This window comes from Leuresthes tenuis, unplaced genomic scaffold (assembly GCF_036924035.1).
Source record: "Leuresthes tenuis unplaced genomic scaffold, fLeuTen1.0.hap1 SCAF_4, whole genome shotgun sequence".
Taxonomy (NCBI): domain Eukaryota; kingdom Metazoa; phylum Chordata; class Actinopteri; order Atheriniformes; family Atherinopsidae; genus Leuresthes; species Leuresthes tenuis.
Window position 1 is genome coordinate 7,973,243 of NW_027325358.1, and position 71,400 is coordinate 8,044,642.

General features: G+C 40.0%; 4 protein-coding genes across 4 annotated transcripts; 3 read left to right on the forward strand and 1 right to left on the reverse strand.

The window, feature by feature from the left end:
* Positions 1–3,809: 3,809 nt before the first annotated feature.
* Positions 3,810–10,205, forward strand: LOC140304980 (germ cell-specific gene 1-like protein). Its single transcript, XM_072383768.1, has 5 exons — positions 3,810–4,098; positions 5,588–5,635; positions 8,763–8,915; positions 9,088–9,199; positions 9,691–10,205. The coding sequence occupies exons 1-5, from the start codon at positions 3,810–3,812 to the stop codon at positions 9,983–9,985; spliced, it is 897 nt and encodes a 298-aa protein (XP_072239869.1). The 3' UTR covers positions 9,986–10,205.
* A 1,133-nt stretch (positions 10,206–11,338) lies between these two features.
* tmc5 (transmembrane channel like 5) lies at positions 11,339–20,135 on the reverse strand. The gene is made up of 20 exons (XM_072383769.1): positions 19,972–20,135; positions 19,235–19,422; positions 18,557–18,634; positions 17,669–17,785; positions 17,429–17,531; positions 16,599–16,680; positions 16,215–16,475; positions 15,937–16,079; positions 15,689–15,833; positions 15,340–15,492; positions 14,875–15,041; positions 14,301–14,376; positions 14,118–14,215; positions 13,923–14,018; positions 13,731–13,806; positions 13,066–13,199; positions 12,738–12,911; positions 12,516–12,594; positions 12,318–12,407; positions 11,339–12,224 (listed from the first exon to the last, which is right to left on the reverse strand). The coding sequence occupies exons 1-20, from the start codon at positions 20,043–20,045 to the stop codon at positions 11,733–11,735; spliced, it is 2,826 nt and encodes a 941-aa protein (XP_072239870.1). The 5' UTR covers positions 20,046–20,135; the 3' UTR covers positions 11,339–11,732.
* A 1,245-nt stretch (positions 20,136–21,380) lies between these two features.
* LOC140305490 (transmembrane channel-like protein 7) lies at positions 21,381–29,620 on the forward strand. The gene is made up of 16 exons (XM_072384381.1): positions 21,381–21,553; positions 22,561–22,825; positions 22,922–23,061; positions 23,160–23,315; positions 23,409–23,494; positions 23,594–23,739; positions 23,804–23,951; positions 25,025–25,207; positions 25,371–25,528; positions 25,629–25,743; positions 27,270–27,367; positions 27,809–27,992; positions 28,080–28,210; positions 28,391–28,546; positions 28,639–28,717; positions 28,809–29,620. The coding sequence occupies exons 1-16, from the start codon at positions 21,538–21,540 to the stop codon at positions 29,004–29,006; spliced, it is 2,259 nt and encodes a 752-aa protein (XP_072240482.1). The 5' UTR covers positions 21,381–21,537; the 3' UTR covers positions 29,007–29,620.
* Positions 29,621–29,682: 62 nt separating this feature from the next.
* nomo (nodal modulator) lies at positions 29,683–45,595 on the forward strand. Its single transcript, XM_072384380.1, has 31 exons — positions 29,683–29,918; positions 30,506–30,595; positions 30,680–30,725; positions 30,801–30,901; positions 31,250–31,356; positions 31,475–31,547; positions 32,275–32,427; positions 32,662–32,799; positions 33,163–33,252; positions 33,372–33,477; positions 33,603–33,753; positions 33,835–34,012; positions 34,189–34,330; positions 34,433–34,564; positions 35,052–35,188; positions 35,296–35,383; positions 35,578–35,641; positions 35,743–35,838; positions 35,942–36,163; positions 36,607–36,689; positions 36,884–37,043; positions 39,336–39,462; positions 39,744–39,857; positions 40,018–40,145; positions 40,280–40,421; positions 40,607–40,690; positions 43,007–43,117; positions 43,219–43,320; positions 43,442–43,561; positions 43,683–43,775; positions 44,052–45,595. The coding sequence occupies exons 1-31, from the start codon at positions 29,763–29,765 to the stop codon at positions 44,181–44,183; spliced, it is 3,666 nt and encodes a 1,221-aa protein (XP_072240481.1). The 5' UTR covers positions 29,683–29,762; the 3' UTR covers positions 44,184–45,595.
* The last annotated feature ends 25,805 nt before the right edge of the window (positions 45,596–71,400 follow it).

A 71,400-nucleotide genomic window follows, 5' to 3' on the forward strand; every position in this document is an offset into this window, starting at 1 on the left:
GTGTTGTGAAATGGAGTAACGGGTCATTCGAGGCCATGTCTCACTTCATACTCTGAGTGCACGAGATATAAGATATTCCTTTTTTAGTTGTTTTGCTCTGACATTTTAGTTAATTCTTGCTAGTAAGACAAGAGTACTTACACTAAGTATGCAGTGCAGCGCAGGGAACATCTTTTCATGATCGCTCAAGGAGCTTCAGCTTCTCTTAATAAGATTTGTCCTGAAAACTAAGGTGTCATCACAAAGCATTGCTTATTTAGGCTATGTTCGGCAAAGAGAAGACATCTGGTTAGGGCCGGTCTCCTCCGGTTACAAACTGAGCACACATTCTGTTTCTCACATGGAGCTCCAAGTAAGAATATAACTTTCAAAAAAGAGAAAACATACGTGTCTTGTGTGCATCATGAGGTGTGAAGAGTGGCAAGAACATAGAGCGATGCTGTTGATTTATGGCCAAAAGACAAAAGCATACTGTCGATATTTCACAATTTCATTGGACTAATACATACAACTTCATATACAGCAGTTATGAAACAGACATAAAAGGTGTAAAGCTCTTGAACCCAATAGCTATGATGACCTGGGTATTCCAGATGAGAGTAAATGTGGCTCAGCACAAGTAGACTGAATCTCCACCATCTTTGCCACAATAGCTTGCATTAACTTAAGTGTTTCTGTCTTAAGTTTTGGGCACTCCTGTGCCAGGTTTCTGAGAAAATGTAGGTAAAAATATGACATGTAGAATAAAACTGATCATTAAAAGGCATAAAGTTAAAGTTTAAACACTTGTAAACATTTACAACTTGATCAGTGTATTATTTTTGCTTTGTGCAATTTAGAGTAAGACAAAGGAAATCATATCCATGCAGAAGCCAGATGGAACATTTCTCTATGGAGAGAAGCATGGATTAATTTGAATGCCAGCAATTCCGGGGGAAAAAAAGGGATGACAGAGGACGGCCTCTACAACAAAGTAATGATCCCGACACACCTCAGAATTGACACTGGACTATCTCAAGAGGTGCAAGTTTTGCCAAAGCCTTCACAGTTCAGTGATCTAAAGATAATCGAAAACCTGTGAGCACATCTCCAAGGAGCAGTGCATGCAAACACACAAAAAAAATGATCAAATGCATCTCTGTGTAGTGTGTGTTGTGTGCAGGGATTACTTCATCAGAGTGATCCTCCTCTTACAGGCTCTGTGGATGTGTGAACATTCATTACCCCTCACTGTGGCAAACAACTTGAAGTGTGTCAACTTGAGAGCAGGGATTAACTTCTTCTTATTGCAACAAACTCAGGAGACAACCTTTGACCATCTACACTGACATCATAAGCAGTATCTACCACACTTTAGCCAAGTCATTGGACTTCAAATGTACTGCTGCTAGTCCACGAGAATCATCTCAGCTGCTGGCGCGGGTTACTGACTGATTGAAAGACAGAGAGTTCTTCTTAAAGTGGTGGAATGAAAAGCCATTAGTACTTAAGTTGGTCTTTGTCTGAAACACAACCCGCTATCAGAGAAGTTAATCAATTTCCTTCATTATTCTTGTGCCTTAAAAAATGGTATTGGGAATCTCATCACATGCAGATGGAACAGCAGTCATCTTTCCCTTGGCAGAGTCTCAAGTACTTGCAGTATCACCAGCAGCTCATTCATCTGGATTTGGGGCACCTTGGTGGAGAGCCTAAACCAAATTTAGTTCTCAAAATCATTTCCCAAGTGTGGCTTAGCCCCTGGGATCTAAGATATCGGCATGCCGCTGACATAACTGAGACGTCATGCTTGTCTGACCTCATTTCTTCTGGGACTGTAAACACTGCTTGCACATACTCAAATTATTTGTATTTGCAGCTTCAGAGGAACATGCTGCGGCACAGTTCAGATTGGAAAGGATGGACTGAGGTCTCTTCTTTGTAAAGTCATTTCAACAGGCCACCATCACTTTGATGATGAGAAGCAGTCGGTTTATCAGCCTGCCCTCAGCAGCTCTCTCTGAACGAAAGATCACAGGTCAGCTTCTCTGAAAACACACTCTCAGAAATGAAAGCGAACAGTAGCAGAAACAGCGCCAGTGCTCTGGGGATTTTAAAGGATTTACAGCGTTTTACTGGATTTTATTAGAATGAATTACTGTTAATGAGTGTAAATAGGGTTTGTTGATGGAGATTGTTGAGCTCTGCATTTCTGAGAATCACCAAAAAAATCAGAGTCTAATGTTTAAATGTTCTACTCCTAATGGCTATCCCTTTTTACATCATCAGGTTTCGGAGAATTTCAATGAAACAAATAAAAATAGAGCTGAATCAAGGACACAGTAAATGACAACAGGACACTTTGCAAACTAAGGCATGGTTGGCAAGGACCTGGCAAGGGACAATGAAAACCTCGAAGCATATATACTGAGATTGATGACAGCGTGAATGAATGCAGGGGAGTAATGAATACGAGGAGCAGGTACATGGTGAAAGTAGAAGGGCAACTGAGGACATCTAGGGATAAATTCAGGAAACAGCAAGACAAAAGCAGATGTGACCTGAAAGTACAAAGGAAGCTGGACTAAAGCAAAGAACATCAGCAAAAAAACAAATGACCAAACAAAAGCCAGATAATCTAATCAAAATGAACCAAAAGACAATAATTCAAAGCCCAACAAAACCCACCAACTATAACAAATACAGGTGAACACACAAAGTCATAATCCATAGTGTTATCTGGTCCTTATAATCGGTTATCAGGTTTTATCTTCGGTATATTACTGTGTAATAGCTTCTCACGTTACTTCTTCCGGATGTCACTCTCATATGAAATTGCTACATCTCTCACTACCACTTATTTCTGTAGTCTGTTGATCCCCACAACGTCTGGTTGGTCAGCCATAATCTGTTTATCAGTCTGGATCTGGAGGTTCCACAGGATCTTAGCTTTGTCATTCTCCACCACCATTAGAGGTATCTCCAACTTTGACTTTGGGACCCATACTCTGTATAGATGTTCCTGTACACTATTCCTGCCCGATGGCTTTCCATGTACGCCATACACGCCTTCATCTTACACCCTGCTACTATGTGCTGCACGGTCTCAGAGGCCCCTTTGCACAGCCTGCACCTGGGGTCCTGTCTGTGTGATAGACCCCGGCCAGCCTCTATTGTTCTGATGCTCAGCACCTGTTCTTGGCACCTATCGAGTGTATTTAAACCAGTGCATTTAAAGTAACAAGTCATGAAGAAGATGACTATATACAATTTGAGTTATTCAGATTGTATATATATATAAAAATATATACTATAGTATTCAGAAATACAGAGTTACATTTTAGTTTTAATTTAATCATGATATTCCAGTCTGCTTAAATTCGATAAAGAATTGAAATTGTCCCGTTTGGTGAAAATAGTCAGTGTGATGCTTCAACTGTAACTTTACACTCATTCACAGTCTGATAATCGTCTCGCATGTGGCATGTTTTTGTCCTGGATGCAGGGGATGCGTCATGATGACTGAGAAGGGGAACATCATAAGAAAATCCTGCGCTTAACGGAAACGAGCATCAAATCCTCTGACAACGTGATGTCAGACAGGCTGAGAGCTCGTTAGCCACCGCGTGTGACTTGAAAGCAAATGTGCCACTTTGGCGCAGAGATAAGTTCTGTTTTGGAGATGCTGACTGTTAGTGGAGGATTTTAAGAAACAGAGGAGTACCAAATGAGAACACTGTCTCACCTGGTGCGTTTGGTAATTGGTCGGGGCTCGTGCGTCTGTTCCACTCTGTACCTATGAACTTTCGCGCGCATCATTCACACTGACAATGGAGAAGACTCGCAAATCCAGGACCCTCCTGTCGGTCGGCTTGAACTTCTTCGCCCTGTTTTTCGCCATAACCGCGTTCTTAACGACGTACTGGTGCGTCGGCACCCAGAGAGTTCCCAAACCAAAGTGCAGCAAGCTGCGGACCCACAACTGCATAGACTACGGGGTGAACGAAACGGACCCCAACAAAGTTGTGTACAGCTGGGAGACTGGGGACGACAGGTTCCTGTTCCGTCAGTTCCACACCGGCATCTGGTCCTCATGTGAGGAAAATATCCACGATGAAAGTAAGAGCGCGTGTGTGTGTGCGTGTATGTGGCTCTAAAGTCATGCTACACTGTTAGAAAAAGTTATTTTGCTTTTAAAGAGGCATTTTAAAAGTTCCCTTATATTTTATTTAAACATTTTTAATTTGTTTGAAATTGATATAGGCTAATACTTTAAAAACGCATTGGGGCACATACAGTTGCATTTGCCGGCATCTGTTGGCATTTTTCTCTTTTGACACAGATCATAACTTTTACCATCATCACTGTTACTGTAACAGATGTCCATCCTGCATAAGATGATGTGCAAACATCTGCCCTAGCTAAGAATATGCCATTTTATGCAATTTCGTTTTATATAACACTCTTCACTTAACTTATGATTTTAAATAACCCACTAGACAACTTAAAAACACTGCTTTCCATTTATTTTTGAAATGCAGTGCAAACAGCAACAGGTTGACATCTTTGAATAAAAAATAAATAAATATAAAATATATATATATATATATATATATATATATATATATATATATATATATATATATATATATATATATATATATATATTGCAAGAAGGGGGAAACTCTGACTAAGAGCAGGACTTAACAGAATGTGATTGTTTCACAGCTTTGGAGGCACAAGAAAAGAGAAGGAGCGTGATGTCCTTCCTCAGATTGATTACATTTGATTATTGCTCAGAGTGCAATCTCGTTGTCACGAAAAGCCTACAGTCCGGTCACTTCGGGTGAAGCTGACGGGAGTTTGAAGCTGCAACATCCATCTTCAGCCTGTAGCTGTGCTCACAATACATATGATTCTTAAGAATGGGAACAATCCCAGATTCTGATTTTCAAGAAGGAATTGTTAGTGCTTCTCTTTCTCATCAAGTGGCTGTGCCATTGAGGGTGGGCTGAACGGCTTGAGTTGATAAGGATTATGTAACTGGGGGCCTTGATGAGTTTTTCCTCGAAACAGCTGTTGCCACCCTCCTTCTACCTGATTAAAGAGTTCCAGTCATAACAAATCCAGTGACAAGCATTGCTCGAGGGATGACGGAAGGGAATACACTGTGTCAATTGTCATTTTTCTGTAAGTGTGTGTACCCGTTTTTGACGAGGATGAGTGGTTTTGCAATGCATCACTTTTGAACCATATGTTCATCAGCCTTGCCAGCTCACCATCTGGTGACACTGACTGAGGGGTCAGAAAAAAGGCACGTTTCTGGCACATGCATCATTTACAACATTGATTTTTTTCATTTTGTGTTGCTGTGAGGATTACCCACACTCCCACAGTCACACTGAGCTGATTGTGTTAAACACACCTGGACAGAAACTGGGATTTAAACAGATATTAGGACAGAGGCTAAGCACCACAAACCGATTCCTTTAGACCTTTTCCGAACACTTCCATCAACAAATCCCTCACTGATTTCTGATTATTTGTATACAAAATTCCACTGCTGACGTGTATCGCTTCCATGATTTCTTTTCTGCTTTGCTGCTAGGCGAGAGATGCCGAAGTTTCATAGATTTGGCCCCAGCATCAGAGAAAGGTGAGTACCCTTCTATCATCATCAGGAACTGCAAACATGATCAAAAGTTCTGCAGCAAGCCCATAGGGAACACCAAAGATGGCTGTGGCTGAGGTGTAGAGGGTTTGTCCACCATCTGGAATGTTGTTTGGTGTGTCCCTGGGCAGGACGCTGAACCCTGCATTGGCCCTGATGAGCTCATCCAGCCCAGTCTCACCAGAAAATGTAAAATACATACATTTGTCAACTGTGGGATCCCTAGGCTGTTGTTTCTTTTGAGAAGCATTCATTTGACTTGACATTGGCATGTAGATTTTTGTAAATGTCTAAGGGGGAGTAAAAATTACAGCGACTATTGAAAACATTGAGTCTCAAACCAGTAACCAATAATCTAACAAACATTCTATTGATTAGAATCTCCTTCCATTTCCTCCTTCTTTTCTATAAGCTTTTGTGGTTACGTAAACACTAGTGAGACTGTGAAAGTGGGTTATCATCACATAGGATCACATATAGAAATATAGGACACTGACATGCTGATTAATTGATATTTAAGGGAGCAGAACAAGAAAAAACATTGTATGCTGTGGAACAACATAGCTATGTTATACTCTATAAATATTTATAATATTTAATAAAGCTGTCATCATATTGAGCTGGTTGAGAAGCACTTTGTAAAGCTTTTTGTAGAACCTAGCCAAGATTGAAATATAAATGTGCATACTGTAAATGTGGGTCATTTGCCAACAGCTGTAAGATAAAGTTGTATAACTGAGATGCAGCAGTTTTTAATGCTGCCACAACAAATGTTACAAATTACAAATGCGACCGTTTATTTAAAGGAATCGATACTGCAATTGCAGCACTTTTTTCTTGTAATTTGTCAGAATTCATTGCTTTAAAATCCTTGTTTTAAAGAAATGAATGGAAATCAAGTTTTTAATCCAGCTGACATGGTCACACTTTTTAAGTACCAAAGATACCAAAGATATTGTCAAGTACAAAGGTTCAGAAAGCTTCATATGTAACAACCATCTATCGGTCGAAAATAGTGAACCACTTTATGAGTTCTGAACAAAATCCCACTGACACTCACTGCCACCACTCAGTCAACTGTCAAATGATTCTAAAATACTTCTCAGTGTACACTGCATTATCCATATACTGCTGTCTCAGGATGGCTCTGGCACCCCAGTCAAAACTAACAAAAATTTTCTCAGCAAGTCACTTTGATCAGAAACTGTCGTCCACTAAAGCTAATAGGATACACTGTAATACCATGCCTACATACAGTGGTGTATGGGATTGTCCCCTGGGAAATAATAGTAACTATAAGTAACTACAGTCACATGAGTAAATGTATTGTATTGTAAGTAAATGTATTTGATGGTAACCACGCTGCATGAGATTCACACGATATTAGCAGGAGCAGCATTATTTAAGAAAAAGCCACAAAAATGGGTTCATTTTATGCCACATTTTAAAAAAATGCACCATGCATGCGATGTCTCTTGTCAAATTTAAGTCAGTTTGATTTGAATGAGAGAGGAGTTATGTTACACAGAACAACAAGTGAAGCTTAAGCATTGCTACAGGAAGTGATGAGGGGGCTGATGAGTAGTGAAAAGCAGTTCAGCAGCTTAATCTGTCACCTTTAAACCTTTCAATGGAATTCAGGCATTACTAACTGACAAGCTCGTCCCACACTATGACACAGCAACATCATTGCTAGGGCAAACACATCAACGGGTATTTGGCACAAACCATTTTGCTTATTGCAGACCTCCTGGTGGTCAAATGTTGAATATGTGCCTGCTTGAAACAGATCCTGAGTCTCTTGAGTTTTGAGCAATGAAAGTGATACAGACACTAATGCATTCAAGCAGTTCATCGCACAATTGAAAATGTGAAAAAATGTGTGCATTTTTTTCTGAAAATTCCAGTTGAATTCATAAGCAGCTTTGAAGTCGGCTTGTGTGAAAGAATCAAGCAGTGCCTCAGTTTTTAAATGTGAACATGTGCCTGGGCTCCAACTTTGACTCACACCTGTTTGCTTTAGGTGCAGACATTAATCTTTGTGAATAGAATTAGGATGCTGTCCAACAATCAAAGTGTCAAATATTAAAACATCTTACTCTAAGGCTGTGGGAATAATGTGGACTGCAGTGGCAGAAAAAGAAAAAAAGAAAAGCTTTGTTTTGTTGCCTTTTAATAACAAAAAGGGAGCTAAAATGACATTTCTATCATTTTTATCCACTCTGCTATACAGTAATGTTTTGTAGATGTTTTCTCTGGCATACCTTTTGGTTTGTACCTTTATTTTTTTCATTCTTAGCTAGCGCAAAACACTCAGATGGTAATCTTGTAGAACAAAATCATGGGGACATGTCAGACCTGTCAAATCTCAGAATACCATGATAGGTAAATTATAAAGGAGATGCAATGTATGATCTTTATGTGCAGTCAGATTGAAAATGTGACTGCACACTAGATTCATGGGAAAGCTGAGTTAGACATCCAGTAGTCTGGAAACCTCAGTCATCAGTTTGGCTTTATATAAACTGTACACAGTACCTTTTAGCCCCTATTTCCCACCTGATGAAACTCTGGGATGTTAAACGGGGATGTTGTAAAATTGATCTTATCTTCATCTTTCTTTTTTTGTACATTTCTATTTAGCTCTTTGGGTTTCATCCAAAGCAACTTACATGTGAAGAAAGAACTTTCAAGCTTCAGTGTTGCAAGAAACAATGTTCCTTACACCGAGTGATGAAACAACAGAAGTGACAGAGCATAAGTAGAGCAGATACAGAAGTGTAAATAAGAGCAGGTTAGAGGTGTTAAAAGAGATGTTCCCCAAAGAGATTAGTCTCCAAGAGATAATAAAAGGCACCATTGTTCTGGTAGCACTTAAGAGCTCGTTCCACCATTTTTTCCATAAATCTATTCATCATCAGATATTTTATGCAAAAGCAAATGTTGCTCTTTAAATTACAAACAGATCGTGCTGTCTAAAGAAGGAAAGTATGCCGGTGTTACTTGTCATTGTAAAATGCACAAAAATTAATTCATATAAATGAAACAATAGCTTAAAATTCTAGTGTTTCCATTTGCCATACATTTTTGTTGAAATATCTGCATTTTACAGGGATGCTGTGGCTGTCCTTGGTTTCTGAGATGTTGTACATTGTTCTACTGCTGGTGGGCTTCAGCCTCATGTGTGTGGAGTTGGTCCACTCAAGCAATGTCATTGATGGACTCAAGCTCAATGCCTTTGCTGCTGTCTTCACTGTGCTCTCAGGTAGTCATTAAATAACATTTAAGGCACCACATTTAAGTGTTGGATTCTGGTTTTTAAGATTAGTTGTAATTTTTGGAGAAACAGTCTCTTTGAGTATTACATGACTTTTTATATTTATAAAAAAAAATCCTGTCTGAGTAGTCATTATGTCCATTTTCTTTTCTATTCTCAGGTCTTCTTGGTATGGTGGCTCATGTAATGTACACCCAGGTCTTCCAAGTCACTGTGAGTCTGGGCCCACCTGACTGGAGGCCCTACAACTGGGACTATGGCTGGTCTTTCTGGTAGGACACAGACATTCATTATTAGGAAACCAGATGAGAATTTCCACTCCTCATGTTATAGCTGAACGTCACCTCTCTCCAGCGTCACTGGCGGTAATGAAAGAGGTCCAAAGCTCTTATGTTATGGCGGGATTAGGCTTTGGTATCCAAAGCTGCAATGCAGGCGTGATTGGAATTGCATAACGGGATAACATTTCACCCTATAAATGTACACAGTATGGTGAAATTAATTTTTCAGGATCAAAAAATTCTTGAGAATTTGTTGGAATTAACCAGCATGTATGGAGTAATGATTTGACTGTCTTATCTTGTGTATTGATTAAGCCTCCTTGAAGGAAGAAAGTGATTGACTGTCAGTAATCACCCTGAATACGCTGTTTACCGACTATATTCTTCATTTGGTTTTTATATCTTTCCCACCAGTTACCACATTTAATGAATCAAAAAGTGAAGCCTCTTTCTTTTTTTATTTGCCCTGTATTATATATCAGCATGGCGTGGGCATCCTTCACCTGCTGTATGGGCGCATCTGTCACCACCCTCAACTCCTACACGAAGACTGTCATCGAGTTCAGACACAAGCGCAAGACCTTTGAGCAAACCATCCGGGAGGAGCATGCACGGGAGGCTTATGGATATTTCCGGGAACGCTCTTTGCACTCCATCTCTAAATCTGTGGATGTTTACACCAACACGTCCCTAAAATGTGGAAGGAAGACTCCCATACCTGCTGACTCTTTGGACTTGAGTGACTTTGCAGGATCTTTGGGGGAAGAACAGTGCTGAGGGTGTTAAAAGAGTTGCATGTGACATTTCTGTCAGTGCACACACAGATGCTTTTGATCCTGTTTATGCATGTGGATTGCTGGTCACATTGTTAAGTCTGTTTAATTGTAAAACTGCCTTAATTGAAACAGGTCTTGGAGCTTCGAGGCACACAGAGCTAAGTGTGGGAAGCGCAGCTGAGAATTGGAAAAAACTTAACATTTAATCAAATTAAATGTATCTCTGTTTGTGTAACTTACCACAATTTAGAATTAAAAGAAAATGTTGAGTATACTCATATAAACAGTGTTTCTCAGTTGCTAACAGCCTTATTGAACATGTTCAGTCAAAATCAATGCAAAGACAAGGTGACAAGGTGTTTGTTTTGAAATAAAGTCAAACATACAGAGAGCAAATTGTGTGCTAATATACAGTATATGATCTGTAAATAGGTTGTGAGTATGTTCATGCACAGAATGATATTTAGAAATAGTATATTTTTCTTTTGCTTAAAAAGATGCTTAAAATTACAGTTGTTGTCTCACAACGCCCAACTTAGCATTTATGGTCATTTAATCTGTTATATTTAGTTTGATTTTCCCTAACATCACATGGAAGGAGACATTTAAAATGTTGATACTTGGTTGCTTTCAATTATTCTCAGGACAGCTATTATTCTTCACACCTCACTTAAAGGGAGCCTATCCCAGCTGTCATTGGATGAGAGGCAGGGTACTTAGCGTAATAAGTCCATTACAGGGCCACACGGTGACAAACAAGACAAAGAACCACTGCCAGGTTCAATTTAGAATAGACAGTTAACCTGACGTGCATGTTTTTTGGACAGTGGGAGGAAGTTAAGGTATCCGAAAGAACCCATGCATGGGGAGAACATGCAAACTCCATGTAGAAAAGCCCCAGCCAGGATTTGAACTACCAGCCTGTGCAGCGACAGGGCTAATCACCACAGCATTGTGCAGCCCTAAAACAAGACATTATATGAAAAATCTCTGCAGAGGACAGTGCTGTGCTTCCACAAATGACATTTTACTTTACTAGTGGTGAAGAGAAATATTATTTTGATTTAAAAGCTATTTACAGTTCACATAGATCACAGTCTCTGTCAGGTTTGTATTTCCACATTTTTTCCTCGTTATTCTAAGCCATTTGTGAGTACATTTTACAAATATTCAACCAATAAAAAATGTTAGATATTGCGAGTATGCTCTCTAATCAATTTGATCCCCAGACTCTTGGCAAAACCTCGTAACTCCAACCAAGCTGCACCGTTAATGAAGACAGGAAAGCTGTGAGTAAATTGTGATAAAGTTGTTTTCAACTATTTCAACCCTTTTCTTTTTTCATACAATGTTCTATACCAACAACTTATGTTCCACACAAATTGCATTTCAAATGGAACAGGATTAAACCTTCTGCTCATTTTTATAGCAGTTACTCAATATACTGTACAGTACAAGGCTTCTACACGATCAAAGAATAATACATTAAAATATACTTGTATAAAAATTGGATAAAGAGGTGGACCAGCACTCTCTTCTTGCCCTGCTGCTGCAGCTATCCTATTTATTTTTCATGTATAGCAGAACTGAAGGTGTTTAGTGTGGAGAAATCATCACATCTTTGAACTGATGCAAGTTAATTAAAAGTGACAAAGTGTGATTTCAGCCTTAGAAATTTTCTTTCTATTTGGTTACTCTTTTCATATGTGTTCCGTGCTCTGTGGAAAGATAAAGTCACAGTCTTTTGTTCAGTAACCATCATCGTATTCATTCTGCACCTGCTGCCGGGCCAACATGGCCTGGATCAGAGCACTGGAGCCAGAATGAGCTGGGTTTTCTGGTGAAGCGGACCCCCACTGAATCCTGTCCTCTTGCTCTGCTCTCTGCCTGGCTTGCATGACTTGAGTCATGACACTTGACACTGGCGAGGACAAGTCAAATGAATCATCTTGTTTGTCCCCTGCTCTTAGTCTGGCTTGCATGGCCTGTGTGACAGCACTGGCTCTGTTAGCCGGGTTTTCAGAAAAATCTTTTGTGCTGTAGTTTTCAGTACTCTCTTCTCCCTCAGCTCTCTGACGGGCCAGCATGGCTTGCATCAGAGCGCTGGTGGTGGAAATGTTTGAGGGAACAGATACGACACTGGTGCTGCGTCTCTCCTCGTCTTCCTCAAGCTGCTGGCGAGCGAGTAAAGCCTGAACCACTGCGTTTGAGTTGGACTGACTTCCAGAAGAGTGGGAACTCTGGTATTGAAAAAGAAAAGAAAATATTTAGAGGTTGCTAAGAAACTCGAAGTGCAAAGTGACTGTGTTTCATGAAAATTTTTCACAACAAACCCCTTTTTGTTTTTTCTGTTTGGGCTTCTTGGCTTGAGATTTCGGGAGGTCCCGTAGCTTTTCCAACAAGAAGGACTTGTCTTTCCCCTCCTGGTGAGAGAAAAATAGCAGATAGCAGAAACAGAGATATAACTTTAGATAAAATAATAACTCAATATAAACCAAACACATATTTAACTTTTTTTCCAACAAACTCACATTAACAATTTGTTGTCTCAGGAGGCTGATAAGCTTCTTGCGGCCCTGGGTGATTTGCCAGAAGATGTACATGATGACACTGAGGAGCAAAAACGTGAACAGAAAAATTTACACATAAAAACATTTGCACAAATGTGGTTTACATATGGTTTACAAGTGAGTTTTATCTGGCCCAAAACACAAAATACACACAATAAATCAGGACTTGTGATATACACTTACAGGATGATGATTGTGATAAGAAAGTAGAAGATTTCACTTCTGATGACGTTTTCATAGATCCACACAGCCCACTTAGAACCTGGAATAATTTTCAGATGCTTTACCCAGACTTCAACCGCACTGAAGGTACTGTTGAGTCCCCGAAAAGGACCACACTGCTCTGAGGGAGTCAGACTAAAAGGACACAACAAGAGTGAGGTCTGGGTTGAGGGGATTTATGTACACGTAAAGAGCTTAGCTTGTGCCAAAAGATTCATTATAATTGTGGATAGAAAGAAATCTTTTCTTGAATATGTTTTGCCATTTCTATACAGCTAAAATGATTTACCTCCAAGCAGTGTATCCAACAATTGACAGGGCTCCAACAAAAAAAGGGAAGAAGAGTAGAAAGATGAAGATGGTTTGCATCTGAGCTGCCCTGCCTGATCGCCGTGGAGGCTGGCAGTTCTGGGTCAGGCTGACCTGGGGAGGTGCAAAAGAAAGACACATGAGCGACCCTTTATACATATGTACACACCATTTTTTACCAACAAATTACTCTTGCAATAACTCATTGAAGTTCATTTCATTCTGACCATATCTATATCTCTTTCAGCCCAAGATGAAAAATGTCACAGCTCTGAATAGCATTGCTTTAAAGGTCATTCAGCATGTGCATGAAACTTTCAGCTGCACCAGATCTACCTTGGATCAAATAACAAATCATACTTTGAGTTCATGTCATTTTCTAAGACTGACCGACCTCATACAATTCAGCCATAATGATTTCCCTGTGAATCTGAAACCCTGGCTGTCTTTTCCATAACACAAAATAAAGACCTTAGTCCATGTAATGAATGGATTTTAATTAATTATTGACTCAAGCACACAATAGAGTAATATGAGCTTTTTAGAGTATAAGAAGCAGCTCAGCCAGCGATTGTATTGTTCTGCCTGTGGCAACGGATCTTCAGTGTATAACTCAGGCCTCTGAACCTGCAAACCGGCATTTACCTTCTTTAAATAAAACAAGATGAAGAATTTGAGAATCTGGATGGCAGGTAGCAGAGGAGAGAAGTAGATTCCAATCCTATGAAGTAAAAGCATTTAAGTTATATTTAACATAAATATAAGCAACATTTGACATGAATATGAGTTGGAGCTACTGTTAGATCCTGTAATATGTGTTGAATGTGTTGTTTTTACCAGGCCAGAGTCTGTGCATAGATGAGTTCAAGGACATTTCTGGCAACATCAAACTCTGGCACCCCAAGACGTGGTTGTAATTTGGTCCCAATCATGCTGTGATACAACAATACAGAGTCTGATTAGCATCTGTGGTTGTATTTCCACATTTCTGTGGCTGTGAATGATTTACAAAAGAACAACTGTGGAACTCACTTGCTGAGAAACTCTCCAAAGAAGGATCCCAACATCAGAAAAAGGAAATCAAAAATGACCAGGCGGTACAGAGCCTGCCCTACTATGGACTCCCAACACTGAGAAGAAAACAACTGTATGAATTAACTTGAACTTACACTTGTGTATATGAAAAGGCATTAAAAGCTGTTTTTAAAAACATACCAAAAACTTCTGAGACACTACATACATCCAATAGTAACATAAAACACCCAGAATGGACATTCTGAGTAAGACATTCCTGCAGTTGAAAACAAATGGAAAAAGATTTCATGGATTATTGTTAGTTAAAAGAGTACTCAAAGAGACAGGAAAATCAGCTTTTTTTATTTTGTAAGAGCTAAATAAGATTTATTATCAGTGAATTTAGATGTAAGTAGCATTGAGTTAGCATTTTATTTTCCACTGGTAAACTTGTGACACTGAGGCTGTTGCAGCCCAGCCCATTTTGCCTGTTAATAATTTATCACTAAAACACACAATCCATAAATCACCCTGCAAGTGGATTTATATCTAAACTAAGAACCTGTTGCTATGCTGGGGGAGTCAATATAGTTTTTTCTCTCCTTTTCAAGCCTTAAATCTAAACTGAGCTGAGTTAGATTAAAGAACTATTCTAATCTAGGAAAAAAAAATTTTTTCTGTTTTAACGAGTAAATAAATAAATTAATGTATGGTAACAATAAACTACAACCACTAATGTTCTACAAATCTATCATATGTTGCCCTGTTATCTTACCTGATTACAAGGGCATAAATCTGTTTGCGCTGACTAGAGTAGTGCTCAAACTTGTTGAAGAGGGAGTAGAAGAGAGGAATAACCAGGTTCATCAGAGACACCACAAAGGGAACCAGGAGAGTCTCTGCCTCCTGGAGTGGAGACCAGCTGGTACTGTCTGTCACCCGCTATAAAGATCACAGAGAATCAGTCAGTCATAAAACCCTCCACTGCTGGTGAATGACTTGATACATTACTTTCATCAAGTTTTATGACACATTCTCATAAAGACAAATTACTCGAACAAGTATCAGCTACAGGTTCTTTACAAACAATGTACCTACAAATGGATCTGAGACCACGCAGGTAATTCTATTTTTCAGTTAATGTCACTTTAAACAGCAAGAAAAAAGATATTTTCTGCACCTTATTTACTGTTGTCTACATTCAATAAAACAAGTACTATTCAGTTCTTGAGTTGGGTACCTGTTCTTCGTACTGGCAGAGAAAGAAGATGCTGGCTCCACAGCCAACAGCCAAGCTGGTGGAGAGAAACCAGCTGCCCAAATGAATTCCAAAGTGCTCCAGCTTCTCAGAAAGCGTGAGCATTCCCCTCTGGGCTTTTTCTGATAAAGATTCCTGGAAATGTAGCACAAAGTTAAACGCAGCATTGACAAAGTGTGTATTTAAACAAGAATTCACCTCTAAAAAGCCAACTCTAAAATTTGAGAAAGTGTTATTTCTAGTGCAAGTTGAGTTTACTTATTCTACAAACTATAGCTTTCTCAACTTGCACTCTTAGACAAGAAAAAGATGGAACCACAATAACAATGACCTTGAGTTGGACACGGAGGTTGTTCTTGCGTTGTCTCACTGCTCTCTCATTGGTTATGCTAAAGTCCCAGCTGCACAGAAGCTGCCATGCACTGTTTGAAGCTGGGTCTGCTAGGACATAGTTTTTCTTAAATGAGCTCGCCATGCTGCATGAGGATAAAGACAGATTGTGAAAATCACAAGATACCAGAAGGACAAAATGTCACCCTGAGGTAAAAGTCCAGAAGTTACGCAGAGGACCAAACTGACCTGAAAATAAGCACTATTCCACACATCACCATATAGACTGTTATGGTAAAGAAATAGGCCAGCTGCATGTCATACTCCACTGGACCTCTGATAGTTTCATTGCTGTAGCCTCCATAGTACATGACAGTATAGTTGAAGTAACCCTAAAGAAGCCAAGAAATTTCATCTGTTGTCAGCTAAAGATACTGAATAAAGCAGATTCAAATCAAACCATAATTACATGTCAATTTCTTTTTTTTTATGTAGCCCCATAAAAAGGTGAAGTGTGCTCCACTTACAGCTCCAGTCAGTAACTCCAGTCCTCTGAAGCTCACATTTGAGCTTACATTTGGCACAGGGTCATAAACAAGGAGTGGGATTGTGATAAAGCCAAAGTTGACCAGGAAGGAGAAAATGTTGAACATTAGAAGCCACTTGAGGAACACAAAATAGGTCAGAACACTGGAGCCAAATTTGCCACCAATCTCTTTCATGATGCCCTGCCACAGTTCCAGGGTCTGCTTGGCCGACTTTACACCATAACCGCACCTTCGTAAAGACTGAGACAACAGATTGTTACACATATAACACATATACATAGCATAAAGTAACCGGTTATGAAACAAATGACATGATTCAGTAAGAGCTGATGCATATTGTTTCGTGACTAATGAAACACTCACCAGGGACACATTTTCGGAGAATTCTGTGACGCGCTTGAACTGGCGAGATTTGTTGTAAGACTTGAATAACAGCACTTGGTTCCTGTGAAGACAGTTCATAAGATAATGTGGTATAATTATGACATGAATCCTTTAAAGTCCACAGGTAGGTTAAAACAGCTGTAACAGTGACACAGTGCCTCGGTTTGTACAAAAACCTTTGTTATTTTATTATTTCTTGTGAAGGTGAAGCGAAGAACGTTCGTCGTCTTGGTACAATGCAATTTTCTGCTGGGAAACACTGTGTCCTGGTTTTCACGTGCGTGTTACCAAGCACAGCACTCTGTGCCCCTGCATTTTTGCAGATAATGTGGTCATGTTTGCCTTATCAAGCAGCGACCTCAAGCCTACACTGATTGCAGTCAAGTGTTAAGCAGCTGGGATGAGGAATAACAGCTTTTGGTCAGAGGGCTTGGCTCTTTGCTGGGAGAGCATTGACTGCCCACGTCAGTTTGAGATGAGTTGTTGACTTAAGTTGAATAATTTAAGTGGTGCTTTATGTGTTTATGAGCCGAAAACTGGTAAGCAGAAAAAATGAAAAAAACAAGAGCCCAAGATGTTGACTGGGGTTCTTCATGATGGCACATAGGTTTTAATGCCATAGCTGATCATCTAAGTGTTACATGACTCATTTTCCAAGGGTCTGTATAACCAAAACCCTCGGTCACATTATAGATAACTCTTTATTACTGCTTATTTCATGGTTCCCAGCAGTGTGTAATAGTTGACTAAATGCTCCATGACACATGAAAGGGATTGCCAGTCACCTTTTACTACAACTCTCAACTCACCTGATTTGTTGCTTCTCTTCAAAGTTCGTTGGAAGGGCCCGGATGGCACTGACTTGGTCTCGCGCTGACATAGCAACAAGTTCCTTGACCAGGTTTTGTTCCTCTGTCAGGCAGGAAACCACAAGACAAGTATTATCTCTTATCTTTCCAAGAGCTACAATCCTGAATACATATCCGGCGTCACTTTTCACACTGCATGGATTAAGCAGGTTTAATATGACACTGGTGATGGCCACTTACCATTTCCTATCTCATTTCGGATGGCGTCTTCTGTTAAAGCTGCATGGGCAGGATCTACATCAGGAAACATGCTCATCCTCCTCATTGCCATTCCTCTCCATCTCATTGTCATGTTGCCTGGATGAACAAAATTAAAGTGTGCCTTTATGCTCAGTTTGGACTATAGCAGATTTTCCTCTTTTAAAGAGCAGCTGAGAAATGCATGGATTGCATGTCAGCTGTCTAATGCAGCCTTTATCAGTTTGATAGAGATGTTGTTATTTTATTGGTCATAGTGTTCTCTAAATTTTCTTTGATATATGACTGTTACGATACTGGCTGAGACTAAAAGCATTACTGATTACGACAAAGAACAATGTATGCACCACTATGACTCAACTTACGCCATTTGTTTTCCTATTATCTTTACATCTGGTTTGACCAAGTTACTGAAGCTGATAGTATGGCTGTCCATAAAATGTTGTGTACTAAATGGGACAGCCTGAAGTTTTGTTTTCAGATAAATTACAGGAAGTAAATGTCAGAGGATTATTTACTCAATATCTGGTTTTTACTTTCTGTTTCTGTATTATTTCATTATTTTACTATCAACATGTCGTGGTTTTTAAATGATACCATATAATTTTCTTTCCTAAAGATAACGTGTCCAATAATCCCCTTCACTCTGCTTTTTCTCTGTCAGCTTCCTTGTCCTAGTTCTTGTAGGTGCTTTTATGGAGCCTCTGATAATAATTATCTGTTGTGACTTTCTATGGACTGCATGCTGTTAATCTAAGACAGTCTTTCCATCCACTTTCAAGCCATGACAACAATTTGAGAGCACCTCCAAAGATACAACAAATGGATAAAGACAGTACTGCATAGAGTAAAACCTGGTTCAGTAATTACCTGACATTGCAGCAGGAAGTCGGACAGTAGTTGATCGAACAAACTGAGAAACAGGGTCAGTTTGAAATGTGTCATGATCTGAATTTTTAGAGAGTGAGGAGGAGATAAAGAAGTATCAACAGAGGTGTGTCACTAAGCAACACAGAAAAGCCTAAATCAAACAAAGCGTATTTTCTATCATTACACAACAGTGTATACTTGTGTATGAATATCCAAAGACTTATTATTTTTTTATTTTATTATTATTAATTTTGCACAGAATTTAACTGAAGCTTAAACAGAATATACCTGAAAACCAGGAAAATGAGCCACTAAACAATTAATTTTATAGAGTAAATCAAAATTATAAATCCTTTCCATTTCCAAAAAGTAATCTTGTCTTGATAGCTGTAGAGTTAACTTTTTTTTTTCATATCAGAATTCCCTTGAATGAAAGGTACTACCTCCAGTAGGGGTCCTCAGGCAAGACCCCCTTACCCTATACGCCTACCAGTGTAAGTCGCTTTGGATAAAAGCGTCTGCCAAATGCATAAACATAAATTCCTTGACAGTTTTTACGTGTCAGTTGCATTGATTTTATCAGACAAATCCATGTTCAAAATGTTCAAAAAGGTTTAGAGGAGCTGGTTCGAAGTTAACTTTAAATTAATCTTTGTCTCTTTGTGGAGTTGAACTCACTGAGGTTGTGCTGCCGTGAAGGACTCCCTGAGGCTGTGGGGATTAGGTCCATGGGAACGCTCTCGCTTCCCCTCAAGCTTTCTTCCTGCCAACCACCCCTCGGTGCTCCCGGTGCAGCACCATCTCTCACCCCAGCCCAGGGTGGGCCTCCCCTGGCGTAGGGATTAGTATGGGTTTTGCTCGAAGACCTAAAGGCCACAAACAAAATCATAATAAAAAGATTTTAACTACTTTTTGAGTGTAGTTTTTGTGCAGGATATCTGTGAGCAGTAATGTTTTCAAGTCAGAGAAGAATCTGCCATTTCAGTTTGCGATTATGATGTGATTTTTGTCTAAGATGTATACAAAATGCATGTGGGCGTTTCTTTTGCAACACTTTGTCAGTTGTACTGTGTAATCCTCTTAATAAAAGCCTACAGCTGTAGAATTTTCACAGTGATATCCATAAGTTAAATTTGTTTAACCCTATTCACTTCTATCCTTTCCCTTTGAACAAGTGTAGCTGCTGTAGAGGAGCTTATTCTCTAATGGATCACTTTAGGAGCATAAGATCCTACAGGGAGGTGCAGGATTAATTTTTTGAGTATCATAACATTGTAAGACCTTACAGTTCAAACACTAAAATTTATATTAACACATAGCGGCCTTGTACGAAGCACAGCTTTGTCTGCACCTTGACAACATGCAAATGCTGCTAAAATGACCGTTAAATGAAAAACACAGAATGTGAAACAAACCTTCTATCAACTTCCAGCGTCTCACTGTCATGGTAAGCCATGTTGTAGATTCCTCCATTACTGTAACTGGACATGAAATCCTTGTGACCCTTTCACTCTTTTTTGAAGAAGAAAATGACTTTTCAGGTTACGCTGCTGCTGTTTGTCCTGAAAGTGTTGATATTTCAGTCTAATATTTTCCTGTAAAGAAAAAACGAAAAAAACTGGTCTTCTGTATGAACAAAAACATTTTGTGTCTAAAGATTTCCTTTGAAGTATTTAACCTTCATTAGTGTTTCACCCCTCATTCAGCTTTAATATACTCCAAACAAGCTGCACCAAGTGTAGGCAAAGTGGTTTTAAACAGAGTTATGTTGTTGGAGGGAAGCTTGTGTAATTCAATCTTTTGCTGTCATCCTCACCTGCTAATAATTAATTCATCCAGGAGGTTTGGTTTCCACCACAAGTAGTGACAAACATAACTCTGTGGTTCTAACACAAAGTCAGTAGTTTAACAGAAAACAGAGAAAAAGAGCCTGACAGTTCTGCTTTTCATGGAGAAAAGAATGTGGACAACATGGATAACTGTGACAGAATTTCTTTAACTGTAGAGAGAAGACATTGTTATTAACCGGCTTACCTTGTTGTGTTGTAACGCAGATACAGTACAAAGATAGCTGTCCTGATGAAATGTCAGCTGGATGTACACCTGTGAATCAGTCTGAGACTTACTGTATCAGTTGGATAACACATAGGACCATCAGCCTACCAGGAAGTATGAGCCCAGCTCATAAAGGTACAAGTCCACTGCTTCTGAAAAAGTCAAATTCCACCATGGAAATAATTAAACCATGTGGCCTAGATTCTAATTGGCACCCTTTAAAGAGCGTGTCCGGGAGTTTCTGTTGTTCACGTGCTTAATGAGGGCAATGCGTCCAGACTAGACTCCTTTACAGACAGAAAAAATGGAAAATGATTTAATAAACAAATAATCTGCGACACAGCAGTTTGCAGACGGTCATTTCTCTTGTCCAATGCATGTTTGCCTATTTAATTGTGCAAACATGTATTGTGTTACCTGGGATTTTCAATAATTTTGATAGAGAACTTTAGGATGCTTATTTCTTGTTTTTTTTCTTTAGATAGATTCCTTTTGTCTTTCTTTTCTTTTAATCTAATCATATAATCCTTCCACCATTAGTGCAAATATGTTTATTAATTAGAACTTCAAATATATCAAAGCAATAAAATATTATGTCTCACTATCAAATATGTCCATAGTAATTATGGAAAGTAGTCTGTGAGTTATTAGAGAAAATATTAAATCTTTACAACTGCCCCCCTTCCTCCTTGGTGTCTCCAACGAAGGGGAAAACTAAATGTTTGCAGACATATGATATCAAGCTGTGGCTGAGTCTCTTGGAGCTGGATCCTCATTCAGGGAGTGGTCTGTGGAAAAGGCTGTTTTCTTCCTGACACCCAGGGTGTCACCTCCCATGTATTTGACGAAGTCTGCCGGGTTAATTGTTAGTTAGCAGCACCGTAATCCTCCAAAAAGCTTTACTTTCCCATTTGGACAAAGGAAAGATGGAGGTCGACTCAGGTAACTGAAGTTTACTTCGGTCCTTAGTTTGTCCACTAACTCAACTTACTTCGGCATTAGCTAAAAATGCTAGCATCGGGTTTGGATCCACCAGCTGCTAACGACAGGCTAAGTTTGTCCTGCTTGTTAACGACTTAAAACTGCGGATCATCTCAGGGGGATTGTTTGTCTCCATTAGTTTTGAGTCTCTTTACCGCATTTCTTCGCCATCGTGTGTGGTAATGGGACAGATACAAGTGATACAAAATGTGTTGCTCCTTTAAATAAAGTTTACCAGAAATGTCGACCTTACTTCGTGGTCTTTCTTTTAGCAAAGAGATGATTAAATAAAAGGGAAGACGGTAACCCTAAGGGTTGTAGTGTAAAACTAACACATTGTAGCTGAAATCTTCTTTTGCTGCTTCAATCATTATATTCATGCTGCAGTGATCGGTCACTGAGTATGAAATGAACATGTCAAGATAAGACGGGAGGGTGAATTCTCAATCTCGGTGTCTAAAGTGATTTTTAGAGAAGTAATATTTCAATTCTAGACCACAATATGGGTACATTTTATAATGATTGGTAAATAATATAATTGTGATGGGAGGAACTAACTTTCCAACAGGCTGGAAAAGGTATAGAAACAGGGGCCTGATTTGAACTGTGTTTGTATGGAAAGACCACAGTGTAATAACAGGCACAATCTTCCTCCTCATGATCATATTCCACCATTTTGCAGAGGTAAGGTGCCCATTTTCTTTTTAGGGATCAAGGTCAGGTGGTTGTCCAAATATTTCCCAAAGCTCCAGTCGATGGGTTAGATCCTTCTCCTTGATCTCTAAAGAGGCACCGTACCTCCCCAAAATGAAGGGGTAGAGTTACAGGGACAACCTGGGATTACCTGGGTTACATAGGCCTGTTGCTGTTCATCTTAATACATTTTGCTGTTGCAATTGATTAGACATCTGAATCACAAATAATTGCCTGAAGTACAACATTATCAACCATTGTGTCTGTCTTTCAAGTTTTCTTCACTGATCGCAGTGGACGAATCGCAGTTAACCCTCTGCTGGACCAGCTCCCCAGCTACCAGTCCCTCCTGTACCGCAGGAAGTCGTCAACCAGTGGCAGCAAACAACGGAGCAGCTCCAGAGCAAGGCTAGGCTCTTCTGGCAGTGGGAAATGGGGCGTGAGTACCGTCAACAGAGATGAGGAGAAACAGAAGAGTCAAACGGAGCAGCGCCCCATCAGAGAACTAGCGAAACCCATGGCTGAGAAACGTAGAGACAAGTAGGAAATTCTGTCTTTATATGAATCAGATCTGTTGAATTGTGTCAGAAAATGTAACATAATATTGCGTCTTTATTTGACTGTGTGACTTATTAGAACACAGCGCCTGGAGGAGGCCAGCAGCTGGAGACAGTGGAGGCAAAACACCAGCAAATATCTGAAGAGGCTGAGGGATGATGCTGAAGAGTGGCTGAGCTCCCTGCAGCTTTGGAGGGGCGACATCCACCAGATCGAGGGTAAGACAAAGAACGGTATAGTCTACATGATAGATATTTACAAAAGGTACAAATGGTGGTTAACCTCCTTGTGTTTTCCCCCTTTCACTTCTCTTTAGGGATGTTTGGAACGGGGATCCTGTCTTACTTCTCCTTCCTGCGCTACCTGGTCGTGCTCAACCTGATCATTTTCCTGCTCATGTTCAGCTTTGTCATGTTGCCCATCATCATTGCCCCCTATGCAGCAGGAAATACCACCTACAACCAGCACGATGGTGAGAGGACGATCGTTTGTTTCAACCCAAAGTGTAAAACAAACATGTTATTTGATATATTGAAAGTTTATATGTAACTTTGTTTTTCGACAGGCAGCGAGTGCGGCAACTATCCAAGCAGCGCTCGCCGGGGTCTTGTCATCTTTCATGAGCACATTACAGATCTACTTTCTGGTGGTGTAAGTACCTACACTTTACATTTGATGGTCTTTAGAGGAAAAAAACCCATCCGTGTGGATTCCTTACTCCTTCTACTACCTGTTGTGCTTAATCTGCAGGGCTTCCTGGAACAAACCTACCTTTTTTATGGCTTCTACAAGGTGGACAAAATCCACTTTCCAAACGCCACATACAATTTGGCGCTGGCGTACCTGCTGGCAACTATTGCGTACTTCTTCCTCAGTCTTATATGGATTGTTAAAAGGTAAACCCATGAGAAATTGAATTCAGTTAAAGGGAAGGGGTCTGAAGTTTGTCCTCTCTTTAAGGTCGGCCACTGGATTCAAACGTAGCCTGGTTCAGGATGAGGATCGGTTTCAGAGTTTTTGCAACAAGATCTTTGCTGGCTGGGATTTCTGCATCACCGACAAGAATGCAGCGAAGCTGAAGAGGAGCAGTCTGCTGTATGAGCTCAGGGTGAGTGTGATAATCCTTTCTTAGTCAGTTTTAATCTAGGTTACAAACCATTTCCCAGGTGGGTATTTGTAATTCCAGCATCCTCCATATTGAAAAATTCTGTTTTGAGTAAATATAAAATTGGCAGTTTAATATTTAAACTGCCAATTTAATTCTTTTTTAATTGGTCACCGTGAGGAGGGCCACTCTGTGGCTGTATAGAGAAAAGCGTCGCACCCAGCCTTTGTCAAAGCGCTTTGCCTCACTGAGCAATTTAATGAATAAAAGACATGATGGATGTCTCATACATGTCTGTTTGACTGCAGACGTCTCATTTAAGGCTGTTCAAGGCTGAACAGTGAAAGCCTGTGAAGGCCACATTGACTGAGCGGCTGTATTTTAACGTATGGAGCACTAAGGTCTCAGAATGGTAGGCCTCTCGCTGTCTCTCTGTCGTCATCCTCACATTGTACCTGTTCAGATTGCCGATGCACTTATTTCTTATACTGGCTTATTTAGCTTCCAGAGGCCTGCCATGTGATCCCCGATGAAACAGAAATATAATTCACATGTAGATATACAGTGCATGAATAACATGAGCATGTTTTTATGTCCAAATAATGAGAAATGAGTAATACTATTCTTTGTTCTTGGTGTGGACTTCTTATGTTTTACAAAGACTTTTAAAAAATGAATTTATTGTCTTTTCAAGCGAGGTCTCCACCAGTTGTGTGTGTGTGTCTCAGGTCTGCACAACATTGGAATGACATTTGACGTGTGCGTTGCTTAAATGCAGCCAAGAAAACCCAAGTCTGCAGCAGAGCTAAAGCAAAGCAAAGAATGGTTGAACGTCTGTGTGTGGGCATTGATTTCTTGTTGAGATTTTTTTCTTGCAACCTGTTGGAGCAGTTTTTAGTTTAAAAGGTGAACAATGCTGTGAGGACACACGCCATAATGTAGTTTCCAGAAGCTCATGAGACTCATTGGACTTTTAGTTATTTATTTATCATTATCTGTCATCGAGTGATGAAATAAGATACACAAGTGATACTTATGTTAGAAAACTGACCCGTGTCACCTGTCAATGTCCTCAGACTGATTTGGAGGAGGAGAGGATCAAACAGAAAATAGCCGATCGCACTCGGAAGGAAAAGTGTCGGATTTACGTCATCCGCCTCATCCTCAACCTTTTCGTCGTTGGTGTACTGGCTGCTTGTTTCTACAGCATTTATTTGGCCACCATCTTCTCCCAGGAGGCACAAATGAAGTTCATGAAGGTACTAAAATGTTTCAGAAGAGCTCTCTGATGCAGGCAAGCAGCCTTTTTGAATCCTTTCTGATCTGATCTTCCTTAATGTCACACCAACATGTATGTTTTTCCATCTTCTACCTACGTCAAGCATCCTGTCTGTTTAAAGTATTCTTTCTTTTTTTTAAAAGCCAAAAACAGAAGAAAGACCCTTTGTGGAGCTCATCTACGAATATCTGCCCTCCATCGTTATCACCTTGGCCAACTTCATCACCCCCCTCCTCTTCTCTGTTATCATCAACTATGAGGACTACTCACCTGCCTTTGAGATCCGTTTCACTCTCATGAGGTACAGTGGACCTCCAGGCATTAACCCATCCTGTTCATAGGAGGTGGTGTTAGCTTTAGAAGTAGTTGTGATTCTCCGTCTTGGTCTCATTTCCTCACAGGTGTGTCTTCATGCGGTTGACCAGTATTGGGGTTTTGCTCTTCACTCTCTGGTCTCAGATCACCAAATGTGAAGAGGAGCCCTGTGTCTGTGGCTACAACTACAAACTCTACTCTGTAAGTGATTTTCTTCGGCTCTTATTCAGTATAACTTGTGACACGAGAGACCTTTTGAGTGTAGAGAGATGCATTTGGTTTTATTTCCAGGAGGTAAAATGTTGTTTAGCCTTGGCTCTGTTACATTTCCACTGAGGTCTAAGGTTTGAGAGAGGTTAAGCAAATGAAGTCTGCTGATGTCTGCTGTCAGTTATGGAGGACAGAAAGTGCCATAATCCAAAATAAATCCAAAATTCTATAAATGGCTAAATAAATACGTTTAGATGATGCTACTAAAATAAATAACACAATAATTGATGCTAAAATATTTGAATAGTGTATGAAATAAATGAATTTTTTTGCTTTAATTTTAGTTATTTATTTACTGTCACTCGCTTTTAAATGTTATTTTGATATGAATTGATTCACTTAATTTCTTTGTTAATTTGTTATTCCTGTATTTACTTCTTGACCACTCGGAGACTCAAACCAGGAAGTGTTTCAGCTGAATTTAAATTGTCCATTTCACACACTTATATGGAGTTTAGTTTGTGCCTCCGAACACAACCTTTGTGAAACAATGTTTCATCTGCTCTAAAGCAGATTTCTGTCGCCGTAGAGGCAGCACGAGCAGGCCTTGTGGTCCAGAGTTTTTCTTTGGGTATTTTCATTTGGGTATTTCATTGATCAGTGATCAACACTTCACTGCTTTCTTGTCATATATGAGGTTGGTCTTCATTTTTGAGCTTGCTTGACCTTTTGAGCTGTCTTCTCAGCTGTCCGTCACTCTGCATTATCAACAAAAAGTGCTTTCATTTAAAATCTGTTATTATTACACATTTCTGCAGGGTTTTAGGTGTTCTTATTGGTGCCTTCGAGCACAACCCCGGTGAAACAATCAGAGATTTATGCTTCATTGCTCTGATCTAGCTGCTTTCTTGACACAATCTCAGCATAGTCCCTTCATTTTTTGTGGAGTTCTTAAAACAGATATCTGAGTTTGAATGTTGTGTTTACAATCAGTAACAACTACTCATGTGGTACAACTGAAACATAACGGGTTGAATGACTGAAACAGAAGGGGGAAAATAAAATACTGGGAGCATCTGACCAATCAGAGCTGTTCTGCTCTGCAAGCCCCATCCCAGAAGTTCAGGGTAACGTACCACCTCTCTTCTGAAGCTCAAATCTGACATTTCTGCCCTGGAGCTTCTTTTTCAGCCCCTGGTTCCTGCTGTTGAACTGAGGGTCTAGAGGAAAGGACCCCCTGAAGGACCCCCTGAAGGCCCCTTGCTGCTGGAAAAGATTCTTGCAGTTTAAATTCGGCTTCTGTCACTCTTGGGATAGCGAGCAGTTTCCCAAAGATCCATTTAAACAGAGTGGATGATAGGAAGCAAGACCTCCTATGAGTGTCATTCGGCCATCATTTTGCACACCTGTACTGAACCTGCTGTCTGATGTCCGCAGTGGAAAAAAGCCTGTTTTGTACGCATGTTTGCTAAGAACGAGCTGCTTAAGCCTCTCTGTGTCTGTGTGGTTGTCGGCAGTGCTGGGAGACCCGTGTGGGCCAGGAGATGTACAAACTCACCGTCTTTGACTTCATCATCATCATTGCAGTCACCATCTTTGTGGAATTTCCTCGAAAGTAAGACCTCACTTTTCCCAAAGTAAAAAAAAGTTGTGTTCATCATAAAGTGTTTTCATCTCAAGGCATTTTAATAGAGAGACGTGATTTTAGTGATAAATTCAAACTATTCTCTGTTGGGTAACAACTTCATTACATCCATTTGGCAGCTTTACTTCATACACTTAAATTTCAGTTACGCACAACTCATGTCAGTTGATAAAATGCAACAAACTTAAAGATTTAACTTTGAAGGCTTGCGATTCCCTTACAGAAAAGGAGTGGATTCAACCAACTCTTTCCAAATATTTACATATTATAATATTTTCTTAGCTTCTGATGGCATAAATGATTATTCTTTTAGTCTCTATCAGTTTCTTGCTTTGGGTTGAGTTGAATTCCCCCCTCATTTTTTCCCCTAAGAGCATTTTTCCAACACCTGCATTGCCCTGTCTTTCTCAGGCTGATTGTGAAGCACTGTGACTGGTCGCTGGCTAGGTGGTGGGGCCAGCAGGAGTTTGCTATTCCTCAAAATGTGCTGGAGATCGTCTACGGTCAGACCATCTGCTGGATCGGCACGTTCTACTGTCCGATGCTTCCTGCCATCTGCACCATCAAATACTTCTTTATCTTCTACATCAAAAAGGTGAACTCTGCTTTTCACTGTGAAATTTTAACTCTGAAATGATGATGTCAGCCATTTTAAAAAACCCATTTGATCCATCTTTGTTAGGTATCATTAATTAAAAACTGCCGCCCAGCCACACGACCGTTCCGAGCATCCAGCTCCAACTTCTTCTTCCTCGGCGTGCTGCTGATTGGTCTTGTTCTGGCCTCCCTGCCTGTCACAGTTAGTGTAGCACAGTGAGTAATGCCCATAGTATGTTTAAGCTTAAGTCTGTCATGTAATTTCATGTCAGCCCTACTCCAGGTCTGATAAAACCTTGAGGAAGTATACTCCTGTCAAGCATTGTGGTATTCAGGTGTGAAAAAGATAAATCTGTGTGGAGAGATAAATGTATTCACTCACTTGTTTTTGCACAGAATACACTGTTCCCAGGCTTGTGGACCATTTGTTAATTACACCACCTCCTGGGAGGTGCTGCCAACTACAGTGTCCCAGCTGCCTGAGGGAGTCCAAACTCTGCTCTTCGCTCTGTCCTCGGAAGCCTTTGCTGTCTCTTTCTTTGTTGTTACATGGTGCGTTGTCAGTCAGATATTTTAACCTTCAATGAACACATTTGTTTTTTCTCTGACTGGCTTCATCTTAAAACTTCAATTCCTCTCTACAGTTTGGCCATGTTTTATGTGATTGCACTCGCCGGAGCTCACAAGAAAGTCATTAACCAGCTAAGGGAGCAGCTCGTCATGGTATGAACTCTGTAGATTTAACTGTGGTATGTTTTGTTGCAGAATACAGCATGACCTCAAATCTTATCTTGGTGTCATTTTTGTTCCTCAGGAGGGCCGTGACAAACGTTTCCTGATCCAGAAGCTGTGCCAGGCTCAAAACCTCTCAGCACTCACATCCCCAGTGTCCACATCTCAGCCCCGCAGCGGCAGCAGAAGCAGCCCAAGCTACCACACCAGCTTCTCCAGCAATTTCAACGAGGCCGTGTTCCTGGCACACTCACCACCAGACTCCTTCACACATGTGTGAGGAAAGGACCTGATGTTACAGAAAAAACAGAGGAAAGACGAACGTACTGGGGTTGAGCACAAAATGAAAATCTGTAAATTATCTTTTTTTTATTGTGCACACACTACAACATGAGAGCTTCTGTGAGCCCACTGGCATTAATGTCTCATGTCTTTTCAGTTTTCTTCTTTTGACAATCGGAATATTGTTAAACTGAACCAAAACAAAAGTTGGAAGTCAGCTGCCTTGTTTTTCTTTACTGTATTTACTGTTATCTTTTCCTTCTGAGAAGGACTTCAGTTTAAAACCTTTAAGATTTTAAGCACTTTAACTGTATTAACATTGTAACTCCTTTTTCATATTACTTCAACCCGTTTATGTCGGTGTGTATTTGCTGTTTGTGTTTTTACATTTTATGATAATAATAATGCGGATGAACAAAACATTTCCACTACTAATCTGTCATTACGTACCTCTAAATAACTTAATGGGTCTATTGATACTACTGATGATGTTGCAGACGGATTTTAAGGGGAATGTCTTTTTAATTATTTTTTTCTGTTTATACCTTTCTATTATTTTAGGTGTCTGCATTTTAAACCAAAAATACGTAGAAAAAATAAAAACCATCTCTCAGTACGTTGTCTGGTCTTTGTTGGTCCACCTCCGATCCACCAGAGGTCGCTGCCGACGGCGTCTTTGGCCGCTCACTGACAACCGGAGGCAGCGTGTTGTGTTGCTCTGCTCGGCGAGAGATCAGTCAGTCAGCCAGCCAAAATGTTGAGAATTACGATCCGGGCAGACGTTGGATCCCTTTGGATTTTAGTCTGCATCGTGTATTCTCAGTTCCTGACCGTATCCTCTGATGACATAGTGGTGGCTTGTGGTGGATTTGTGAAATCCGACGTTGAAATCAATTACTCTCTGATCGAGGTGAGACTGCTAACGTTCCGGTTAGCATGCTAGCTAACGGTTAACTGACTTGTAGTGAGGCAAAGGTTAGGCGGAGTTATTTGGTTGAATGTCAGTTTGAATGAAATGTCAAAAACAGAGGTGTTTTAATTCAAAGCGGGTTCTCCGTTGTTGTCTCATTAAATGGTACATCTAATCTAGTTTGACGATGATTTAGTTCATTGCTACATTGCCAATGTGCCTTTTCAGCGCAGTAACGGTTTACTGACAGTTTATATTTAACGTTAACTTTGCTTTAATGTGCATATATCACACGTGGCTGTCACTCCTAATCCTAATATCTGTTAGTGTTGATTAGGAAGATCTTAAATGCTCCACGTCACCAATCTTAATCCTGTCTCATTCAGTGTGCTGGGGATTAGCCATTTGGTGCTTAAACAAGCGAAATGAACTCACTTCCAAGTTGACTGGTTTATGTTTTGATTCTACAAGTTATTTGAATAATTTGCCATGTAACTTGGTATACAAATGCCTCAAACAAATGATATATCCGGTATAGTAACCACAGCTATACTTTGTGTATGTGTGTCCTCCTCCCTGCCCCCCAGATTAAGCTGTACACGAAACAAGGTTCGTTGAAATATCAAACGGACTGTGCTCCCATCAATGGTTACTTCATGATTCCTCTTTATGACAAGGTATGAGAGTCACTCACATGAGTACTTCTGACTGTATTTCTCTGGAGTGATTGTAACGCACAGTTTTAATCCCACCCCCCACAGGGAGACTTTGTTCTGAAGATTGAGCCTCCTCTTGGATGGAGCTTTGGTAAGACAGCCTCGTAACCTGCACATTTATCTGCTGAGTGTCAGAGACTGTATGTAATTCTATGTCTGCCACCAGAGCCCACCAGTGTTGACCTGCATGTGGATGGAGTCAGTGACATCTGCACCAAAGAAGAAGACATCAATTTTGTTTTTACAGGATTCTCTGTCTCAGGAACGGTGAGAATTGATGAGTTACAACTCGCGCCGTTTGAATATGCAGATCTGAATTGTGCAATAAGAGACGCCTGCTTGATTCTTTCTGGAAATTGATCTGTAACAATTATCTTTACAACATTTGCTTTCTAACACGGATGCTTTTGCATAGTTTCTCACCAGTTTTGTTAAAAAAGCTCCTTGTAGACATTGTTTTCCAGAACATCTGTTGCTACAACCTGCCCAAGATTATTTCTATTTTTCTAATTAAGCTAAACAGGCTGAATAGCTAACTGATGCAGGATCTGCGTTACGGTAAGTTTTGCCTGTGTTTGATAATTTGTTCTTGTTCGTGTCGTGTGTATTGTCCAGGTTCTGAGTAAGGGTCATCTCCTCGGCCCGGCAGGAGTGGAAGTGAAGCTGAGCCGCGCGGGAACAGAGGAGAAACTCCAGAGTGTGATCACCCACCCTGGAGGAAAGTAAGCTCCTCACACCCGTCTGTTCAGTGAGGTCTTACACAGGTGCCTCAGCAGTCATCGTGTGGTTGAAACTGTTTGCTGCTAAAAGACTTTTATGTTTTTGCTTTTGCTAACACAGGTACACCTTCTTCAAAGTGCTACCTGGAAATTATGATATCACAGCTTCCCACCCCTCTTGGTCTCTTGAGAAGGTTAGTTTATTTGTCATCATCTGCACAGCTGTAAGACAATATATAGTCTGTGTTCTGTGAGTTTAGTTAGTTACTAAAGCTGGGAAGTTTGAATTTGATCAATGGCTGTCACATGACAGCAACTTTTGGTATCTAAAGATGTTTGAAAAGTACCTTTAAATCTATATTATATTCGTAAATTTTGATTAGAATTTTCTAAAAAATTTTAAAGTGAGCAAATGACTTTGCAAAGACGTAACCAAAGCTTTCTGTGCAGTCGCTGATCTTTTATAAAAAAAAATAAAGAGAGAATCTTATTTTGATTAGATTTCATTAGAAACAACATGTAAACTGCTAAAAGTGAAGATGCTGTTGGTGTAGTTAAAAGAAGTCGGAAGAAAGAGCCGAGTGTGACTAAGAGTCTTCTTAAATAAAAGTGGGACACATCAGCAGGTTTGTAATTCATGATTCAATGTCTGCAAAACCTTTTTCATCCCCATAACAGAGCGTTAACATATTGAGCTCAATGTTGTCACAGTTCTCAGTTAAAGTCTCAAAGCTCTTTTTCATTCTGTATCACTTGAGGGTAAGCTTCATTACGCTCTTACTTGCTCAGCTGATAAAATGCCTCCTCCGGTCAGTAGAGTTCTAAATAACAATCTCCAGCAGTAAGCACACTGCTCCAGATAGAGCAGTTATTCAACCCCTCATTGCAACTTAGGCAGAAACATTTGCTGTCTTCCTGTAGAGTACCACCTCGGTGCAGGTCTCCAATGCCAACGCCCCGGCCGCCGACCATCTGGTGGTCGGAGGCTACGATGTCTCAGGGGAGGTCCGCAGTGATGGAGAGCCCATGAAGGAGGTCACCTTCCTACTGTACTCAGCCACAGTCCAGAGAGAGGTGAACTAACCTTATTTACAGTGAGGAGACAAACTACATCTCACATGTTTTTGTCTCATCTATTCCACATTATTTCAAGATTTTTGTATATTTCTTTAATTTGAAAAACTCCCCACATCTTTTCAGGAAAATGCTGCAGAATTGTGTAGAATAAGTCATTTCTTTGTTTGATTTGACACCACAGCGATGGGAAGCGATGAGTGCATGAAATTCATCGTTTGCTTTGCTTCGCAGGACATCAGTGGCTGCAACACGTCCCCAGTGGAGGGTGCAGATTCTGGGGACAGCTCCCTCATCTACCTGTGCAATGCTCTGTCCAGAGATGATGGCGCCTTCACGTTTCCCTCGCTGGCCAGCGGCGAATACACCGTCGTAAGTTCTTCTTTCTTTCTTTGGAATAAAAAACAAACAACATCTGTCTTGCAATTATTGCATTTATTCAGCTGGTTGCTGTTTGTAACAGAAAACACTAGATGTCACCCCATCCTACACGCTGGTGTATTTCTTCTTTTTTTTCACTCCCTCCCAGCGATTTCAATGGTTATTTAGCAGATTAAATCACAAACTCTACCGGCAATACGAGAAATACAGGATTTCCCAGTTAAAATGCACTGAATGGCTGTTGTTGAAATGCTGCCAACCAAAAACACTGTTTAATTCAATCAATTCTTGCTTTAACCTGAAAATAACTTTGCTCTCTTTCAAATGCATTTAATTGTGATTCCCTCTCTCCAGGTGCCTTTCTACAGGGGAGAAAGGATCACTTTTGATGTTGCCCCTTCAAGGATGAATTTCAAGGTGGAGCACAACAGCTTGAAGCTTGAGGTGAAATTAATATCTCTACTTTTCTTCATTTGTAAGCTTACAAATATGAAAGAAAACTATTCCAAAGTATCCCAGCCACACGTCTGTATGTGAAGCTGTTTCTGTGGCTCTGTGCGCAGCCTATCTTCCGTGTGATGGGCTTCTCTGTGACGGGCCGAGTTCTGAACAGTGCTGGTGGGGAGGGCGTGCCTGATGCCACAGTCTCCCTCAACAACCAGATCAAGGGTAAACATACCAAAAATACTTGATGTTTCCCGTCTTTGAAAAGCAACACAAAAAAAGCAGACCGCTGTGGGAGTGTCTCATTTTTTTTGTAATCTGTAATTTGCTTTGCCATTCTGTTCTCACAGTCATCAGTAAGGAGGACGGTTCCTTCCGGCTGGAGAACATGACAGCTGGTACCTACACCATCCGTGTTAATAAGGAGCTTATGTTCTTTGAGCCAATAACAGTAAAGATTGCCCCAAACACGCCTCAACTTCCCGACATTATCACCACAGGGTATGTTTGGTCTAAGTCTGGTCTCACATGTGGCCATATTACTGACAAACTTTGTAAAGCCCTGATGTTTGTCCAACGCAGGTTTAGTGTATGTGGTCAGATCTCCATTAGTCACCTGCCTGAAGGAATGAAGCAACAGGGCCGCTACAAGGTCACTCTGACGCAACAGGGCCAAGACAAGGCTTCCAGTCGGACCGTTGACTCGGACCCTCAGGGGGCCTTCTGCTTTCAGGCCAAACCTGGAGATTACAGCGTCCATGTAAGGCTCCAGCAGCATTTAGTTTCTGTGGAAGCACCTATAACGTCTTCTTTAAAGTTTTATGGGAAAATCTAAATGTTACTGGAAACTTAAGAGGTTGCACATATAATTTATACAGATGACAAAGTGAACACAAAGTGTTCGGTATAGCTTTGATGTCACCTCCATCTGTTTAGGTCTCTCTCCCTGAAGCAGAGGTGAAAGCAGGCCTGGCTCTGCAGCCTCAGGCCCTTCAGGTCTCTCTTATCGACCGGCCTCTCACAGACCTCCTTTTCACCCAATTCATGGCTTCTGTCTCTGGAAAAGTCTACTGTCTAGGTAACATCTTATCAGTCGAACTTGATCATTTTTTGTCTGTAAAGCAGCCTCATATTTTTGCTCTTTTTGCCTGCTTTGTGTTCACTGGTTCACTTCTTCCAGCTTCCTGTGACGATCTTTCTGTGACTCTGCAACCGGTGAGTCGGCAGGGAGAGAGGAGGACGGTGGCTCTGTCTGGCAGCAGCGACAGCCTCAGCTTCTCTTTTGACAACGTTTTGCCTGGGAAATACAAAGGTTACTTATGATTCAATGTGATGCATTTGTTTTTCACTGTGTTGTCATTTTCATTACTTTTGTAAATCGACATTTCAGAGGAGCAGAAATGCAAAGTCTGCATTACTTGAAGAAGTCAGTCAGGCATTGTCTGTAGACTAATTCCTTCTTCCTGCATGCACGTCTGTTAAATTCCCTCTAATTATTCTGTAATGATTGTTGGGCAATCAATTTTTAATTACCACCTTTCGATCATAACTTTTATACAGTGCCAGTTTTCTGGGGGCATGCCTTTATACAGACAGCGTTTCTGTGCCTTCCGGTGCGCCATCTATCTATATCCTTGTTCTGTGCACACATTTTGCCTGCAAGCTGCCTGCACGCACAGCTTCATTAAAGCATCGTTACACGGGTTTTAGAGTTGCCGAGCTCAGACTAGAATGACATCTTTACATCCTAAAGACTGTGGAGAGCATCAACCTTCTTCTCCCATATTTACTACCATCAGTGGGTATTTCTCATGAGGAGTGGTGTTGGAAACATAAGGCCGTGGAAGTGGAGGTTCTCGACTCTGATGTCTTGGGGGTTGAGTTCAGACAGATTGGCTACATCCTGCGCTGCTCCCTCTCCCATGCCATCACTTTGGTTAGTAATCCATTAATACGGAAGCACTAATGTACACAATTAGCAATGTATCATTACGAATGGTGGCCGTTCTACAATTACTGGCTGTGTGTCAAATGTGTCCTCAGGAATTCTTCCAAGATGGCAGCAAACCTGAGAATGTTGGCGTATACAACCTCTCTAAGGGAGTAAATCGCTTCTGTCTCTCCAAACCTGGTGAGTTTCATTCTCGTGACCTCTCATTAGCTAAAGATGCTATCAATTAGCATACGGAGCAAATATCAGAGTGTAGCAACTTTCCTCTTGTGTATAGCTGGAATACAGTGTTTTTAGCCAGGAGGTCTGTGTCAGACTTGGCTGAATATAAAACTGGAACAGAGTAATTAATCAGCTAAAACGGGTTTGTCCAGGTGTTTACAAAGTCACCCCTCGCTCCTGTCATCAGTTTGAGCAAGATTTCTACACCTATGATACGTAAGTAACGAGCTGGAGTGTGCATTCATTTTAATGAGCTAAAATGACGTTCACTTGTGCATAAATCATTCTACTGACGCCTGTTAATTTGTATGCAACAGCTCGGCTCCCAGTATCCTGACCCTCACTGCGGTGCGGCATCACATGACGGGACTCATCACCACAGACAAGATTCTAGATGTCACAGTCACAATCAAGTAATTAGGACTCAATGAGGCCGGGCTCATTCTAGCCAGATGCTGTCTGGTACTGTCTGCCCTCGATGTTTTTTTATTTAAAAGTGCTCCTCTCCCCGGTCAGATCGTCCATTGAGAGCGAGCCAGCGCTGGTGCTGGGTCCCCTGCGCAGCCTGGAGGAACAGAGGCAGGAGCAGCAACTGCAGGAGATTCAGCTGCGCCGCCAGGAACGGGAGCGTCGAGCAGCCGAGGAGGAGGGAGGTGCCAGAGACGATAGTCCTCCTATCCAAGAGAAGGCTGATGAACTGACAGGCCCCTTCCACTATGAGTTCTCCTACTGGGCCAGGTCAGTTTGCAGAGAAAGGACTCTCAGGTTCACACAGCAATAAAATGTTGGATGAGCAGCTAGTTTATCTAGTTTGTTGCCTAACAAGTTGGTTTATGAAAATTTTAATTTAGAGACATCCACAATGTTTCAAATCAAAGAAAGACGTCTTTATTTTTCTGCCAAGGAGTCTAAATGTGAACTGTCACTGGACTTCAGCTGCACTTATTACATGTCACGTCTTAGAAGACATCTCTCTGAATGTTTCATGTGCAAAGCTTATTCGGACCTTTAATAAAAGGATACTTTGTAACACTTATTTATCTTCACCCGACTTTGAATATTTAGAGAATTATTTGCTTATTCTTCCATTGATGATAATAACCACCAGTTCTTAGAGGCACTTGGAATTGTGAGCCCACGTTGTCATGCAGTGAGTTAATGTTTACAACATGACTGTACAGGGCTGGTGAGAAGATTACGGTGACTCCTTCCTCTAAGGAACTGCTGTTCTACCCTCCTGAAGTGGAGGCAACTATTACAGGAGGTAATGTACCCATTAGTTTTGAATGAGTAGGTGTATCCAAACTTTTGACTGAATGTGTGTCCTTGTTTTTCTTCTATTCGCTTCATGCACTTTTTCTTCTTTGCTGAAGTGAAAGTGAATCACTGGTGAAAAAACTAGGAAAATTAGTCTGAAAATTGAGTGAGATGCAAACTATATGCTCTCTCTTTTACCAGAGTCATGTCCAGGTCGGCTGGTGGACATCATTGGGCGTGCAGGACTCTTCCTGGAGGGTAAGGTGTCACCAGAGTTGCAAGGTGTGGAGATATCCATCACTGAGAGAGGATCCGCCGCACCGCTCATTACCGTGGCCACCAATGAGATGGGAGCCTACAGGTACGAGAGAAATAGCTTGCCTAAGATGCACTTGGAGGATATTTGATTTTTTTACCTTTGGGTTGTGCTTTGATAGTTGTGACCTCACATTGGTGCTAAACAATGTGTGTGTGGCTGCTGTGGGTCCTGCATGATCTAAATGTCCTCATCAGAGAGTGTCTGTGACGCTTTATCCTGACAGTCATGGACCTGGAGATTTGTTTTGACCACATATATCTGGTCATATATCTGTCTGTTGAGTATAAGCAAGCTGTTCGCAGAACATTATACTAACAGGCTAATCCATTAACGCACCTTAGGAAAGAAGCTTGCATTAAGTCAACATGGACATGTTATGGCAATATTGGGCTTTCAATCAAATCTTTGACTCAGCATACTTCTCTACCCACATAGATAACAGTTATTGATGCTGAACATTTCAAAATGTCTGAATTGATCCTCTTAACTTCCGTGTTTGACTGTGCTCCTTGGATTGATTGACACGTTTCATCGGGAAAGTTCAAGGAGCTCAGTGCAGATCAGAGAAAGATGATCATAGATCTGCACAAGTCAGGAAGGTCTCTTGGAGTCACGTTTAAACAACTGCAGAGTTAAAGATCACCAGTTCAAACATTTGTATGTGAGAAATAGAGAAATAATTGGAAAGCTTCTGGATACTGTGGCTTCTTCCCACCGTCCAGAAACGTGCACGTTAGGTTGATTGGTGGCTGTAAACTGACCGTAGGCTCAGGATGAACATTTGTCTCGTTTGTCTCTGTTGGCCCTGCGATGGGCTGGCAAACTATCCAGGGCCTACCCTGCCACTGCCTGGCAGCTGGAATAGGCCTTCTGGTGGAACGTTTGACAGTCAGACAAGACGACGACTGAATTGTTTGGCCTCAATGACCAGAGGTATATTTGGGAGAGTAAATTGAATTGAGGAGCTGTTCAACCACAACACCCACTGGGAGTCACGGGGTTGCTAGCATTGTGTATGTACTGATGTCAGTGGAACTGCTAAACAGCACAAAGTGAATGGAATAATGGAGCATGACAGCCTCACAATTCCACATAACTTCAACCCATCAGTTAGACAGATGGGTTTATATGGACAGATGTTTATATGGGCCAGTGACTTATAACATAAACTAAAACTGGTTGTGGAGTGGATAAAGCAGCCTAATGGTAAGCTTTTTAAATGGCTTTCCTGAAGTCATGACCTCAGCTCTGTTGAAAATATGTGGACTGCGCTTTAAAGGTGTGTGCATGCCGAGAAACCAGGAAATGAAAGCAGACTCTGGTCAAGGTGCAACAGTGAAGTTTAATTTTGATCCTGTTCTGAAGCCTAAAACAGATTAAAACCCAAATAGTTATTTTGGGGGGGGGGTAGATTGTGCAGAGATTGGGTTGGGAATTAATAATGGCCCAGTTCCATTAAATGTCTCAAGAGGGCCCTGACAGTGAACCACTGTAGCATGCACAAAAGCAGCAGCACCATTTAATGGAAGCATATTCTGTGGCAAAGCCTGGCCATTCTGTGAAGATGATTAATTACTTTTTATTCCTTATATTCAACAAGGTTTTATGTTGAATGCAAACTTATAGCTGAGGCTGAAGCTAAATTTAGACCTAAATGATTTAAATGTCAGCGTCTGATCGATTTTAAGCTTGAATACAGAAAGTCTCGATCATAAACTCTTCTTAATGACTTCTTGATTAAATGTGTCAGGATCAAATGTAAAAACAAAAAAATGAAGGTATTATAAACCTGTCAGCTGTTTATTGATTTTAATCACCTTAAACCTCATCATATTTCTTGTTCTCTTGTTTTTTTTGTTTTTTTGTTTCTCTTCCTGTGATTGGCTACTGTTGATGCTGCTTGAGTTACGGTTAATTGGGTTTGGTTTTTCTAAAATGTAAGCCTGTCAGAGGCCGAGTCGAAGTGGCTCTACGACTGTTGTTATATGAACATTTACATTAACTGTCAGTGTGGAAGATGATCTTCTGAGATTTAAGCACCTTATGACATGTAATGCTTTATGGGGACTAAATTTGGACCTCTGCGACTTTGTTGAAAATTCATCAATAACGAGTTTCTTCCATGAAACTTTTACTTTTATTATAATAAATCTGATGTTGCAGCAATTATTGCTTGAGGTCAAATCGCTAAAGCTCACACAGCAGCATTTGTGTCACAATTTCTGTGTAAATAATTCAAAGTAAATAATGGATCTGCACTGCGGGCATCTCTTGTGCATTCCAACCACGTGACAAATTCCGTCTCCCACCTCATTTCTCCTCTCGTCCCCTCAGTGTGGGTCCGCTCCACAGCGACCGGCAGTACGACATCAGTGCCAGTAAAGAGGGTTTCGTCCTGAGTCCAGTGGAGGGGACCCAGGGAGATTTCAAAGCGTTCGCTCTGGCCGGCGTCACCTTCAAGGTACATGTGACCACCGTCCTCACACGCATGCATGCAGAACATCCCGTTGATCACCAGCCCCTTTTGTTAAATTCACACTGTTTAGCTGACTTTTTCATCTGTGGTACACTTCTCTGATTGTGGTGCTTCAAGCGAATATGACAGGACATGATGAACAGCTTGTTTGTTCCTTCTGAATGTACAAAGTGTATATAAAAAGAGAAGATCAGTCTCGGATAGTTGAATCAGTTTTTTAATTTGAGGAGTACTCGGTCGGCTTTGATATTCTGTGTGTGATCCAGATCAAGTCAGAGGACGGCCAGCCCCTGTCAGGCGTCCTTCTGTCTCTGAGCGGAGGACATTTCCGTTCCAACCTTTTGACTCAGGACACTGGCCTCCTCACCTTCAATAACCTGGTAAGAAAGAGACCGTTCTTTCATCCCTTTAGGATCGGCTCCCTGCGCTGTAGTGCCTCACTCCATCAAGCTGTGTGTGCTTTGACCTCTCTTTTGCTTTAGATAAAATAAGCATTTCTGCTTTCCATAAAAAATAAATAATTACCGTCTGTCTCTTCAGAGTCCTGGTCAGTACTACTTCAAGCCCATGATGAAAGAGTTCCGCTTTGAGCCGGCCTCTCAGATGATCACAGTGGAAGAGGGTCAAAACCTCAGCATCGATATAACAGGCATTAAGACTGCCTACAGGTATGAGTGCACCTCGTACTGTTTGTGTTGTGCTGTTTAAACTAAACTTTTGCTTTTGTACTGCTCGACAGCATCGTTAAAAGAGTCACAGGCTAAATTTGTACATTTTTGTGGGCCTGTACTTCCGTCCTCAGCTGCTACGGAGCGGTACAGTCCCTGAGCGGGGACGCAGAGAGGGATGTGGCTGTGGAGGCGGTGGGTCAGGGAGACTGCAGCCTCTACAGTGAGGACACCGTCACCGACGAAGAGGGTCGATTCAGACTCAGGGGTCTGCTGGTGAGATGCAACAAATTGTTCAAATTACCACTTTCTGTATCGGATCATAAAGAAACCCTTTCATTTCACTTAGTAAAATATAATATGTAGATGGCATATGAGCAGGCATAATGGACTGGATATGATTATTCTGCTGTTTTTCTGAACATCTCATTTGATTAAAATTGTGTATTGCTTTCTTGCAGCCGGGTTGCAAATATTTGATTCAACTGCGAGCTGAAGGCAATGACCACATAGAACGGGCCTTGCCACAACACAGAGATATAGAGGTAGGTAACAACTGCTCATCATCCAGATGTCAAGCGAGGATTATCGTCAACTTTAATTTTCTTTTATGCATTTTGAATGACAATAAAGATAATTCTGACTTTTAAAACGCCCACTTTAGCAAGAAAAGAAAACAACACAACACTAAATGCTATACAATACAAGACTGTACAATATTGTTATTATATAAAAGGAAGAGTGGATAAAAAGTCTGGAAGAAGATGTGAGCATATCTGCTGTCTTTGGCATTGAAAGCTTTCATTCGCTGTCGCGTTACTTTCAGCACACTTCTCTATTTGGACACACAGTATCTGTACTTAGCAGATCAGAGCTCTGTGACAGTGATCAATGAACAGGGATTTCATACGTCCAGGAACTGGTGCAAAGGTCCAGATGCATCTCTCAGGTCCCGTGTCGGGTCTTTGCTGGATTTATTTTTCCTCTCTCTTAAGGACATCACTTCCAGATGCTGTTCAGCTGCTGTAGATAGCACGCCCCTGCCACTTCTTCTTGTGTCCTCTACTTATCCAGTTGCTCCAGATTTTATAAAGACACACAGCACACCAAGCTGAGTTATACCAAGGTTTGGCTTAAAGCTCTCACCTTTTTGGTGCGGAAATACAATTCTTTTGTCTGTCAAACTGTTATCGTTGCCATTTTTCCTAGACATGATAAAGGAAATTAGAACAAATTAGAGTTTGTGTCTGATAGTATTCGTTTCTTAAGATGCAGTTTAAAATGGGTTCCTACCTTTTGTTGTCTGTTATGTGTAGGCCTTCTCATGTACATCATGCAAATATGATGGAATATTATTCAAAGTATTACTTTATTATCAGGTTTGTAATTAAAAAAGGAAAGAAACGGCCACAATTGTGAAGGATATTGCTGTCACAGGCTGCTCACACTCACCTTCCTGTCCTCATTTTTATTTACACAAACCCCGGTTGGTACGATGGGATGAAACTAATCGAGTGTCGCTTTGAAAGTTGCAGCCACAGTGAGTTGTGAGACATGGTATCCTCTCTTTCCAGTGTTTCCTTTGCTAAATGAGTTAATGTAGGAAGCATTTAAACTCATTTCCTTGTTAATTAGAGAATGCCATCAGTTGTTATCACGGCAGCAACTTGGATACTTGCAGGTCCATTGAACTGTACCCAGTGTCGTCCGAGTTGAGCTGACATGAAGTCAGACTCACCTTTTTTAGAAGAATATTTCCTACAAACTACAGATGATGTTTAAGCTTTTTGGCTAACAGATAAACAATTTAAAACAAATTAAGAGCGTTTCAGTTAAATGTTGTGAAAGACACTGTAACCATGGACACAGCGTCTGAGCCAAATGTGTAAAAGAAATGTATTCATAGAAACAGTTAAACTGCTTTGATTTTATAAAAACAAACCATAAGGTGTGCTTGATAAGACTTTTTCTGGCATTACGACACTGTAACGAGGACTTTTTTTTTGTGGTGCTGCAGCTTCTTTTCAGCTCTGACTCTGAATTTGATGCTCCCGTAGCATTTTCTTTTAGAGTTCATGACAGCTACACTGCTACTTTAATGCCTGTAAACCCTCTTGACTGTTCCCAGCTTAAGCACATGGAAATATGTTTTCAGTAGCTTCCATCCACTGTCTTTGTTAAATACAACAACTGTGCTTGTGACATGTGACAAAACTGTGAATCTGAGGACATCAGTGAACATCACACACCGCAGTGCTTTCTGTCTCTTTCACAGACATGTCTGAATGACGCATTAAGGAAAATTTAAGCCAGAGTGACCATTGTGCGAAAGTTTTAAGGCTAGCGCTTTAACAGATTAGTGTAGCCATTACTGTTGCGTATCTCATGGCCAAAGAAAAGCTTTTGTGTTAACAGTCAAAAGCTCAAGAGTTTTCAGCATCACACTTTTATTTCACACTTCCAACTCAGTTATGAACACTTTAAAAAGGGAAAAAGCTTGTAGATAGCATGCCCCTGCCACTTTGAAAAAGGCTTTTTCTGTAACTGAATTGTTGAAATAACTGTGAGAACCCTGTGATTATAACTTAAATCAGCTGCCTTATCACATGGGTCCTTTCTATACACAGAACAAAAGCAACAATAATTCCACCAGCAAAGTTTAAACCTCTCAGTTCATAATTTGAGCTTGTCTGAAATGTCCTCCTAATCTCTCTGAGGCTGGAAATGCCTTAATTCCCCTTAATTCTCTGTCATTATCACAGCATGTGACTTGAACAAAAGCTTTACCTCAAATTCACATTTGGTATTTCATTTACCAGGTCAAGGTGGTATTATTAGATTAAGCTCTAATTTCCCCTCAGGTTGGCAGTGATGACATTGAAGGGGTCAATATCATCGCCTTCAGGCAGATCAATCAGTTCGACCTCAGTGGAAACATCATCACGTCTCCTGAACATCTCCCAACTTTATCGGTATGACTTGTTGTCGCTGCAGTTTAGTGTGTTTTCCTGAACCTTTATACCATTAATCTGTGAAGTTAAACTGCAAATAATACATTGTTTTCCTTGTATAGGTGAAACTATACAAGAGCGACAATCTGGACAATCCAATCAACACCGTCTCTCTCGGACAGTCCCTTTTCTTCCACTTCCCTCCTCTGGACCGGGATGGCGAGGTATCAGCTTTAACTTCTGTTTTAATTTTCTGTTTGAATTGGATTGAATGTAATTTTTCGAGCTGCAATGATCCAGAACATGCTGTTTTCATATCTACAGTCACCTCTGTGTGCTTTTCAGAGCTATGTGCTGATGCTGTACTCCACGCTGTCCCGCTCCCAGTATGATTACACTCTGCCCCAGGTCTCCTTCACCTCCACTGGCTACCACAAGCACATCACTCTCACCTTCAACCCCACTGTAAGATGCAAAAGGAGTTTTAAAACATTGCTTTTCTAAATTTTATTATAAGACATGTCATAATATTGATTAGCCTTCTCTTTAAATCGTTATCCACGGACTGCATGTGTGTTTCCCACAGCGTAAAGTGCCTGACCAGGATGTTGCACAGGGCTCCTACATAGCTCTGCCCCTCACCTTGCTCCTCCTCTTAGCTGCGTACAACCACGAGAAGGTACATGGCAAGCTCCAACTAATCATGACAAGACATTCATAGAGATTTTCTCGCCTTCTTCTGCTGCTGGAATAAACCTTGCTGGCATTTGGCCTTGTCAGGGCAAAGCCTAAAAGTCTGATCGGCATTTAAAAGAATTTCCTGTTTTTTCCAGTTTTTATATTCTGTATTCGTTTCCTGCTGATCCCATTATTTGTTGCATGGCTAATTTTAATACTTCAGATTTTTCCGACCAGAAAGCATTTGTTTAACACAGTCTGCTGACCTGTTTTCCAGGTGATTCCTCTCCTGTTACAGTTGGTGAACCGCATCCAGGGAGTGAGGAGCATGGCCCAAGCCAGCAGTGACAGCGCTGCTTTAGATGAAGCCAAACGTCAGGCCAAGAGACAGAAAGCCAGGCGCACATGAGGCGCCTTCACATCACATCTTTGTACACTAAACTGAACGCTAGCAACCTTGACCTCAGCCTCAGAGAGCACTGGGTTACACTTCATCAGAATTTACATCCATGTGTTTTCAGTGCTAGTGAACCGTTTAGCTTGTCAAGGTGTGATTTGAGACTGTGTTCAGGTTCAGTCCAGCACAGACCACTCAACATGCGATACCACCACCTCATCAGCCATTCTGATTCACTGGACTGACAGCTTTTCTTTTATTAGTTAACTGTTGGTTTTTTTTGTTCTGTTTTTTTCCCCACAGCCATCATTGTCTGAGATCTCTGTCAATACTTGGAGCAGAACAATTTTTATACATTTGTACTTCATGTGGATCAACTTAAAACATTTTCTTTCTTTTTTTTATTGCACTTACGTGCCTCCTATGTCAGTCTTAACGTTGCATATCTCGTCAGTCAGGACATGGGGTCACAGTGGAAGTGGAATTTAATCAGACTTGAATCAATATAGGCTTACGTATTTCTAAAATGTCCAACAAAGAGCATCAACGACTTGACATAATAATATAGCTTAAATATGACCCCTGAAGTCAGTTAGGTGTTAAACTGAACTGACCCTCATACCGGCAGAAACATGGGGCTCCGCAGCGGCTAACACTCTAAGGTGTTACCAACCTGACAGACAGCTAACAGCTTTCTGTTGTTCTCATATTACTTAAATGTAATTCACCAACAAGTTACTGTGAAGCACTCCACTTCTGATGGTCTTTTTATAATCTGTAAGTGTGATGTAAGATTAACTTGATTTCAGTTTTTTCATTAGCTCAGGATATAGTTGATGGATAGAATGCTGGAAATTTGAGTTTGAATACTGTGTGAGGACATTTTTATTTTTTTTGTTAAAGGGTAGGCTGGGGGAGTGCGGTAGGGAGCTTTGGGGCTAACTGATAGTTGATTAATTTATTAAATGTGTTTAATCAGGTGTGAATGATTACCCAATTTGTATGCTAGCAGGTGTCTTTCAGAAGTGCGGTTTACTCTTGTCAGATAAAGTGTGTGTTTAAGGGGACTAATTCATAAAAGCAAAAATGAGAATCAAAGGGTCCGTCTCAACTTTGTGTTGAGCTCAGAAAGATAAGACAACATTGTTAATTCTCAAGCTCATTGTTGCACCACAGAGCTGCGTAATATACTGTGAAAGCTCTGGAACCACAATTATTTTTCTCTATTTAATCTCAGTTGTTGCTCACTTTCACTGGAGGATCAAACAGCCTCTGAATCGAAATATTTACCACTTAGGCCTCATTTAGAGAGGCTTATTGTTTGGCTGGGGTGTTAGAAGGGGCGGGGGGGGGGGGGGGGGGGGGTATTCTGTCATTGTCATTGTGTCAGAATCTGTTTTTGACAAAATAAAGTTTGACTAAAATGGAAATGAACTTGACCGCGTCACAGCTCTGCCTGTTGGGGGCAGTGTTATTCTAGACATGAATATATGAGGTATGAAGGATAAAATATGCTCAGAATGATTGCTCCTCATGGATGTTGTACAGAATCTCACAAAAATTGGACTATCCTCAGAAAGTCAACAACAACATGTGAGACTTATTGCTACTTCTATATAAATGGTAAGGCAAAGTCGAGACAAGCCGATGTTTTGCTAAAACAGATTACAAAGTTGTAGCAGAACTATCAGGGCTCACTCTTCTGATTTTTAGCCTCAGATGAAAATGTACACAATAGCATTTTGGAGAGTTTTCCCCTCCCTTCATCCGCCCTTTCTCTCTGTGTTACCCGACAGCATAATATAAAGTATGTCAGATAGCAAAGAGCTTCATAATCTATGCAATAAAACAATAGAACCAACAGGGAAAGGAGGGGGTCCAAAAATATTTTCCCAAGTTAGATATTGCACAAAGTTGTGGGATATAAAGTATGTGATCAAGAACAGACCTCTGGACAGTTCTGGTCTGTCCATGCTGTGGTTGACGGGGTTAAGCAAAGTCATAGAGGTTCTACATTACTTTGGTAACATTCTCACTGTGAATGGAGAGATGCCATCTTGTCTGATCTCTCGTCTGTTTGTGCATGATTGTGTTGTAACAATATCAGTAATGAAGTGGTTTTCACTGTGTGAGAAAATGAATGAATAATTTTGCTCTCTCACAAACCTCCCATCTTTACACCGGAATTCTGTCTAAGTGGCTAGGTTTGGCAGCCTTGCAAACTTTGCTAATGTTGGTTTGCAAATTGACTGCTATTCAGAAACTGGTTACAGAAAGAGAATAAGTTGGTTTCCACCAAATTGAATAATGGAGATAGTCCTTCGCTCCAGTGCTGAAGTGCAGCAATACATCAGAAATGTTTCCATTACATTGAAGTGCAACAGCTCCAAGGATTGGGGTAATCTGCATGCTGGCTTGTTGACAGGTCTAACAGGGACACTGTATTAGACTTTTTCTTATTTTGCTGTGTGGAAAAAGACCATTCATTTTAGCGGTACAGAAATACAGCATGTCCGTTAAATCGTAACCTTTTAAAGAGTAAAATCATTTTAGGGATTTTTTTGAAAACATGATTTATGTGCGAGATAATAAATGCTTAAAACTAGTAGGCTGAAAACTGGTTTTACTGAATTGTGGAGATGGCCTGTTAAACAGTATATCAATTTTCTGTTCAGATCTAAAATCACAAATCCATGATGCAGAGGGATGATTAAATAGACTGCTTGAATTGCAGAGTAATTATGAGAACAAGGAAAAGCTTGATTCATTTTGCAAAGTGAAGCTGAACTGTAGCATCATGTTTGTGGACTGGAAGGGAAAGTTAATAACAGAGATCGCCACCTACACTCGTCTAATTTTTTACCTGGTAGATTTACAATCTTCAACTGAAGGACAAATAACACTGCTGCAACAACCTTTCTGAGTCACAACAATTCTGAGGCATGACATATTCTCCATGTTGAAAGTAAGCTGCACAGTTTAACAATGATGGTAGCTTATTATAAAGCCAGTTAAGTGACCAAAATGTTTAATATCTGCATGCACCTTTGTGATTTTGCATCTAAGCGAATTATCTTGGTTAAAGAAGCTCTCACCCATTAGTGTGGTGCATTTAAGCTCATCTGAGGTGTGTTAATCAGCAGTGTATGGGCCCCCATTGTGTGCGAGCATAAAGCACTGCCCATTTTGAAACCTGATTATAGTTGGTTGGTAATTTTTTTAATCATTCATGTTCAGTTTAGTGGTTTGGAACATTAATCTGTGATGTGACAAACTCAGAGATTAGATTTAATTCTGCTTTACTCCACTGCAGGTGGAGCTGTCAGGGCACCAGTCTTTGAGTGGCGAGAGTGGGAATTGAACCGCCAACCTTCCAGTTATTGGACAAACCACTGAGCCACAGCCACCCAATACGAATGCACACAAATGATCCCAGTATAACTTCACTGAAATATAATATTTACTACATGCTTGTTATGTAACATAATGGGGTTTATGGGCTTTCAATTAAAAGTCAATATTGCTTGATATTTACACTTCATGAACTAAAATAGAAAACTGTGATGAGCTCATGGAAGCTCAATGGAAGAGTGGGAAAGAAAAACAGGAAACAAAAGCTTTTTTCTCATAAATATAATTTTACATATGGTAACTTTATCAGTTAGAAGCTTGGCCAAAATCAAAAAAGTGCTGCTTGAATTATTTCCCTAAAAAACAGAAGCACTCTGTATTTTCCATAGTGCTTTTTCTTTTTGTGATCCAGACAGTTTGAGCTTTAAACAACAAACTTTTGTTGCCCCTCATTATTTTGTATTCTTGTCAGAATTGTTTGTCCTCCTCTATCTCTACACAGACACATTTGACACGGTGTTTATGTGAATCCAATGCAGGAAGGGACATCTCCTTGTACCCTGTCTGTTTTGTTGAAAAAGAGTGCCGGTGTTGTGTCACTCAGTGCTCAGCCTGTTTGACAGTAGCTGAGACACCACACTGTGCTCCTCTGCTGGCATTTTGACTCAGCGAGATTGAGATGCAGCCAATTAGTGTGGGCCATGCAGCTCTGCGTCTGTCAGGAGCAACCAGGGGAATGGAAGCTGCAACAACACACACCGGTGTCTGCAGCTTGATCACATAACCTTGTCACTCAAGTTCAGAACACATGGCAGTATCTCATGGATGTTTGTCATAGTTGTCCTTTTATTGCCAAACTGTCTCCCAGGAATTCTTGAGGATCCTTGATGTCCCCAACAAATGATTGTTGTTGCATGAGACAAACAGATAAATTCCTATTATGGCACAACCTGTGAATTAAAGTTTGTTCTCTCACTCCAAGTGAACTTAAAGATAAATAGAATACCTATCCAGAGTCCTCAGTGATTCAGAATTTTTCCCTCATCCGCTGCATTTGCATCAATGTGTCACCTAACATAACCCTTCCCAACTCATGTCACCCCACACTCCAGTGGCTTGCTGCCCAGCCTGATTCACACTTACGGCTCGTAATGCATGGGCTAGGACACAAGTCGTCACCGAGCAGAGGAGAGAGGAGGAAGCGATGGGTGCAGCACAACGTCTGTACCAGACATTTGAGGGGAAAGCAGGGGAGGGGAGGGAATAAATATTCAAAGAGGATGATGACAAGATGTGCAGCGGTGAGGGTGATGTGTAATAATATCTACTGGCTGCTTTTTGTGGGAGCTAACACGTGTGTGTGGACACAACCCAGACTGACTCTAAAGTGCCAGTTTCTATCAGCACAGGAGGTGTGTCATGTTACCCTTTTATGAAACCTAATGCCTACTTACTGCTTGCCAGATGTGATGACAGCAGTCTCATCTCTAATGTAATCAGAGAGAGTAAGAGTTCACATAAGGCATCAAAAGTGTGACATGATTCATGACACATATTAAATTATTCATGCTTTTCATTCTCCATGATCCCCTTCTTGCCTTTAGGATTAGTAGCGGCTCCTTTTCTAACAGCAAAAATAAAACAAAAATGAAAAGATTATATTACAACCTCAATTCCACAAAATTTGGAACGCTGTGTAAAATAAAAAACGAAATTAAATGATTTGAAAACCCAATACATACATTTTTTATTCACAATAGAACATGAAAGTGAGACATATTTCCTGAAAAAATATTAGTTCATCTAGAATTTGATGGCAACACATTTAAAAAAAAAAGTGTCCATGTTTCTTATTGTGTAGCATCCCCTCTTCTTTTAGCCACAGTCTGTAAACATCTGGGAACAGTTGCTGAATCTTTGGGAGAGGAATGTTGTCACATTCTTGTCTGATATAGGAATCTTCCTGCTTAAATTTAGATTAATCTGACCACAGAACGGTTTTTGATTTTTTTCTCAACCCATTTTAAATGTGCTTTGGCCCAGAGAATACAGCAGTGTTTCTGGATCATGTTCACATCTTGCTTCTTCTTTGCATCATGGAGCTGTAACCTTCTGAGTGGCAGTTCACAGTTTAAGGTGAAGCACGTTCAAACTGTCTACTACACCTGTCCACATATTCAATCCTTTCCTTGAATATGCACCTGACATGACCACTCCCATTAGTTGTCCCTTCCTCTTTCCTTCATCCTGCAGCACCAGTTCTTCACAGTGACTGGTGGATCAAATGACTGGTCAAACCATTCAGCACAGACTCTGTGCACCAGCTGCCCCGTTGCCTTTAAGGGATTTTTGGCAGTGAGAGTGGTGACAAAAGCACAGACATCATGGTAATGAAAAGGATGACACTCTCTGGTAAAAGCTGATGCACAATGTCTCCTCCTCTCTATCTGTCTAGATTTTTCTTATGTCTACTTCTGGTCCCATACTGGCATGTGTCTAGTCTTTGGAGCTTTTTCGGGACAGGGGTAGGAGTGAGACAGATGGAGCATGGAGAATATCTGAAGGGTGTCTGTAAAAAGCAGAGAAGTTGATCCGACTGCAGTTAAAAAAAGTCCTTGAGGAAAGTAATGGAGAAGGACAAAAAGAGGGGGGCATGACTGCTGACACCCTGGAGGAAGCTCCAAACAAAAGGCTTCCATATTAAGATTTTTGTTTAGCAGATCAGCAGGATGAGCTTTGAATATTAAATATGTAACATCAGCTTGCGGCGCTACAAGTATCGATTAGTGCCTAACTAGGAATTAAAGTTGCCCTTTCAGGACATGAGTGGGCTTGTCTTAATTCAATACTCCACGTGCTGATGGGCAAATGAACTTTTTAGTTTTCTATAAAAGGTGTGCTTTTATAGAAAACTAACACACTGTAATCCACTGTGTTGTCTACCTTCTATAGATTCTCAAAAATGTCCTGTGAAACGTGTTCTGTCTTGGTTATCGATAGCAGTTTTCACACAACCAATAAATACGAAAAAACTATTCTGAATAAATTGTTATTAATTATGTTCAACACACATCTATGTTTCATATCAAACAAAGAAAACTGAGTTTCTGGACACAAGGCCAGTAATTCATACATCTCTTAGCACTGTCTGATCATTGCATCAGTAGAATCTGTGGTACAATCATGACAAAAATGTCACGTTTCAGGATAATTGGGGATTATGAAACTTGGTTGCACATGAGAATTACAGTCTCATCTTATCCTTCACACTTTGCTGAGCAGTCGTGAAAGAATACTGATGATGCTTCCAGATATGGCAAACATGTTTTGATTAGTCTGCAATACCTTTTACTGATTAATTTAATTAACAAGGCAGGTGATAAGTTAGCCAAGTGATAACAAAGGAGTGTTTTCAGTTCTAATTTATTTTGATTACTTTGTGGCTCCTACAATTAAAAAAGATGTGCAGATGAAAGTGTGGGGCAGGGACGCTGTTAAACATTAAGTGAGAAACAGCACTGGAAGTAGACAAAGTGTATGTTTGAGAGTGGGAACTGACCCCCAAAAGTGGTTAACTTGAGGATGTGGACATGACACAGTGGAAATGGGTTCTTATGATGATTTGTTTTTGGTGTAAAAAATTATTAATACATAAGTTTGGAGAAATTAAGTCTGGAAAAATTGAATAGAGACAATTGCAAGGTTCTACATATCGTTAATACGACTGTGGCACAGTTTAAATAACGCTCTGCTAGGCGGATACTCAAAACAAAATCTGTTGGAAATAAGGAAAGAGATTGCTTTACTGCACACAAAGGGGAGGTTGTGCCTCCATTGGGAGAAGAGATGCAACAGCAGATGGTGGAAAACAATGGAAAATCCCTATCAACACAAGTTTGGCGAGGAGATATCTGTTAGAAATGTTTAGATGGCAACAAAGACTTTGGCAAGCACACTCAGTCAATATGAGGTATCTTCATTAGATATTGGTCCATGAATAGGAAAAAAATTCCCCACGGTATTATACAAACATTCAGCAAAGTGTCACCATGAGTAATTATACTGCATTACAGTTTTCAAAGAACGGTTTGGCAAATTGAATGTTTACTCACTTTCAGATACAGATCAATACCTTTCTAGTGTATGCTAAAAATAAGTTACAGATATAAGACAGCTTAGAAGCGTTGCTGTTGACTTGGCAGGCAACCAACCACTAATTATAAACTTCATTTGCAGAAAACTTGGGAATTTTTCTGAAAATGCTACAAGAAATTGTATCTATACTTGATGGAATAGATTTTAATTATCTTCACTCAACAACTTCATCATACAAACAAAGATTGAAAAGTTATGGAATATACATTAACAGCACTCTGGAAGACTCCACAATCAACTAATGTATTGGTGACAGGTGAGGGTGTCAGGATTGAGTATCGAAGGAGCATCCACCAAAGGCTTTGTCTTTCCAGACAAGGAATGGTTGTGGCTCACCACTTCATGCCAAACTGGGTCAGAAAATTATCAATAATTCCAAAACATATTCCTCAATGAATAGAAGATAAATCTATGAAAAAAAATAGCAAGTCTGAGGAAATATCAGTGTGTAAAGGCCAATAAAAGAAAACCATTCCTGGAAGCACATGACCTTCTAGCCCCCAGGCAGGACTGCATGACAAACCACCAAGCTACCATTTTTTGCTCCATAATAGCTACATGGGCTTAGCGGTACCATGGAAAATCGTCACTCAACAAAGTCTGCTGCTCCATCCAGACATGTAACCTGAAACTGTATTACACAAGGAGGAATATATATATACATATAGTTCTTTGGACACAAGCTCATCTCAGATGGTAACCTTGAGTCAGATGGACACAGTGGACACATGTTCTGTGGTCAGAGGAGTCAGTGTTTTTAGCTGCTTTTGGGATAAAAACCTACATCTGGTTCTACATGCCAAAGATGAGGAAGACCATTGAGGCTGTTATCAGAGAAAAGTGCAAAAACCATCAAAAGTCATCGAGTGGATCAGTGTCCATGACATGACATGCTTGAAGATACCATTGATGCAGAGGTATATATTGGAATTTGGTGTACATAGGCTGCCATCAAAGTGACTTCTTTCTGAGGAGATATGTTGTTATTTCAGCAAGACAAAGTTAGACTTCATTTTGCATGACTTATGTCAGCTTGGCCTCATAGACAGTGTGTGTGTGCTTGATTGGCTTGCCTGCAGTCTAGGCCTTTCTCCCATTGAAAATGTATGAAGTATCATGAAAAGGAGACTTGGACAAAGACTCTGTGATGTGAGGAGCAGCTAAAATCTTGTATTTAGGAGGAATAGAGTCAATAGAACAATTTTAGTTCCAGGTTGTAACTTTTAAGATAAACTAGTGAAGACATGATTTGGTGGTTTCAGAATTAGCCATGTTACGTTTTCAGTTATGTTTTGTCATGTTTTCAGGTCTTGGTTAATTTCTGTCATGTTTTTTCCCCTGTCACGTTAAGTTTCACTCACGTTACCTGTTTCTGTTAAACAGCTACACGTCATCACTAATCACCTCCCCACAGTATTCAGTTTCCAGGTTCACTCATGTTCATTGCAGATTCCTCACCTTACCTTTCATGCCACATTTTTCCACAGTTTTGTCAGGTCAGCTTTTTGCCTCACAGGTAAGTCTTGTTTTGTTTTTCTACAGTTAAGATTTTTGATAATCTTGCTCAGCCACGTCCTTTGTTCTTACCCTGTGCTTTTGTAATAAATCTAAGTTTTTTTTTAAGTCTGCATCCGGGTTCTCCCTTCTCGCACCACGAATGGTGACAGAAATTAACCAAGACCTGAAAACATGACAAAACATAACTGAAAACGTGACATTGGGCTCAAATCGAATGTCTCTCTTTTCTTTATTTATTTATCCATTTTTGCCAAATTAGGATTGTAAAAAACTAAAGACAATAAACTAATCTTGCTTTTTGAGATTCCTTTAGGAGATCAGTTGTTCCATCACTTGCATCACAGAAAGTCATATTGACTTTTTCATGTTGTTGTTTGTGAATTCTTTTCTGCATGAAGTCTGAAAAACTCCCGCAGTCAAACAAGTTATCTGTGGAATGACACTGAGTTCATAGTTACACAAGACTTTATTCAAGCCACACACAACAGAAGATGATTTCTCAAAATAGTTCCTCACATCTCATTGAAGTCGTGCTTATTGGTGCTTTCAAACACTCAAGCTCTATGTTTGACTTTCAACAGCACACAACTTGTTGTACCACCAAGCCATTTCCACCATATTTTTGATCTTGACTAAATTTGTATCAGATTTACCATCAATTTCTCTCCCCAAGAGCTGTTATCCTCACATCTGTGAATGATACTGTCCCTCCCCTCATCTTTTCCTGTCTTTATTCTTGCCATCCTTCATGCTGAGCCACGTCCCTTGTCTTCTTATGTGAATAATACATGGTCTCTGAGGCTTTGGATGTGGAAAGAGAATTAGATCTCTGGAAGGGCTGCTTTTCTGTCTGTTCACCACCAAGGACTCTCACGCTCACTGTGTGTCTGGCCAGCTGCTGAGAGGAATACTGAGAAAACTCAAAGTCCCACTGTTACCAGCAGGTCACTAAGCATATACAGACACACATATGCAAAAATAAAATAACAAAATCTACAATAATGCTGTTTTATTGCATAGTGGAACACTTGCTTCTGGGTTCTTTTAATCAAGTCAAATGACAAACTCATTCCAAGTTTCTTTTTACCAATAACCCTTTTTAAACACAAAATCATAACAGAGACATAGTTGATAATATAATTGCTTGGCTTATTGCTAAGCTACCAACCTAGAAACAGCCCTCTGCTTTGTATTGCCTAGGTCACTATGTCACCACTGGGACTCGCATATGAGAACAGCGAGCACTGAATTGGTACAAGCTGGCTCTGTTTGTAGCTGTCCACCATCAAATAGCACTATTGCAGGGACACAGATCTCAACGGGACACTGCCTGCCACCAGCTGCTCTTTGATGATACAAACAGAGAAAGGGACTCACGGGAATGTTGGACAGAGGGATCTGGCAGGGGAAGTGTCAGGTGTCTGAGACTGTTATCACCAAAGCTGGCGATGCCTATGGTCTTCCACTTTGTGGTGTGTGGATGCGCTTCAGGAGGAATGTTTGAAGAAAAAGACTCAATTATTCTCAAAAACTCCATGTACCCTGTGCATCTAAAAGTCAACTGATATTAGATAATCACGTCTCATGTGGTGCTTTTGTGTTAAGTTTCTGAGCTTTGTTGGTATTTAGCAATGTTAAAATTTGTTTGCATGAAGTCTAAAACTGATTGTGTTGCTTCACAGACTTCAGGCAATGCTAATGATATATATCATAGATTTAATGTAACAAAGGAAGACATAACAGCTTCCCAGAGGGCCAGGCAAAACACTTTGAAAAGGGACATTGTCTAATTCAAATTTTCTTTGATATGTTTCATAATTCTTTGATCTCAGATTATCTAACTGTCACAATAGAATTTACCTGCAGGGGTTAACATTCCCCTAATTCGTGATTACATATCTTGTCGTGGTGATGTCATTTACAACCAAAGTTTGCAGAAGTCATCAGTAATGGAGCTGTTGTCTTCTGAGCCTTTGTCTCGCTCAGGATTGACATTCTTTCTCAGTTGACTACAGTGGCTAGAAATAATGAAAGTGTGTATTTCTGCATAATCATCCTTAAACATTGTAAAGTGGTTTTATAATGTGAAAATTAGTTTTGACTCCTAATTCTGATTGGCTAGTTTTTGCACCTAAACCTGACCGGAAAAAAATTGCAGAGCCTAAACCTAAGCAATCAGTTACGACGTGGGTCCTTTGGTATTCTTTGAGCCCTACTCCAGGATACTTTCAACCATCTCTTAAGGAGGTTGTGGCTTGTTAATCAGTAAAAACTCAGCATTTTATTGATATGGCACCAGTTCTTAGAAAAGAAAGCGTACTTAGGGCATACTACTGCTATTTTTTTACTGCTTTATGTTATTCTATTTATTGTGTTTTTTAATAATGCTTCACAAGTGTAAGGAAACAATAAAGTAAGAATTTTATTGTAATGACAAAACCACTGTTTTCTCTTTGCATGTTATAACAAATCTCTTAAATCTTGAATGTATATCTATTTATATATATTAACTAAACATCATCATATTTTCTCTTAAATCCTTAAAGTAGATAGTCAAAATAAATCAAATGAGACTGAAAAAAAGATTGAATTTATATTAAGTTAAAGTAAATATGATATCTGTTTATTTGATCTTGACACTGCTGTAATGGAGTACTTAGAAAGTAGGAAACAGCAGCAAGAAAATGACTGATTCATATTATAAGTCATTGGCTGCCACTATCCGTTAGATGCCAGAAGTCACCACCCCTAAGCTTGAATTTAAAATCCATGAGCTGGCTCATAGGGCTGAAGACAATGTATCATTTGCATTTCTGCTCTCAGGCAACTGTCTGGAACAAATGCACAGAGTATAGTCTTCTCTCTAAGGTTCTCAGTGCAAGGGTAAATATTTAAGCTTGTATCTAAAAGTTTCAGAACTGTTTATTCTTTTTTTTTTCCAAGAACCAAGGAATTCAGTTATTTTGATAATCACAGTAAAATGTTCTAATATGCAGCAACTAACAATTATTTTCAATATTTTGATAACCACAAAAGTTAATGTTCCAAATTCTACAACCGCTTTTGTAAAAATCATATAAAACAAATATGATTTTGAACAGTTTAGTCTACTGAGTCTGTTTTGTATTCCTCCCTCTTTGAGGCAAGGATACCAAACAAGTTCTCCACCACCCTCCTCAGCCTGGATAGTCTGTAGTATTGTCCTCATCTAGGTCCTTTTCAGGAAAGGCGTACATCATGTTGCATGTGAGCAAGTAGTGAGGCCCAGGGAAGTTGGCATGGGGATATTCAGGAGCTCCCTCAGCCATTTTGTATGAATATACCTCAACCACTGCTTTTTACATGACCACCAACATCAGAGACTGTGAAGCAGTACCTGTAGTCAAACAAGGCAATAATGCAAAGAAGCAACCATTTTTGTAGTAAGAACCAGAGTTTTGTGGTGCCTGAATGATCACAAGTTTCCCATCAAAGACACTGGTGCAGTTGGAGAGCAGCAATCTTTGCTGCAGGATCCTGCCAATCATTCTCCATCAGACATGACATGTACAAAGACTGTAATTCTGCCCAGAACAGAAAATATGGTCATTAAAAAGAAAATATGAACCATAACACTTAGGAAAATGTGTGTGTTTTTTCCAACACACGATGGATGAGTATATTTCAGTAAATAAGTACACTAAATACGAAATATGTACAGTTTTTCTATAAGCAGATGGAAAGGAGGCTATACTACACAATAAATGTTTAATTTTATTGTATTTGACAAAAAATTATGCATAAATTGTCATTTCTGAAACACTTCTAAGCAGTATTTGGTGCTTATGGAGTCTGAAGCTTGACTGTTCTCATTGAAATCCTCTTTGACAGTTGCAAGGTTACCATCAAACTAATGTTGACTCATACAAAAGTATGAATAAAATTTTTCCCCAAACGATGACAGCTATAAAAAAAATGTGGTAACTTCTCCTAACTCTTCTTGACTTGTTTATATATCTAGCTTTCTGAACCCACTGTATTTCTTTGCACATAGTGTTACCCTTTAGCAGTGTGGACAATCACAATCATTATAGTTCTTGGTGTGGACGGGCCTTGAGGGTGTACTTAGTCTTTCACACACCAATTCTACATTTTGACTTTGTTTTTGTTAAACAAATAACATGGTGTAATATTTCATGTGTTCTTTTGAAGTTGTGATTTCCTAATTTAAAAACCTGGAAAGGACCGGATGATTGTTATCGTGTTGATGCATAAAACCTTCAAATAGAGCGGACTTTCTTTTTTCATATGACTGTGCTTTTGGCACATCTTGACATTGAGAAACAGCAGAGAACTTGCTAATAGAGCCAGTCTTGATTGTTCCTTCAACATGCGGTCAGACTTGAACGTGAAAGGTGTTGGTGGGTATATCCAAATGAGCTGATCAACTGGATGCGTTGCGAGTGTTTCCTGATGGAAGGCCACAGGACGGGGGACTTGAGTGACAGCTTGGCAGCCAGTACTGGAGAGATCCATCATGTCATGACAGGAAGGATAGGGCTCTGACGTCTTGCCCTGCCCTGACAGGCCACGGCCCGTCAGCTTAATGAAGCTCCCAGTGACAGGTGATGTGACTGTTAGATTGTGTGTGTGAAAGTACGTGTATGGGTGTGGATTTTCTCAGAAGTTAAACAAGGGGCCTGTTAGCATCCCACCTTGGGAAAATGTTTTTCTATCCATCACGTTTCCAACAGCCTCATGTTTGTCTTTGGTTTGTTTCTCCATTTATACTCCAGTTATGCATCCATTCATCCATTTTCTATACCCGCTTAAAGGGGAACTCTGGTATTTTTAAACCTAGACCTTATTTCTGGCATGAAATATGTTTATCTACTCACCGAGAACAGTTTGGTGAAAGTCAGCATCCTTCGGAAGCTATTTAGATAACTCGCGATCGGCGTATATTCATATAACAGAGTGAACGGGGCAGAGGTGATGCAGCCTCTAAATGGCATTATCTGTATTTATTTCACCAATACTTTAAGACGAATGAATGAACAAACATATACTATAGCTCTGTTAGCTCAGAGGTGCTGTTATGTGGCTACTTGCAGCTATAGTAGAGCTAACAGAGGGATTTCTACACAGGCACTCCACTGGGACGACTTCATCCACGTCAGGGCAGGTATGTGAAACTCAAGATAAAAAAGAGGGGGAAAAACACCTAAAACAGCATGGACCACAGGTTTCAACAATGATATCAAAGGTAAAACAAGTGAAGAAGAGTGATTTAATGCAGAACTGGAGCTCAGGTGAAACTCAGATAGGCTAATGTCATGTGCCTCTGCACCTACCACCTGACGATGGGTTGATGCAAGAGCATAAAGAAGAAAACAAAATAGTGTTGAAATAATTCTCTGACCTGACCATTTTAAACTTCCTTTTCCCACTCAGTGCATCTCAAAGTCCCTCACCTATTCCCCTCAAACCACCCACTCATCCTCCAATCCCAATGTGAGAGTATTATGTTCACACCGTAGAATATAGATGAACCCACCACGGTCACCTTTATTGATTTCTCCTTCACCACAGACACGGGATAATGGAAGGGTTTTCCTTGCTTGCCCCGAAGTAGCCTTGTCATTTTTCTTCAGGAAGTGAAAGACAAATTGAAAGCACTGGACTCTATCCCACTGATACAACTGACAATACAATACCTATCTGATATGTCCACTGTGATCAGTATATATGTTAAACTGTGGGGTGTATTCTGGAAAAGATGGTAGAGAAGCTGATGATGAAACTGTCATGGCTTGAAGAACCAAAGACTCACGGGAAGTTGTAAAAGGTGCAATAGTGTTTATTGGTAAGAGAGAAGTTGGGGAATCCAAATAGAAGGAAGAGTCACTGAAAGACTAATTTAGTTATTAGTCTTTGTAGAACTAGAATCCAGAATGTCTTAATTATATTGTTTTTCCTTACTTGGTTTATGAAGGTGGAATCCTTGGGGGAGGGACTGGCTGTGGTGAAGTGAGGCTGGAGAAGCAGGAGGGTCAGCATGCATGTAGTAGCAGTTATAAGTAAATCTAATGTAGAAAATTGACTCTTTTATAGAGATTGCAAGTGATACTCAGTGGAGACCTGATTACCACTTGGAGGATGAAGGTAATTCAGCAAAGGCTGGCTGCTCCTGCAGGTCCTGCAAGATGCAGAAGACACCCAGACTTCGCCCAGAGGAAACACTCTGCAGCCTGTTCAATCCAACCTGCAGCTCAGCACACCCAAAGACCACAGCCAAGCATAATCATGACGGAAACCTTCCAAGAGAATACATCTTGCCAGGATTCAAGCTATTGTTTTTCTTGTAGTTCTCCAAACCATTGTCCTTTACTGGCAGTTAGCTGCCAATTTTAGATGTAATAACAGTCAGAAGGTATGGCAACATGTAATAATTCTTACATTCTAAAAGTTATTGTTACCATTATGGGTAGAATTCCATGTTTATGTATAAAACTTAGGTAGATTAGATAATGCAGAAGATTTAGTATTTTTGATCTTTAAATGGATAAATTAAAAGAGAGTACGCAAACTCAACAGAGAGCACTGTTCTCAGAAGAGATCCTGATATTTCTTCTTGTATGTTATCCACATGCATGTGTGGGTTCTGTCTGGTTACTCCAGCTTTCTCCCACAGTCTGAAAACAGGCATGTTAGGTTAAGATGTAATTCTAAATGGATCATGGGCCTAAGTGTGAGGTTGTTTGTCTTATTTGTCTCAGGAATCGCAACGATTGGCAGTCTGTCTGTACCCTGCCTCTCACATGATGGCAGCCGGGATAAATAAATCCTAAAAAATGAGCACACACCTTTCCTGGACCTTCTTTTTTTTTTTTTAGAGCTTGATGTAAGAAAAACGGTTATATGAACAGCAGGGAACTTCACGTCATTATCATACTAATTGGAGGCTGATTCAGGTTGCACACTATAGACTGCTGGACTACTCAAAGCAACAGTGGTGAATTGAGAGCAGCAAGCGATTGATTTCTCTTCTTTTAATCTGGTCACACTGGGCTGGGTGTGTCTTCATTTGGTTGCTCAGATCTCTAATGGCTCCAGCACTCTTGAGGACTTAATTACAACTCAAGCAATACTACGAGATATGGTCTGAATCTGTTAAAACCACTTGCCTTTTAATTGTAGACCATTTCTTCCATTCTAAGAAATGAAGACTTTCTTTGTGAGCAAATGACTTTGGAGAAGAACAGTGGTGAAAAATCCTCTCATTTAAAGATAAACAATCTTACAGTGAGGCTTATAACTGTAGGCACATTTTAATTTGGATTGGTTTCTGTATTTTGATAGAGACATGAGAGTCCTCCACATTGTGGGACTGAATAATAGACATCGCTTAGAATTTTTGTTTTACTGTGTTAAAGAAAATTTTACTTTAATATGCTGTCTCTATAATTGATTTCCTCATGAGACTTAGTACAGATAGAATATTGAACTTTTCAGCCTGGGTCTGTGCTCCCTCTGACTTGCTTTTTTTTTTTGGTTTCTGCAAAACCAAAGAAAAGACACTTATCAAGGGAACTACACTAACAGGTGCCCTATAGGGCTTTGCAGATGTGCACACAGCCCTATTCATATTATCTTTTGGGTCAGCTGTGGCAAGGCTTCCCATTCACAGAAAAGACATTGCTGCTACTTTTCCATTCCTTGTCTTCTTTGTCTGGTATGTGAGTTTTGTGGATGGAGATTGATCCAGGGACATGCATAGTCAGTGCACTCAGTCCATGCATTTACACATATTAAGGCTGCTCACGGTCAGCTGCAGACAGACCCTCATGGACTGCTGAGGATATTGAAATTTACGTCACAAAAGTCTCACACATGAGTGGGCGTGGAAACTGTAAATTGCCTTTAATCTTTGGGTCAGAGCTTTTTGCAGTGATTGTACAAGCCCTGAATCACACAGCTGAGCAGGCCCATCTGTATAGACACAAAATCCAACCACGGATGGACAGGTTGAGGTCCAAATTTATTCTGTGTTACTTTGAAACATGGGGCGTCTGTATGTAGTTCAGGAGGTACATGTAGAAAACCCTAAATCTGAAGGTGGTTGGTTTAATCCCCAACTCACCACCGTTCAAAATCAAAGTCAAAGTGGTGAAGATACTGAACTTCCACATTGCTCCCAGTGTGTTCCTCAATTTTTTTATGTCACTTTGTATAGAAGCATCAGATAAATTAACATAATGTAATTATTGGTGTCAGTGCCTGCGGGGCTTGAACTCCTGTCCTTTTCTGCCGTGACTCTACATAAACATTCAGACAAGAGCTGGTCAGACCTAACAAGCATTACCACGTTAATGTTGATGAGCTCATATTAAATGGTCTGATGCACAGTAAATCACTTAATCACCTGGTTAATAGGCAGAGTTTTGGGGCCACAGAGATACAGACTACCAAAGGTCATACAGAGTACACTTAAAACTGTTGCTGTTCCTTCCCACCTGACCACACTGCATTTTAAGGTCTACCAGAAACTTACCTTGTACATTTAAAAAATAGTATAAACTGTAGATGTAAGCTCAGTTTAAACACTCCCAGAGGGAATCATACAACGATCAACTAGAGCTGACGTATCAAATTCTTTGCATTCCTAAATGATTCCAAATATGTTTTTGTTCATGAGAATTTCTTCTTATGAGTGCTGTCACAGATGCAAATTATGACAAGTTAACTACAATAATGTTGTCACTTTTAATCAATCTGGCACATTTATCAGTTTAGAGCTTTGAATGAAAACCCCATCCCTATCTATTATTAAACACTGTACATAATTTTCAAAAGGGAATTAATATTCAGCAAAGCACAATGAGTCCATCATTCAGTCCACCCCTTCATTTTAAGTACTATATATCACTATTGAGACTGTCGCTAATGCAATTATCCCACTTTATTTTTTGACAGCTATGCATTGTCAAGGCACTTAACATATATGTGACAAGCTCAATGAAAACCTAAGGGCATTACCACACACACGTTTGAGATTCACAATGTTATTAAAGAAATTCTGGACATCTGTTTGAAAGAAACTTATTTTCTTTAGTTATATGTCAGTCAGTATGACGTCTTTTGATACTTTTTTCAATCCTTCACCCCTAAGTTCCATAAACAATAAGTTTTAAAGAGCAGAGGAAGGTTGTGGAGGTTTATTTCCTAAATGGCTCTGGTCAGCTAAATGTCCCAATTGGAAATCAGTTTTCAGTGCCACAGAATTTTCAAATCCCAATCCATAATGTCAAGACTGCTGTTCCAGGAATGTGGGATTTTGCTGGAAGGATCCCCTGGCATTTTCCTAAAAGGTCAAATGAGCTGTTCACTGTTCACTTACAATGAATTACCTTTAGAGTATGCTTTTTCACTGATACGTTCGATAATATCGGAGGCTTTATAGGTGAACTGAGCCCTTAAGTATTATAGCTATTGATTGCAGGTAATCTGTACAGGTTCTGGCATTTTAAAGCTACTAAGCTTAAACTGGGTACCCTAAAGGAAATAGTTTGAATATTATCAGAAAATGGACAGAAATTATAGGGGGGGGGGGGAATAGCCTGACAGAATTGTCATATTGATGCATTTTGATGTGTTTCTTTTACCACATACTCTGTGGTGATGTTTGAATTCACCTGTTTTTCAATTTTAACAAAAACATTGTACATTGTAATCTATATGTAGCAGCAAAAAATGTAGCCCATTCACACAGTAAAACACAAGATAGGCACTTTTTGTTGGCACAAAATTGTTGTTTTTTCTTTCTGTAGGTTTCTTTCTTGTATAGGGGTACCTGAAGAAGTGGGTAAGCTCTAAATTTATGTTCCAATTTTCTGCCCTATCCAGGAATCAATAAATACCCTGTGGTATAAACAGTGGCATGTGAGACTATAGTCTGTCATACTTAGCTAACCCCAAAATGGGCCAGCAGTATTTATACATTACTTCTGAATTAGCAACAAAATAAAATTAGTGCCTCAATCTCATACCAAAACCTAAAGAACCCATCCAGTCTAATCAACAACTACAAGCCAGAGGTGGAGAAAGACAAGTCATGTCTTTAGCTCCTTTTCGCACATAAGTTGCAACACAGCTGCATAAAAAGACGTCCTTGTTAATCCGGTGTTCCCCTTGGCTAATTCACACATAGCATTAATAAGGGTCTCAGCGCTGCATCAGTGTGTGCTCATGCACAGCAATCTCAAATCGTGGAGCCAGCTGAATGGTGTAAGTGTTAGTTGGAGTCGTGTGTTCAGTAATGCCAGCTCTCTTAAGCACATTGACCATTTTATCTCAGTTACTGTCTCCCTTGCTAAGGGGCACACCAATGGCAGATCAACTATGACCCCTCATGATGCCTCTGTACTTCCCCATGTGATGATAATATGCAGCAAAAGCACATCAGTCCCAGCTCGAAGGTTTTGTGTGAAAGAGCCTCTTGCCTTTTTTGAAAGAAACAAAAATGACTTGCGGCACATTGTATGTGGTGCACAACAGAGCAGATTCAGAAATAGATATTATTAATAGTGACTGGAAAAAGAAAATGTTATACTCGGTTACTCTACCCCATACCCATAAACCCATGAAAGTACAGCTCAGATTTTACAGTTAACTATAAATAATACTATAATACTCCACATAATTGTTACTATGAATAATAGATAGATAGATAGATAGATAGATAGATAGATAGATAGATAGATAGCATGAATATACAGGTGGATTTGTATCAAAACTCTGAAAGGAATTGTTTTTCACCTCGACTGCATTGGACAGTGCATCCTTGGACTTGACCAAAAGTCAGTAAGGTATTACTTCAATTTGACTCAAACAGATATCATGTCTGGACAAGTCTTTAGATAATGACTCTGTCTAGATCTGACCGTTTCTGTAAATACCAGGCTTTTTACCCTCCAGCAGACTTTTAGTTATTGGCAGGCCAAACAAAGCTCAGAGCTGTGCACAGAGATGTTTTGTGTGATTGTATATGTGTGAGTATGTCTGTCTGCACTATGTCTAGCTGGTTTATGTGCATGTGTGCTGTATTCTCTCTTCTTTTTTAAGCTGGACTCTGAACATGTGCGATTGGTCCCATAAATGTCACTGTGTGCACATGAACGAATGCACTCTGAAGTAATTGGTTTGGTCCGCAGAATCACCACTGGAACTGCAGAGAACAGGAGGAGAGAGGAGGAAGAGAGACGACGCTTTGCTTCAGCTCATTAACCGACGCCTGTTAGCTTGGAAATAAATTGGGTGAGATTCCACCACTGGAGAAGCTGATTAGTTCATTTTTCTCCTCCCCCTCCGACTGATCCGTCGTAGGTGTAGTGAGGCACGGCCACGCTCTCCTTCTCACTCTGTCTTACTTACACACACTCCGTACGAGTCCAAGCACACATACATTAAAAGTCAGTGGCCCATGGGTCCTGGAGCAGATGTGAATGAGACAGGTGTCAGATGGCTTGAAGCCTGCCACAACTCAAAGGTCACCTAGACCTACCTACTGTATCTTTGTCTGGCTGGGCTCGCAGCCAGTGGTGGAAGCTCCATCCAGTGGGAATGATGGCTAACCGAATACTTCAAGAATCAGGAAGAGTGATGTGGATTGTTCTGAACTCAAGGCTTAAAACAACTTAAAAAAATCTTTCATCTCACCTTCCCTGTCATTATTGTGGCAATGTGAAATGCTTCTCTTTTAATGTTGCAGGCATCGTTGTGGAGTGGAGCATAAAAGCTGAATTTGGAATGTGGTTCACTTGCTAAATATTATTTGCATGCTGTTCAAAATGCAGGCTGAACACTTAACCAGTCTGAAAGGGCTATTGCCACATCCTGAGAGAAAGCCCATCCATTTGGCAGAGTAGAGATGATTTTTCAAAATGTGTAATTCACTGGAATATATGAGTACTTTGCCTCAAAATTACATTACAGTGCGGTTTAATGAGATTGTCAATACATATTCTGTATACATATGTATTCTATTCCTCATTCCCACTTACACACAACTCATCAGAAGCAATACTAGACATCAACAGACACGTTGCAAGGATTAATGTACCATTTGACAAAAAGGCCCGATTTTCTTTATCATTAAAATGTTAATTCCTTGTACCAAAACACACGGAAGACTGGACATGTTATAAACTTCATGCACAGATGCACAAGCATACACACATAAATGGTCAATGTTTTTGGGCAGTCACAAAATGGCTTGTCATGCCCAAACTCCCACTGCTCCTCCCTCCTTAACAACATCATTCATCAGAAAGTGTCAGTGCTGAGATACGGGTCGATAAACAATTTGGTGCAACATGCCTAATGGCACCCAGAGTCATTTAATATATTCACATGCTTATAAATCCTACAGATTAGACTTTCTAAACCCTTCTAGAGAAGGTTGTATACAGTCCTTCTCTAATATGTAGAGTCATGTATCATTTTCTGGATCTGTCCTTAATAAAAATCTGAAAGTCTATGCAAGGATGCCTATTTGCTTATAATCAAGCAGGTTTACACATTTAAAGTCCAAATCCAGCAATTATTAATCCCGTAAAAACACATGTGTGGTCTTTGAAATTGGACATTGTACGTTTTAAAGATTTTATCATGGAAAAATAAAAAGCTGTGGTGGCCTTAAAATTGCTTGTGGTATGACTTGTTATCTTTTTTTTCTCATTCAGTGAATGGGGATCCATGAATATTCTGCCTGTCTTGTCTGCTTCAACTCTGTTTACACTATTCTCTGTTTAACATGTTTAGTATTAGGAAAATTCAATAATTTAAACAAGGTTGCATTCAAACTGAAACATCGTGATAATAATGTATTCACTTTATATCACTTTTTATAATGTTTGAAATGCACATCTAGCTTCCAGCCCAGTCAAGAACCCACAGGGGTTCTCAAGGCTCCTTGCTTGGCCTTGTTGTTGCCGTATTATTCAACTAGGACTAGGTTTTGCAAGTTTTCGGGATTGGTTCTTCTTATAATTTATGTAGAACATATGAACTGTCAGACCTTGCCTTTCTGAGATGGCAGATTCATAAAGAAATATTCACTGATAGAACTAATGGCTGAATTTGGTCATATATCTCACAGCACAAACAAAAGCAAAAGAACAAACAAAAACAACATCTTATGGGTAAAAGAAATGAGAATCCAAGTATTTCTAAACTTCTGGGAAAAAAGAAAAGGGGAGTTAATCCTTTCATGTAAACGAATCAAAGACAAATCACTGGAGAGGCATCAATATGAGAGATATAACCGTTTTTTGTACAGCTGAATTACAATGTAGACTTATCATCGACCAATGTATAAATCCCTCATGAAAATCCAAACTGGTAAAGTGTGGAGTTATTGAGTTGACCTTCGGTTGTGTTAATAAACTGGATCAGACTGATCTTTGTTGGATTTGTGGAAAAGCTTGAACAGAGATTAATAATCACAACTCAACTGCATACTGAATCCCTCAGATACACACGCAAAGTAATCTCAATCAAGTTGATACAACATCATTAACATTTAATTGCTTTGTGGCCTGTTTGTCATTTGCTTAAATTATTCTATATTGTTTCAGTATGATCTGTATGAAAGTAATCACATTGTCAAACAAAATAAGCCAAACCGGCCAAGATCACATATGCAAGCAGAGCATGCAGGTTTATGAGTTAGAGGATTATATGCCCATTCCAGACTGCTCGCTGAGAGTGTTAATGTTGGATTACTCATGCATACAATGTTTAATCTGTGTGTGTCTTGCCTTGGCTTGCCTTGCATCTGTTCATACACATGCAGTGTATGTTTGTTACTTTAAGCATCACTTGCTGTCACTCCAGTTCTACAGCCTTCTGTGCTGCAAGGTTATCACACATAGAACCTTCATGTTTGCTGAAACCTCTAAATTTTTGCTCATCAGGGGAAAAAATCCCATGTTTACAATTCACAAAAATGAAAGCTGTATTCTAGATTGTGCTGATCTTAACCTGGCATGCCTCACTTCTGCGTCAGCTCCTTTGAGTGACATACAGCCTGAGTGGACATGGCATCGTCATCTGATTGGGACCAAATGAGCCATGAGTAACGACAGAGGACGCCAAGCCCATTGGCTAATTGTCTTGAATAATGAGCCTTGCTCTCTCTCCTGATTGGTGTTGGAAGTGGGAGGTTAGCTGTTGGCAGATCCATCCTCAGTATACAGTGCAATGTCACTAAAATGGATTTGACAGATGACTGCTGGGGTGACAAAAGTCAAACTTTTTTCATCTAGCCTCTGTAAGAAATATGTCCTTGTTGTGCACTCCTTTGTTACTCTGCAATACAAGAACATACAAAAAAAATCCTTTTGCTCTAAGCCTGGCTTACATGCAATTCTTGGCTATTTTATAGAGCTGAGACAATTTGATTCAAAGCTTCTCTGGGCTCCCCTGGTCAATGATTTATCTGAACATAGAATTCCTTATTACTGTATCTGGACCACCTGCTAATTTTCAGGTCTAACTGCTAAAAAGACAGCAGCCAGTTGTTCATTATTGCTGTTATTTTTTTCCAAATTTACAGACTAATACTCCTCTAGTGCACAACAGGAGGAAAAATCATTGTATGTTTGCTGCCTTTAAGTGTGCCACTGTGCTACTGGTTTCCAGCTGGTGCTCTTGACAGGGCTGTAAGAATGCAAACAGCTGCTGTATTTCATAAAGAACACAGAATGGGTTGTGCTGGAAACCAAGTATGACCAATATGTCAAACCTGGTTAGTGGGATATATTTGGAAACAAAATAATAAATGGAGGAACATTGAAAAATGCCAAACATAATGAATAAATAAAAAATAAATCTAAAATATATGAAGAATGTTTTTTTTTCTTCCAGGTTCAGAACAAAGTGTGCTAGTTATGAAACACCTAATCTGCTCGGATAGAAGTGGCACCCACAATCCGGCACTTCATCAGGAAAAGAATTCAGAGGAGCTAAAAAATAACAACAATGAACTGAGAATTTTGGGTCTGTGAACTTAGTTTGTAATTTCAACAAATTAACTATAAGCATGAACTACTTCTGTTTTAATCTATGTGAAATGAGCATCCAACTATTTGGCATGAAGTGTGAATTTCCACAATACTGTCAAGACCAATCAGACCAAGTAAAACGTTGTGACCACCACGTTTTAAAGGTCAGAGCCATTGTTGCATTTTGTCTGCTTAATTCAAGAACTCAAAAACTGACATACTACATGCATGTGGATTCAAAGCAGCAGTGGCTCTGTGTTCTTCTTATTTTCCTGCTTTTTAATGTTTAATATCACCATTCACATCAGTATAGAGCAGCATTCAGAATCATCATTTGCAACTGAACCTTTAAATTGTGTTTGCAGTTATGTTCATGAAAACTGTTGGGTGTTTTAACAAAGTCAACTGATTAAGACAAATACAACAATTTGCTGTTGTTTTGTGAAGACAAACTGTTTCTCTGCACTGTTGTCCTCTACAGAAATGCTTAGAATGCTCTAGAAAGAAGGTCAAAAGGGAAGAGGGAAGAGACCTTTTAAGTGACATAATGAAATCAAACCAATGCTAAGGTAGTTTTTGTGCTTTTTCTTGCTGTTTGGTTGAATTTAGGCAGTTTTTGCACCAGTGCTACATTGTAACGTAAGAGAAAATATAACTTTTAAATAACCTTGTGCATAGATGAAAAAGTAGTGTCTGACACATTGAGGATGAGACTAGACTTCAACTTCATGATAAGAATTCACTGTTGTGATAGTTTGTTCTGCAGCACCAAGGTCAAAATAAATACTGCTAATTGGTCCAATGCAATTTGTAGAAACTAATAAGAAGGATTGGTTATTACCAAGCTTGTCATCAGTCAGGGAACAAGAAATCAGCCAAACCACTGAGTGTGTTCAGTTACAGTGCTTTTTCAGCTCACTTCCCATATTTTTAACATGACTTTATTATGAACTCTATAATTAGGGTCATGCAAATAAACTGCATGGCCAAGTAAAGGAAAAGGTCACGGTCACAAAAGCTTGTTTTAATTGTAAATCTGTAATAGGGCACACATCCATGTCACCATCCTGACCTCCACGCAACTTGGATTCCACCTTGAGACATAAAATTTCTTCATGAGCAATAAACAGGCATGCAAATCGTGAGCGCAGGAGCCAACAAGTAATGCAGCTGCTGTTACATCCTGGTAAAATAGAGAGATGACAAAAGGAAAGTATTAAAACCAAAAAAATGAAGAAGGCGAACTTTCATTTGAGTGTAAAACATGGGATTATATTTTAGTATCATTAGTGATAACTTTTTTTTATTTTCATCAGTGCCAGTCTCAAGCTATGCCCCGGACAACACATCTTTTAGGCTTTCATGGTAAATCTAAGTCTCTGCACTAAGTGCTCTGTAACATGAGTAACCACAAAGTTACATTTCCTCAGCTACTAAAAAACCAAGTCATGTCAAACGTAAAATGTAATAGTGAAACACTAAACCACCCCATCCTTGCTGGCACTTGCTTCAATTCACTCATGGGCTGCTCATCTAGCCCATTACACACAGACACATAAACAGTAATACACCTCTTCGTTCTGGCACATTGTAGCACAGCAGGTTGCCTCTTCTTGTCATTGCCTCCGCAATAAACACAAGAAGAAAAGCAGCAGTATGATGCTATCAGTATGTGGGTTGAGGCTGTGAACTCTCTCATTGCATGACCGAGGTGACTTACTAGTGCATGACTACACCTGGTGGGAGACAGGCACACGGTGCCAACTCTGATAGGGAGAGGTCGGATTCATTTGTAAGTGTATATCAAGCAATCATTGTCTTAGATTGCTACAAGTTGAATTGTTTTGCATTTCTGCTCAGAGTAACAACTGAAGGATTTTGCATTGTCCGATAGCCTTACCTCTAAAACTCCACCGGATGACATCACCAAATAATCCCCAAATAATTTTAGTTTAGCATGAATCATGGGTACTTTACATCAAAGTTAATCATTTATCATTTTCTGATGTTTGATATTAAAATATTTTTACAGTCCTATGGTACTATTGTGTTTATGTTTGCTAACCCAGTAATAATGGCAAATTGACAAATCTGAATTTAACATTTTTACAAAAAATCGTGGTGTTATTTTGCATTCTCACAGTGTGAAATATGTGGGCTGGGGAGCGTCTCTCTGGAGCACCAAGGAGAAAGGCCATGATGCAAACATTGCACCAGATATCGTTGTTTTTTTGTTTTCACAGCATGTTGAGAATGATGGCTGTTTTTGTGATGACACGCCATATTCTTTATGAACGAACAATAAGCCCACACCTTCATGAAATGAAACACGGTGTGCTCATGACAAAGTTAAAATTTTTCAAACATTTCATGGATATTTCAAAAAGATACTCCAAAGTCCTGGAATCTATTGCTTTAACTTATCTGCTTTGGAGCTGGAAGTACACTGAGCGTTATTTGTATGACAGGTGGAAGTGGAGTACTGAAATTATTTTAAAACTTTAGAAAGCTGTATTATCCATCTTACTGACCAGTGTCTCCATCAACTTTTGTGCAAGCTGCAGTATCAAACAGCACAGATGTTTAAAGTCAGTCTGCAGTACCATGCCCTGATCATGTGACTGAAATATATATATTCATTGCAGAGGTGATGTTCACTGTGATGAATGATAGAACTTAAGTAATTTTCAAGCTCATTAGAATTTTATACCCAAAGGAAATTTAAAGAGACTGGCAGGAACAAAAGCAAAGGTGCTTCCAAAAACTTCAAGATCATCCATTTCATATGATGAATTTGGCAGAAAACACGTGCTCATTTAATCTTCCAGAAGGCAGCAGGAGCATCATTTGCATTCAACCAGAGCATATTTTGCATCCACTTGATGAATGTGAGTTGTCCACTGTCCTTTTAGTTCTGCTATGCTCTCCAACAACTCCTGTGGTAAATATGTAGCTCTTTAGCTGCTAAACACTATGATGATCAGCGAGTTGCTAATTTGTCTGCCTGGTGATTGGAGCTAAGCATTAAGAGATTTTGAACTAATAGCAGATACATGCTGCATCTGTAAGCCACTCTGTGAGAGGGAAAACAAAGCAGAGAAACTGTAAACACAAACATAGGATCGAACACCTGAACAGACTGCTGTAAATTTGTGAGTGGG

Coding starts and splice junctions, on each gene's coding strand:
- LOC140304980 (XM_072383768.1), top strand. CDS start 3,810: ATGGAGAAGACTCGCAAATCCAGGACCCTCCTGTCGGTCGGCTTGAAC. Junction 4,099..5,587: donor GGAAAATATCCACGATGAAA/GTAAGAGCGCGT, acceptor CTTTGCTGCTAG/GCGAGAGATGCCGAAGTTTC. Junction 9,200..9,690: donor GACTATGGCTGGTCTTTCTG/GTAGGACACAGA, acceptor ATTATATATCAG/CATGGCGTGGGCATCCTTCA.
- tmc5 (XM_072383769.1), bottom strand. CDS start 20,045: ATGTCCAGTTACAGTAATGGAGGAATCTACAACATGGCTTACCATGAC. Junction 16,681..17,428: donor GAAGAGAAGCAACAAATCAG/GTGAGTTGAGAG, acceptor CTGTCTTCACAG/GAACCAAGTGCTGTTATTCA. Junction 13,807..13,922: donor TATGCACAGACTCTGGCCTG/GTAAAAACAACA, acceptor TTTACTTCATAG/GATTGGAATCTACTTCTCTC.
- LOC140305490 (XM_072384381.1), top strand. Junction 27,993..28,079: donor TTATCTTCTACATCAAAAAG/GTGAACTCTGCT, acceptor CATCTTTGTTAG/GTATCATTAATTAAAAACTG. Junction 28,211..28,390: donor GTCACAGTTAGTGTAGCACA/GTGAGTAATGCC, acceptor GTTTTTGCACAG/AATACACTGTTCCCAGGCTT.
- nomo (XM_072384380.1), top strand. CDS start 29,763: ATGTTGAGAATTACGATCCGGGCAGACGTTGGATCCCTTTGGATTTTA. Junction 30,726..30,800: donor TCCTCTTGGATGGAGCTTTG/GTAAGACAGCCT, acceptor GTCTGCCACCAG/AGCCCACCAGTGTTGACCTG. Junction 40,691..43,006: donor CACAACACAGAGATATAGAG/GTAGGTAACAAC, acceptor ATTTCCCCTCAG/GTTGGCAGTGATGACATTGA.